The sequence below is a fragment of the Salvelinus fontinalis genome, chromosome 27 (genome assembly GCF_029448725.1).
Source record: "Salvelinus fontinalis isolate EN_2023a chromosome 27, ASM2944872v1, whole genome shotgun sequence".
NCBI lineage: Eukaryota > Metazoa > Chordata > Actinopteri > Salmoniformes > Salmonidae > Salvelinus > Salvelinus fontinalis.
Window position 1 is genome coordinate 30,423,398 of NC_074691.1, and position 64,677 is coordinate 30,488,074.

Below are 64,677 nucleotides of genomic sequence, written 5' to 3' on the forward strand. Positions count from 1 at the left end.
AGGGCAGAGTGACGACATTGTAATGATCTGTGTTCGGCTCAAATAAGAGTGTTCATCCTCTCAGAACACTCTTCAGTTGAGGAGAGATGCTCACGGTGATGATACATGGGGAATGAACACAGAGGACGTGTACATCAGGAAGGAGACCACAGAGCTCTGGAGATAAGGTGAGTTAACATTAAAGCCAATTGGCATCTTCATGGAATGAAAAAGATGAAAGGGGAAAGATGTTTCATTATGATTAACGCCAATGTTTTATGTTCGGAAAGTTTATTAGATGAGGTGCCTACAAAATGTTGGCCAAATGAAAAAAAGTTATTCTAAGAATGTGAGAAGGAGAGATGATTCAAAGTGGCTGAATTGTAACAGATCCAAGTTAGAAATAGCAAAAATGTGGATACACACCTCAACATATAATGTATGGGCCATTTTTATGGTCAGGAAAATGAGTACTGTATGAACATGGAGCAGACAGAAGCTAAACAGAGGTCTGAGCTTATTTGAACAGTTTTGAAATGTGCTATTGTTTCAGTTATGCAATGGACTAACTTACAAGTCATGGCAGTACTATGTTTGTCTTGTCAGAATTAATCAAGGTTTACTAATGTTAGCAGACTTGAGGGGTTCCTGAGCATCAGTGAAACATTATGCCGGTGTCTGTTTCTCATTATTCATGTCCAGTATTTCACTTTTCCACTGTTAAAAGAAATAGGTATGACCAGAGAGAGCAGGAAACACTCCTTATGTGGGTTCCAGAGGCTGGTGGGAGGAGCTATAGGAGGAGGGGCTCATTGTAATCGCTGGAATGTAATTAATGGAACGGTATCAAACACATCAAACATATGGAAATCACACGTTTGACTCTGATCCCTTAACTCCATTCCAGTCATTACAATGAGCTCCTCTTCCTATAGCTCCTCCCACCAATCTCCACTGGTGGATTCTCATGTGTTGTCTCTTTTTTTAAGGATGTTGCAGTTCAATGATTGTTCAAACACGTGAAAAAACATTGAAAAAATACATAGATAAAACATTATTTTCGTCCAGTTTCCCAATGTTCCTGAACACAACCAAGGGTCTCTTCCCCACTGAGGGCCCAGACTCAAAGCTGGACTGGACCGAGTTGGACCCCTATAACTGTACCAACTACACAGCAGCCTGGGACTGGCTTTCCTCCTACCAGCCGGTCTACATGGTTCTGCTCAGCGTGATGGGCGTAGTGGCCAACGGTCTGGTCCTCTGTGTCTTCTGTTTGCAGAGGAAGCCATGCACCGTGGCTGATGTCTACCTGGGCAACTTGGCAGCTGCAGACCTGGTCATGGTGTCCTGTTTACCCTTCTGGGCCGCCACCATTGCTAACAACTACCACTGGGAGTTCGGCGAGCCCATATGCAAGCTGGTCAATGTGGCCATCTCCATGAACTATTACTGTAGTGTTTTCTTCCTGGTGCTGGTTAGCGTCGATCGCTACCTGGCTCTGGTCCGGCCCATGTTCCAAAGCCGACTGCGGAGGGTGGCCTGGGCCAAGTGCATCTGCCTGGGGATATGGATCGTAGGGTTCGTGCTGAGTTTGCCCATCCTGGTCTTCCGCAGGGTGAAATACGTGGCCAAGGCTGGGGTGATGGCCTGCGTCCTGGCCTACCCCCATCCGGACTGGGAGATCCAGCGCAACGTCACCAATAACGTGGTTGGGTTCCTACTTCCGGTGATAGTGGTGTCGTACTGTAGCCGCCACATCGTGATCAGTCTGAAAGACGGTCAGATCAGAAAAACTCCCGGGGTGAGGTCAGAGAGGAAGGCCACACAACTGGTCCTGACTGTCCTCACGGTCTTCCTCATCTGCTGGACGCCCTACCAGGTGGTGCGCTTCCTGGACACGCTGGATTACTTCCAGGTCACGCCAGGATGCCTCTGGGGTCACATTCTGGACATTACCATACAGCTGTCCACCTACCTGGCGTACGCCCACAGCGCCATCAACCCCTTCCTGTACGTCATTGTGGGGAGACAATTCAGGAAGAGGGCAAAAGAAGTGTTCGGGACAATGTTAAAATGCAGGTTGTCGGATAAATATTTTCTGACGGTAAATTTCACCTCCAATGGAAGACTGGCCACTCAAAGGATACAATGTACACAACTTGTGAAACAAACTGTGACGTGACAAGAGTCTGTCTGGATATCCGTCTGTCCTGGAAGAACTGATCCAGACTGAAACATTTCATCTTTAGCTGGTTTTGCTTATTGTAAATATGTTCTGTCTTGAAACTGAATGGAACTCTGCCAGTTATTGCTGAGAAATCAAATGAGGTGAAAAAGTGATCAGGGATATACAGCTGACTTCTGTCTTCGTTTAACTTGTAATTACCGGCAGACATCTGTTCCCAATCATCAGGAGGTTTATTTCTGCAAATAGTCAGTTTGGCTGTCTACAATATTTGTTAGCTTTATCTAACTCCTGTTGTAATTAATTTGTTGATTTATGTAGAGTTAATATGAATAGCTACAGACTCCATTCGGGTTCACGATCCTAAAGATTATTTATGTGGTAATGAAGGCACTAAATAACGACTGTCTGGTGTAGAAGATTAATCTAAATGTGATCTAGGAAGTATTTTATTGTCATAGAGCCCCTTTTAACTTTGATAGAGTGTGCTATTATGTTAAATTATTATTCTAGAGAAGGACTATGAATGGGACATGCTGACTAATTGAAATGTAAAAGGTAATATTGTCTTTTGAAAAGCTCATGTTCATTTTTCTTCTTGGAGGTTATGATTTAAGCTTCCATATTTCTTAACAATTCTGCTCAAAATGTGTATGTATTGCATTAAAAGGACTTTTGTATGTATCAAAATGCTGTCCACTATAATGTGTTGATATAAATTAACCCATGGCTTGAGTAAAGAGAGATCTATTTTTCAGTAGTCTATGTGCACTGTTGACACAGACTAGTATTTAGTCCTTTGTCGTCCTGCAGACAGGCTTGCTACTGCATACCCTCATTGGCTCCCAGACAGATGGAGAGGTTCTGCACAGATTTGGTCGGGCCACTGTAAAATGGGCACTCTGGCTCTGCCAATGGTAGCCATTAAACATGGCCTTAAAGAAGTCTAACAGAAACTGGCACAGATTACCATGCATGTTTGGGCATGCGTAACATTTTGAGGGATAACAAGCCATTTAAACCACCTCTAATCAGGGTGGAACAATGTTTAACTCAAACAAATGTATTTACATTAAAGAAGCACGACACCCCATAGACATATAATGACATCCACTGCTCTGGTGCTCATTGTATGAGAATGTACTGAGCTACTCAGATAAGCAAACTTCCACAGTGTTCTATGTTACAATAATGGTGAGGAGGCGGAGCTGTCCATCAATATGCCTATGATTAGGTTCTTATGTTCTTCACATGCTAAACAGGAAGATACTATCCTCCTGTGCCCCCTTGGGGTGACACACTGGCCATTAACATACTCTATTATAATGTACAAATAATGATGTTGGAAGAGTCTGCCATGATGCTGTCATTAGAGATGCAGGCCTGGAAATAATAACAACCACATTATTGGGACTCGCTGTGCTTCACAGCTATGGGTTTATCAATTAGACTGTTATGGATGGAACTCATCAATAAAATGAGCTCCCTCAGGGCATCTAGTTGTATTGGGTTATAACCTGGGTTGTGTTCAGTAGTTAAAAAAAAACTTGTTGAAGTAGAGTGAAACGGAGCGGTACTACCTGAAAGTGTCCAATAAGAATGCAGATATTTATCATGTTTTGCTACGGTATGCGCCATTAAGCATGACCCTGATGTCAACCCAGAGTACATATATTCTTAATTCCATTCCTTTACTTTAGATTTGTGTGTATTGTTATGAAATTGTTAGATATTACTTGTTAGATATTACTTGTTAGATATTACTGCACTGTTGAAGCTATAAACACAAGCATTTCGCTGCAACTGCAATAAGTCTGCTAAACACGTGTATGTGACCAATACAATTTGATTTGATGAGTGGAGATGTACTTGGATCTGTCAGCAGTTCTGAAGGTCGCCACCAGAGATGAGTACGTTACCACAGATTGCACTAATAACTGCATCGAAATGCACTCATGAAATGAACAAAATAAAATCTGTAAAAATATCAACTATGCTATAAAGGATCAAATTCAAACTAAGCGTTTACACGTTAATTGCACAAAGGAAAACAAGGTGGTGTTCCTTATTGGAATTTTAAAGGTCAAAACACACATAGGGACTCACTACATGAATTTACAAAATATGTCTGTTTATATAGGATATCAACTCATATTGCAAATTTTCATAACTACTTACATAACTTTTGTATGTATCAAAATGTTGACCAATATACTGTGAGGATATAAATAAATCCATGCCGTGTTAGAATAAACAGAGCTCTATTTCTCAGTACTCTATGTGCACTGTTGACACAGACTAGTATTTATTATGGCAGCTCCTAACGGTGATATATGGAGTACTTTGCTTACACCAACATTGAGCTTGTTTCAGACCACACTGTGCTCTCAATATTTCTGCCTACAGTATTCCCCTCTATGAACACAACCAAAACATTGTCCTTTTTTGATAAAATGCACACACAACTCAATGTCATAACAATACATTTATCAGCCTAAATCCTCTCAAATGTTTCCCCTTCAAAGTGAATTTTATTCCAAAGATGAGAACTTGTATGAGCATAAACAGCAAACCTGTGGGACTCACTCTCTGATGCAATCCATGAAACATGCTCCGAATTCAATGAACGTTTAGAAACATCTCACTGTCCTCTGAGTTGTCTGGAAGCTGTTTAAAGGATGTCACGAAGTAATTACCAGAAAGTTCTTTCTCGTTTGTTGTCCTGCAGGCAGGTTTGCTACTGCATGCCCTCGTTGGCTCCCAGACAGATGGCCATGTTCTGCAAAGGGGCAGTCGGGTCACTGTAAAATGGGCACACTGGCTCTGCCAATGGTAGCCATAAAACATGGCCTTAAAGAAGTCTAATAGAAATTGGCACAGATTTCCATGCATGTTTGGGTCTACGTATAATTTTAAAGGGATAACCAAGCCATTCAAACCACTTCTAATCAGGGCGGAATACTGTTTAACTCAAACAAATGTACTTACATTAAAGAAGCACGACATCCCATAGACATATAATGGAATCCACTGCTCTGGTGCTCATTGTATGAGAATGTACTGAGCTACTCAGATAAGCAAACTTCCACAGTGTTCTATGTTACAATAATGGTGAGGAGGCGGAGCTGTCCATCAATATGCCTATGATTAGGTTCTTATGTTCTTCACATGCTAAACAGGAAGATACTATCCTCCTGTGCCCCCTTGGGGTGACACACTGGCCATTAACATACTCTATTATAATGTACAAATAATGATATTGGAAGACTTTGTCATGATGCTTTCATTAGAGATACTGTAAATAATAATATTTATTGGGGCTCACCGTGCTTCATGGCTATTGGATGTATCATTAGGGGTTCAGCAAGGAAGCTGGTGAAAGCCTATTGTATTTGCTGGTGTTCATTATTATTATACAGGGTTCTTCCCCCAAGGAAAATAACATGCAAATTATCATGAGATGATAAGCCCTAGACCACCCCAACTTGGCATGATGGTAAAGGCCCATGGGCCACACCCTCTCATGCAATACCATGCCAATTGGCTACATGGTGGAGCTATAACAAGTGCCTAAAAATGCAAACTTTGAAAGTTCACGCCACTCATCCCTTTTGAGCTAGAGTCCCGTTTTAGTATGTAGGTCCCTCTCCTCACAAGGAGCAAATTTACCTCAAGGACGCATAAAGTCCACCATGATGCATTTTCCACCATTTAGAATTTTGTGAAAAACACTTAAAACGCTACTCCTCTGGCAACGAATTACCGATCTGCACAAAACTTGATATCTGGCATCTATGGACCGAGGTCTCTCAACGCACTGTTGTTTGGGCTAGTATGTCAAACTTCATGGCCACTAGTCACCAATAAACATTCACATGGGCGTGATCTCGCACAGACATGCCTATACATCAGTCACAGATATTTGTATTGTAATAAAACTTAGTACACATGTTGCAAACAATGTCAAGACTCAACATATGCAAGCACCTTCATAACGACCACACGTTATCTCTATATCAGGCACATTTTTAAATCTCTTGATCTGTGAAATTTCCACACATGCTCAAGGATTTAAGTCTAGTTAAATTCTAAAGTATGGTTAAGTTTGGCCACATTGTGGCGCTGTTGGACAGGAAAAAACATTAATGCGAGCTCAATGGCTCATTGCGGCCACATTGTTTCAGCTAGAGTCTTGGAGTCTTGGAAAATGTGAATGAAGATGTGCATCCATATACTGTATGCTATATACAAAAATGTGGTGCCGAGCCGGTCCAGCGGTTCAGGAGAAGACGACGAGCCGGTCCAGCGGTTCAGGAGAAGACGACGAGCAGGTCCAGCGGTTCAGGAGAAGACGACGAGCCGGTCCAGCGGTTCAGGAGAAGACGACGAGCCGGTCCAGCGGTTCAGGAGAAGACGACGAGCAGGTCCAGCGGTTCAGGAGAAGATGACGAGCAGGTCCAGCGGTTCAGGAGAAGACGACGAGCAGGTCCAGCGGTTCAGGAGAAGACAACGAGCAGGTCCAGCGGTTCAGGAGAAGATGACGAGCAGGTCCAGCGGTTTCGGAGAAGACGACGAGCAGGTCCAGCGGTTCAGGAGAAGACGACGAGCCGGTTCAGCGGTTCCGGAGAAGACCACATTTAAAGTAGTTAACATCATTGAAAATGGTCCAAAATACATCAAAGCATATTATATTGAATGATCAGTTTGATTTTGAGTTCTGATTTGGCAAGCGGGATAAACAGTGCAGAAGTAGCTCATCCTGCGTGACAACTCACGCATTTGCCTTGAAACAATCATTTGACCCTCTTCTCACGGAGCACCTCTTATATCTCACGCATTGAAAAGTACTGCTTTTATGTTTCTAATTAGTCCATTCTATAGTCAGCGCGTTAACTTTTCAACTGTGCTCCAAATTGTTTTGAAATCGGACCATCTGCACCTGAAGCGGAACCTCTATCATTGTCCTGTCTTGCCACAGCACCGTGAACCGTGGCACGCTGAAGCATTTGATTATCTAGTTATGTAAGGGATCAAGGAGATGGGATACATGTTTTAAAGAAACACCCCTCAAGATTAGAGAGGAATTTATTGGCAAGAGAGAACGTTCTCTGTTGAGTTTAGAAAAACTTGAAAAAGAGCAGCACGGTAGCGTTGTTTTATGTACAATGTTGTCAACAAAATGACATTGCTGTTCCTATTGCAGAATGCAGCCTTTTGACAGCATGTACTATAGTTGATTTATTATACACTTATTAGTCCCCTCGTTTGGTGATTTGTGTTCATGCTGTGACAATGAAAAGGCAGCAAACAGACCTAGAGTATGTTTTAGCAGGGAAGTTTGGTGACCTGACCTAATTTTGTCCAACAGATTGTGAACCCAAAAGTGTACGTTTGATTCTGGAGGGGGGGACAATAAATAGAGACAGAATTTTGTTAGGGTGTAGGGGAAGATTTATGTAATCTTGTCTTCAGGATATTTTATTATTTAGTTACTTTATTTAGTCTGATCAGTGAAACATTCTTAACAATTGGCTAATATATAGGGTAATTACTGTGCTTGTCAGCAGGAACTCTACTGTTATTCTCCACACTTATTTTAGCTTTAAAACAAAAAATCTGTATAGGGGTTGTGCCAGGGGTCAATGAAATGCACATAGAACATCTCACTCCAAGCTTTCTTCAAAAGTTGGCAGCCCTGGCAATGTGTCCAATTTGTCCTGATGGTGGCACCGTGGGTACACATCCGAACCCCGGCAACGCTGCTTGCAGCTTTAATTCAGACTGTTATGGATATAAGACATGACTAATATGAGCCACCTCAGGGTATGTAGTTGTATTGGGTTATAAACTGGGTTGTGTTCAGTAGGAAAAAAACGTTTTGAAATGGAGTGAAACGAGGCGGTACTGCCTGTGCTCCACTGAGCATGACCCTGATGTGAAGATTGACTTTTTATTTTATTTTACCATTATTTTACCAGGTTAGTTTTATTGAGATTAAAAACCTATTTTGCGAGAGTGACCTGGCCACAAAAATATAAAAACATAAAAACACAAAGCATGACAGTTCAAAAACATCTGTTGACACATTGAACAGGCACATTTGATTTGGGAGTAGTTCAGCAGGCAGCAGTTCAGAAGGCAGCCACCAGAGGTCCGTTGTTACCAGAGATTGCACATGATTGAATCTCATGAAAGTAGCTAAATAAAAGTCGGTCAATAAAATAACAACCATGTAATAAAGGCTTGTATTCAGACTACTTACCATTTACACGTTACTGAAATTGCACAGAGGAAAACAAGGAGATATTCCATATTGGCATTTGAAAAGCCAATACACATAGGAACTGTTTAAATTCCGACTCATATCACAAAAAAATCATAACTAATGTAATTCATTTTCAAAACTGCTTTTCACTAAGGGCAGCATAATGGTATATATGTATTGGGACGTTATAATCAATGGTTTGATCATGAACAGGTATTTCAATAACTTGAAATAGACTTCCACAGGACCTCTGAATTCGCTTGCATTCATAGCTCTGATGTCACATACCACCTCAGGGCAGTCTGGCCAATCAGGCTTTGGCACATCTGGAGTTATATATACTGTACCTCTCCGTAGTATACTTCTCTATTATTTAGAGAGTATATGCTGCCCCCTAGTGCTTACAGAGTACCATAGCACAGGCTATAATGAAATAGATCTAGATCCCACTCATTCATTTATTGATTTGTATTTATTCAACTCTTCTTTTACCAGGTAAGTTGAGTATACAAAACATTAGGAACTCTTTCCATAACAAAGACTGACCAGGTAAATCCCGTTGAAGGCTATGATCCCTTATTGATGTCACCTGTTAAATCCACTTCAATCAGTGTAGATGAAAGGGAGGAGACAGGTGAAAAAGTATTTTTAAGCTGAAAGGGTGAGTTGGCAAGACAAAATATTTAACTGCCTTTGAACTGGGTATGGTAGTAGGTGCCAGGCGCACTGGTTTGTGTGAAGACCTGCAACTCTGCTGGGTTTTTCATATTCAACAGTTTCCGATGTGTAACAAGAATGGTCCACCACCCTATAGACATCCAGCCAACTTGACACAACTGTGGGAAGCATTGGAGTTAACATTGGCCAGCATCCCTGTGGAATGCTTTTGACACCTTGTATAGTCCATGCCCCGACAAATTGAAACTGTTCTGATGGCAAAACGGGGTCAACTCAACTTGAGGTATTACCATGGGGTTAGGCTGGAGGTATTACCCTGGGGTTACTCAATATTAGGAAAGTGTTCTTAATGTTTTGTACACTCAGTGTATGTGATAATCATTCATTTACATACTCACATATAGACTTTTATTTTAGACATATACACATAATCTATGGTTGGACTCATAAGAAACCATTTCAAGTATTTCCAATGCAAATTCTGCATCTAGTGGACTGGCACTCTTGAGTTTCAGGTGCACAGGATTTCAACAGGTTTTCTGAGGAGCTTGTGTCTATCTGACCACCACCATTCTGTGGAGGCAGTGAGCTGTTGGACACAGATATCGCCACAAAAACACTATGATTGGCAGACGACCAGGCTCCAGTTGCCTTGGTAACAATATGCAGATGTCTGGCACATCATCACAAACAGATTTTTAGATCTGTGGAAGCTGTTGCAGCTTGTTGTCTCTGGCTCTGCCACCTTGGGTGTACATCTTCCCTCAGTGTAGCGGAAGAGTAATATACAGTCTAATCCATTTCATATATTATCCCTCTCTTTTCAGATCTTTACTGGGCCTATGAAGTAATTTATAATCCAATGGTGGTTTTGTAATGTACAGGCAAGGTTCAGTTGAGTATTTATTTTTCTGTGGTATAGCTTTTGTGGTTACTTTGCTTTTTGATTATCATCCAAGGACAGGAGTTTCCTTACTTAATGGCATCAAACAAAAAGTATATATATATATATATATATATATATATATATATATATATATATATATATATATAGTATCTATAAAGCCCTGTTTAAATCCACTCCTCTGCTCCAGTCCCCGTTGCTGTGGGCTCCTGAGTTCCTTCTCCTTCATTACTACAGTACAGAATCCCAAAAAAAAGCCAGGTCTGAATTGGATGTTGTGATTAAGATAGACAGGCTGAGCTGTTTTTAGTCTGTTTTTGTCAACAACCTAGGGAGTGACTCATGATGTGTAAAACATCCAGCTTAACCCCAGGGTAATACATCCAGCCTAACCCCAGGGTAATATATCCAGCTTAACCCCAGGGTAATATGTCTAACCCAACCCCATGGTAATACATCCAGCCTAACCCCATGGTAATACATACAGCCTAACCCCATGGTAATACATACAGCCTAACCCCAGGGTAATACATCTAGCCTAACCCCAGGGTAATACATCTAGCCTAACCCCAGGGTAATACATACAGCCTAGCTCCATGGTAATACATCCAGCCTAACCCCAGGGTAATACATCTAGCCTAACCCCAGGGTAATACATCCAGCCTAACCCCATGGTAATACCTCCAACCTAACCCCATGGTAATACCTCCAGCCTAACCCCATGGTAATACCTCCAGCCTAACCCCAGGGTAATACCTCCAGCCTAACCCCATGGTAATACCTCCAGCCTAACCCCATGGTAATACCTCAAGCCTAACCCCAGGGTAATACATCTAGCCTAACCCCAGGGTAATACCCCCAGCCTAACCCCAGGGTAATACCTCCAGCCTAACCCCATGGTAATACCTCCAGCCTAACCCCAGGGTAATACCTCCAGCCTAACCCCAGGGTAATACATCTAGCCTAACCCCAGGGTAATACATCTAGCCTAACCCCAGGGTAATACCTCCAGCCTAACCCCAGGGTAATACCTCCAGCCTAACCCCAAGGTAATACATCTAGCCTAACCCCAGGCAGAGGAGCCTCAGTTGGGGACAGACAGACTTAATAGTGGATGGGCTTCCCCAGACAGAATCTGGCCTGTGCTTTAAATAGCATTTATTCTCTCTCAGCGTTAGGTTAAGCCTGCTTGGAGTACCGAATAAGCAGGGTTTGCACTATCGGAAAAATTAAATTGGGTTCCATTGTGCCAGGCGAGCTCAATCGAGCACAGATAAAGTGTTTGAAAGAAAACTAATCCTATTTGGACCCAAGTCTGCCACACATAGTAACCAACACGAGGAGAAGGCTGTCACAAAGCCCACTGTAAACAAAGCCTCCTAATCCTACTGTAATGAAAGACAAGAGCAATGGCTCAGGTAGACAATAACCAACCTAATGAAATAGACAGCCCAGCTTCCCAATCTACAATTGGAATACAAGCGTAAAATGAATTAGGCATAACCCCAGAGATGTGATGCTTTGACCTGCTCAGTGCAGCCTGCTGCATATCTTAGCCAGATGTTTGCAGAGAACCTGCAGGAGCAAGAGAGGTATTCAGGAAATAGAAACAGCATATTCCTCCACGGCAGCAATGAACAATATGTACATAGGCCTACAGAGTTTGACCAAATAATGTAACCAACTTAGCCTTACTCATATTTATCAGTCATCTAGAACAGTATTTCCCACCTCCAGTCCTAAAGTACCCTCAACAGTACACATTGTTGTAGCCCCAGACTAACACACCTGATTCAACTCATTGAGGGCTTGATTATTAGTTGAAAAGTTTAATCAAGTGTGTTTGTCAGTGGCTTCAATTAAAATATATACCTTTGGGGGTACCGCAGGACTGGAGTTGGGAAACAAGGTTGAGGGTACTGGAGTTGGTAAACAAGGTTGGAGGACTGGAGTTGGGAAACACTGTTGGGGTACTGGGGACTCGAGTTGGGAAACACTGTTGGGGTACTGGGGACTCGAGTTGGGAAACACTGATGGGGGGACTGGGGGACTGGAGTTGGGAAACACTGATGGGGGTACTGGAGGACTGGAGTTGGGAAACACTGATGGGGGTACTGGAAGACTGGAGTTGGGAAACACTGTTGGGGTACTGGAGGACTGGAGTTGGGAAACACTGTTGGGGTACTAGGGGACTGGAGTTGGGAAACAAGGTTGGGGTACTAGGGGACTGGAGTTGGGAAACACTGTTGGGGTACTGGGGGACTGGAGTTGGGAAACACTGTTGGGGGTACTGGAGGAATGGAGTTGGGAAACACTGTTGGGGTACTAGGGGACTGGAGTTGGGAAACACTGTTGGGGTACTAGGGGACTGGAGTTGGGAAACACTGTTGGGGTACTAGGGGACTGGAGTTGGGAAACACTGTTGGGGTACTAGGGGACTGGAGTTGGGAAACACTGTTGGGGTACTAGGGGACTGGAGTTGGGAAACACTGTTGGGGGTAGTGGAGGAATGGAGTTGGGAAACACTGTTGGGGTACTGGAGGACTGGAGTTGGGAAACACTGTTGGGGGTACTGGAGGACTGGAGTTGGGAAACACTGTTGGGGTACTGGAGGAATGGAGTTGGGAAACACTGTTGGGGTACTGGAGGACTGGAGTTGGGAAACACTGTTGGGGTACTAGGGGACTGGAGTTGGGAAACACTGTTGGGGTACTGGGGGACTGGAGTTGGGAAACACTGTTGGGGTACTGGAGGACTGGAGTTGGGAAACACTGTTGAGGTACTGGAGGACTGGAGTTGGGAAACACTGTTGGGGTACTGGAGGACTGGAGTTGGGAAACACTGTTGGGGTACTGAAGGACTGGAGTTGGGAAACACTGTTGAGGTACTGGAGGACTGGAGTTGGGAAACACTGTTGGGGTACTGGGGGACTGGAGTTGGGAAACACTGTTGGGGTACTGAAGGACTGGAGTTGGGAAACACTGTTGGGGTACTGGAGGACTGGAGTTGAGAAACACTGTTGGGGGTACTGGAGGACTGGAGTTGGGAAACACTGTTGGGGTACTGGGGGACTGGAGTTGGGAAACACTGTTGGGGTACTGGAGGACTGGAGTTGGGAAACACTGTTGGGGTACTGGGGGACTGGAGTTGGGAAACACTGTTGGGGTACTGGGGGACTGGAGTTGGGAAACACTGTTGGGGGTGCTGAAGGACTGGAGTTGGGAAACACTGTTGGGGGTACTGGAGGACTGGAGTTGGGAAACACTGTTGGGGTACTGGGGGACTGGAGTTGGGAAACACTGTTGGGGTACTGGAGGACTGGAGTTGGGAAACACTGTTGGGGGTGCTGAAGGACTGGAGTTGGGAAACACTGTTGGGGTACTGGGGGACTGGAGTTGGGAAACACTGTTGGGGTACTGGTGGACTGGAGTTGGGAAACACTGTTGGGGGTACTGGGGGACTGGAGTTGGGAAACACTGTTGGGGTACTGGTGGACTGGAGTTGGGAAACACTGTTGGGGTACTGGAGGACTGGAGTTGGGAAACACCGATCTAGAGCAGTGTTTCTGAATCCTGGTCCTTGGGCGCCAAAGGGGTGCACATTTGAGTTTTTGCCCTAGCACTACAAAGCTGATTAAAATGGTCATCAATAATTAAAAAACCCTCACCCCTTTAAGTCCCCAGGACCAGGGTTAGGAAACACAGATCTAGACTAATGCAACATAACACATCAAGGATTATCATTATCCCAACCTAATAGATCCAAGTGATTTGTCCTCCTCACTAATTAGATCTCTATATCAAAGATCAAGCCCGGGCCATGCTGGGCAAGTCTCCAAAAAAGCAAAGACCAGGGAGGTCTGATTGTGGGAATATTCCGCTACAGTCATCCAATAAACATAATTTATATTGACATGGAGTCTTGTCTGTTCGGCTAAGATTATGAGCATATCTGGAGACTGTCCATTTAATACATAACATTTGACTTGGTATTCCATTCCAGGTTTGTCACTACCCACTGGGCACAGATGTCAATTCAATTCGGACAAACAGGTCTGGGAACAGGGAGGGTAGTGAATGCACAAACAGGTCTGGGACTGGGGAAGTGAAAGCACAAACAGGTCTGGGACCAGGGAAGTGAAAGCACAAACAGGTCTGGGACCAGGGAAGTGAAAGCACAAACAGGTTTGGGACCAGAAGGGTGACAGCACAAACAGGTCTGGGACCAGAAGGGTGACAGCACAAACAGGTTTGGGACCAAAAGGGTGATAGCACAAACAGGTTTGGGACCGGGGAAGTGAAAGCACAAACAGGTTTGGGACCGGGGAAGTGACAGCACAAACAGGTCTGGGACCGGAAGGGTGACAGCACAAACAGGTTTGGGACCGGGGAAGTGAAAGCACAAACAGGTTTGGGACCAAAAGGGTGATAGCACAAACAGGTTTGGGACCGGAAGGGTGACAGCACAAACAGGTCTGGGACCGGGGAAGTGAAAGCACAAACAGGTCTGGGAGCAGAGAAGTGAAAGCATACCCAAACACATTTCAGCCCCGTTTGGAGAAAAAAGCTAATCAGATGCTTGATTCAAGTGTGTATGTATTTAGGTATATTGAAATTAACCTGAATATGTTTGTATGTGGTTGCATGCCTCTATTGAATGTCTTGATTATTGATTAGATGGCAATGGTATGGTCCGGGTGAGATCCATACTGGGGGAAAAGATGAGTTGGCAGACAAAGTCACGAAAATGATGTGCTCCCATTGATGGGGGCGGATTCAGTGCTTTGTTATGATTTTGAATGGTCAGAGAGCTAGCAACTATGACAAGAAGCTGCTATGTGGGGAATTGTAGGTGGCTCGTTTCATCAAGGTGTATCTTGTTTTTGATTCCGTGTCTTGTGTTAAGATGTTTTAAAGGATTTCATTTCAATGCTAATATGGCAACAAAAAAATCGCTAGATAGCTAACCAATGACTGTAACAATGTATTTGAGAGACAACAAGTGCTCATTGTGCAAATGTATTTATGTTTTCAATAAACATGTGGAGACAAAATATAGTTTACATGTTGTCAACAATCTAAGCCAACCCAGTCTTTTTTGCCTCGTAGTTGCACAAGCGTCAGTTTAGTTGCTAAACAACCAACCCATCTATAGACCAAAATGTATGGCTGTTTGTTTGTCCCGTGAATAAACTCAGACTTCTGCTGAAACAGAGGGCTCCTGTTTCTTTATTTCCCTGGGTAGTCACCTGTTGAAGCATCCCAGAGGAAGGATCCCTGGATAGTCACCTGTTGAAGCATCCCAGAGGAAGGATCCCTGGGTAGTCACCTGTTGAAGCATCCCAGAGGAAGGATCCCTGGGTAGTCACCTGTTGAAGCATCCCAGAGGAAGGATCCCTGGGTAGTCACCTGTTGAAGCATCCCAGAGGAAGGATCCCTGGGTAGTCACCTGTTGAAGCATCCCAGAGGAAGGATCCCTGGGTAGTCACCTGTTGAAGCATCCCAGAGGAAGGATCCCTGGGTAGTCACCTGTTGAAGCATCCCAGAGGAAGGATCCCTGGGTAGTCACCTGTTGAAGCATCCCAGAGGAAGGAATGCTGTTTTGGATCTGTGACCAGGCTAAGAGAATAATGCATCTTTTTTTTTCTCTTCCTCATTCATTGAATGGATTTAATTTAATTGTTATCATTTTCCACAGGAACTCTTGTGGTCACAGCCCAGCAGTAGCCTCCAAGTGAGTTGGATGGATGGATGTTTTTATTCTCCATTGTATGTCCGTCTTTGTTCCGCTGTGGATCTCTCTCCATCTCTCCCTCCCTCTCATTCTCTCCATCATTGTTCGTATGATGTTCTGTGGACCCCTCCCTAAACGTCTCTCTCCCTCACTCTTTCATCCCGCTGACAGTGGCTTTTTGTCTTTGATATTTTCTTCCCCCTAGAATGTATTTCCAAACCACTTTCTCTAGTTTTCTTCTTCTGGCTAAACAGCTTCACAGAGGACAGCTCCCTTTGTTCAACTATAGATGAGGATGAGGCTCTTATAGTTTCTATCGATTTACTGTGCAAAGAGAAAGACCTCATCATCACCTCCTACTCACACTAACCTCCATATACTGACAGGTAGGAAAAGTGATATATATATATTGGCCCACGGGCGGTACAGGGGCACGTGTTCCGTTTAAAAATATATATATATTTTTTTTTTAAGTGTTTCTCTGTAATACTACTAGCTACCTAGGAATGTTATGACATGGCCCAGATTGGTTCCCAAACTCCCAACCTCATAAGTAGCTACCAAGAAGCCATTTCAGGCTATCAATCAAGTTAGAGTAGCTAGCTTTTTTAACTATCTTAGCTGGCATGTCTGCTGACAAGGTTGGTAGACATTAAGCAATAACTAAATGTGCTGAATAAGACTCACATTCCTGTCAATCTTTTACCCAGATTTTAGCAGAGATGCAAAGAAGCATATTTAGTATGCTTTAGGAGGATACAGACAGCTCAAGAGCTTAGATTTGCAGAAAAATGTACATATATAGTATATATATTTTTTTTTACAGAAAATTAAGCAAAAATGATTATGCCTCTAGATTGCTGGAAAAATGCAAAATTCTCCAACCACCGGCAGATACCTGGCCCGACCTGTGGCTTCTACTTTACAAACACGTGACCATCCTCTGTCAAGCCTCTCTGTCGTTTTTTCCCATTAACGTTACGACCACGGAAATTGTTGATTCTAAAGGAAAGCTTCGTCAGGATTTAATGCAAAGTCTCAACACTTACATCACAAAAAAGAGAATAAAGATAACTTCATTTTGATTGGAGTTCATTTTTTGTGGAATTGAAAAAAGTTATACTTTAAATGCAGTTGAAATGTTTACAAAATTAGTGCAGTGAAATGAGAGAAACGTCTGAAAATAAACACTCTGGCAAACAATGTAAATTGTGTTTAGATAGGTGTAATCTAGAGCCATGCATGTTGATTAATCCAAGGGTATCCTGCTATTGACACACTTGTTGAATTATGTAACAGAACGTGACAACAACAGTAATTAATGAGGCAGTCTAAACAGCGCAGGTGAGTGCAGGTAGGGTAAACAGAGCAAGTGTTTGGTGGTTGCAGCCATGTTCCTCCCCTTTATGTTAATGTTGTCATATATGCAAATACACCCAGTGTACAAAGATGTTCATGGAGAGGCAGACGTGGGCGGGTCTTAGTGAGATTGAGACTCCGGGCGACCCCACCTCCATTACCGAGCATACTACTCGGCAATGTTCCATCATTAGTGAATAAACCTGACAAACTCAGAGTGAGGATCTCCTTCCGGAGGGACATCAGATTCTGCAACATACTCTGTTGTTCTGAGACTGTTTTTCATTGTACCCTCCGACATCCAAACAGATGATATACAACCACCGGGTTTGACAGTTCATCGAGAACATAGGAAGTGAACAAAAGCGGAGGGCTCTGCTCATTGACCAATTACGAGTGGTGCGATGGAGGAAACGTACAGGAACTTCTGCTCTCCCGACTTGGACTACCTGGTCATCAAATGTCACCCTTTAACCTTCAGAAAGAGTTCTCAGGGACTATCGCCACGGCTGTGTACATCCCGCCCCAAGCCGACACTAAAAATACTCTCAAAGATCTTCATTGGAGCCTGAACAAACTGGAGGCTGCTTACCCAGAGGCTGTATAAATTGTTGCTTAAACAAAAGTAAACTGAGAACTGTGCTCCCGAATAACTACATTTCACTGTACCCTGCAACTACATTTCACTGTACACTGCAACTACATTTCACTGTACCCTGCAACTACATTTCACTGTACACTGCAACTACATTTCACTGTACCCTGCAACTACATTTCACTGTACACTGCAACTACATTTCACTGTACCCTGCAACTACATTTCACTGTACCCTGCAACTACATTTCACTGTACCCTGCAACTACATTTCACTGTACACTGCAACTACATTTCACTGTACCCTGCAACTACATTTCACTGTACCCTGCAACTACATTTCACTGTACACTGCAACTACATTTCACTGTACCCTGCAACTACATTTCACTGTACCCTGCAACTACATTTCACTGTACACTGCAACTACATTTCACTGTACACTGCAACTACATTTCACTGTACCCTGCAACTACATTTCACTGTACCCTGCAACTACATTTCACTGTACCCTGCAACTACATTTCACTGTACCCTGCAACTACATTTCACTGTACCCTGCAACTACATTTCACTGTACACTGCAACTACATTTCACTGTACCCTGCAACTACATTTCACTGTACACTGCAACTACATTTCACTGTACACTGCAAATACATTTCACTGTACACTGCAACTACATTTCACTGTACCCTGCAACTACATTTCACTGTACCCTGCAACTACATTTCACTGTACCCTGCAACTACATTTCACTGTACCCTGCAACTACATTTCACTGTACACTGCAACTACATTTCACTGTACCCTGCAACTACATTTCACTGTACCCTGCAACTACATTTCACTGTACACTGCAACTACATTTCACTGTACCCTGCAACTACATTTCACTGTACACTGCAACTACATTTCGCTGTACCCTGCAACTACATTTCACTGTACCCTGTGCATGTGACTAAATAAAAAATCCTCTAAAAAGTGACATTTGACAAACTGAATAGCTGAATTCCCACCAAAATCCATGAACTCCATTCATTATTTGTCCGTGCCAGTAAAATGTTTTATTTGCTATAATTCAGTCAATATCCGAAAGGCTTTTGTCCAATTTTGATCTAACATAGTCAGCTGGTTGATTAACTTTTGAACCAATAGAACTTTAAGGCTGAGAGTCAATGGTTCCCTATCCAGCACACTATCCTCCTCAACTGGTTCACCACAAGGGTGCGTCCTTTCCCCACTGTTGTTTGTACCGCAGAGTAATCACAACTAGACATATCATGAAGTTTGCAGACAACTCGGTTATCGTGAGTTTTTTACAGGATGAGGAGGCGAGCCATGACCCAGTGGTGGAGGAGTTTTTTAGATGTCTTGACCGTTCCAATTTAGAACATAATGTCAAGAAAACCAAGGATATGGCTATTGACTGCCACAGATACAGACTGTGATAGATGGTGAGCCAGTGGAGACCGTTGATCGATTCAAGTATGTTGGCACTTTCCTTGACAGCAAACTGAGTTTTGAGGCCAATGTGGATGCTATCTGTGCAAAGTGAAATCAGTGCTTCTTCCTGATAGAACATCCTTCCTGGTCTGCTGTTTTGGTCATGTCAATGTAAAGAGTAAGAGCAGGCTGGGTAACATTGTAAAACTAGGTAGCAGGATCATTGGTAGGAACATAACTGGCCTTTCTCACCTGTGTCAGACACTAGTGACACTGGTGGTATTATAAACATGGAACACTTATCTGTCATTACAGAAGTATTGATCCTCTTTAGGAGTGAAGAAGGGAGGAGCCATGCAAAGAAGGAGGGAGAGACCCATAAAAAGGGGGGGAGACCCATAAGAAGGGGGGGACCCAGAAGAAGGGGGGGAGACCCAGAAGAAGGGGAAGCAACCCTTTTTTCCTAACCTATTATTTTCCTCCTCTTGTTATGTCTGTTGCAGCAGGCTACCCAGCTGTGTTCCTCACTGTGGCTGCAGACAAGACAATGACAGGCATGTAATAAAACAGGGTAATATTTGTACAGCTATATGTTTTTTATTTAATGTCAGAGATTACCTGGGATCCGTAACCTTTAAAATGCCCTATGCAGAAATAGCTGCAACAATTTCCTGGTTGCTAAAACTCAAATAGTTTGTCTAATTTCAGTTTATGTGACAAAATAGTCGTGAAGAAGGGGGGTGTGACCCTGCCATGGTGGAGAGGCCTGGCTAGACACTTTACAGGAAAATAAAACATCTTGTCCTCTGAGACAGAGGTGTGGTAAGGCAAGAGTCAGGCGCAGTACAGATATTATACACTGCTCAAAAAAATAAAGGGAACACTTAAACAACACAATGTAACTCCAAGTCAATCACACTTCTGTGAAATCAAACTGTCCAATTAGGAAGCAACACTGATTGACAATAAATTTCACATGCTGTTGTGCAAATGGAATAGACAAAAGGTGGTAATTATAGGCAATTAGCAAGACACCCCCAAAAAAGGAGTGATTCTGCAGGTGGTGACCACAGACAACTTCTCAGTTCCTATGCTTCCTGTGTTCCCTTTATTTTTTTGAGCAGTGTATATTCATCTAACATGTTAACTATTGAAAATCCCTGTAAAAAAATGAACTGTGGTCTAGAATGTGTTTGCGTGGGCGAATGGTGAGTTTGTCGGCTTATCATGGAAACTCACTCAGCCCAATTGCTGAGATTTACACGGATAACGGTTTCTATGGCAACCACACACCTTGCCGCATCACACATTGTATGATTTCTTTGGCGCACCTTGTCAAGGACTCCTGTACATGTGTGTCTTCATGTGAGCGAGGTGTGTGAGGTGTGTGAGGTGTGTGTGTGTCCCTGTTAGAGGGTGGCGTTGTAGATTAGAACACAGAGTGCTGAGATAAAGCACAGATCAAGCTCAGGGCCAAATCAGCCAAGTCAATGTGACTCTCGAGTCTCTGATCCTTGTACATTCTTCCCAGTTCTGTCCCTCACAGGACCACTCCTTTTTTTCTGCTGCAGTGCTAACATAACACTGTCAGTGTTGGCTACATTCGTAAGTCGTGACTGGCGAAAAGCAATCGTGATTCTGTTCCCCTACTGACAGATATCCTGGGAGTTGATAGAAGGAAATCACCTCAGTCCAAGCTGCTAAACATCAGGATTCATTCATCACTTTGAGACATCGCTGAAGGAGGAGGCCTGAGGTGACCATATGGCACTGAGGCATAACAGCTGGTCTTCAGTCTACATGACCGGTTACTGGCTGGCACTGGCTGAGTGACTGAGGGTTGAGGATGTGAAGGGTGGGGGAGCAGAAGTCAGGATGGACAGTGTTTCACTTCAAAGTTCCTTAGGGTTAGGGTTTAGGGGAAATTGGATTTTCAAGGATAGTCAAACATATGCTGTTTGTGTGTGCGTGTACACGGGTGCTTATGCATGCACATGTTTGTAAGTACCTGTGTGTGTGTGTGTGTGTGTGTGTGTGTGTGTGTGTGTGTGTGTGTGTGTGTGTGTGTGTGTGTGTGTGTGTGTGTGTGTGTGTGTGTGTGTGTGTGTGTGTGTGTGTGTGTGTGTGTGTGTGTGTGTGTGTGTTCACTGTTCAGTGATATTCCCTCTGTCCTCATAGCCACACTGCCAAGGCAATACCTCTGTGTGGAACTCCGGTGAACACCCAGGAAGTCGCGGACCTGTGGGACATTAATATTAGTCACAGATAGACTGACAGTGTGGCCAGTGAGCCTGCGGAATGATAGTTTTAGGTAGCAGGAGCGGTAAAGTTCACCAACACTTTCAATGATCCTAAATATTATATTTGATGTGCTTGCCTGCAGAGATTTGTGTTTAGTTGGCTGTGGATATAGTTGGTGGTTTATTCAACAACACGTCTCCCAGGTGGGTTAGAACTGAATTGGTGCTGTGACCTATGACCTGAACCCAGCTATGTTCCTCACTGTGGCTGCAGACAAGACAATGACAGACACGTAAAGAAGCAAGGTAATATTTGTACAGCCATGTGATTTATACTCCATGTCGGAGATTGGCTAGGATCTATGACCTTTAAAATTGCACTATGCAGAAATATATATTATTTCAGCTGTCTGAAGCACAAAACTGAAAGTAAAGACGCAAAAACAAAAACGTATGAATGGGAAGCATAGAAATAGTGCACATAGAACAGACCTACAGCTTCTTAGACTTGCTTTCAAGTAGAATGACAGATCTCCAACCCATATTTCTATGTGAATTTGGTCAAGTTGACCAAAACGTAACATATTGCGACTTTAACATAATAGAAAATCTGATTGGTTTGATGGTTTGATGTTTAACAGCTCAAGCATTAAACAAGTGGATAAAATATCATCACACCTGCTTGTATTGTTTCTTTCCATTCCCTGATTATACCCTAGCCAGGTTTACATCAAAATACACAGGAGCAATTACTGTTAATTGAATGTCTCACCCAAGTCCTCTGCTATAATCTGTAAGCCTATTTCTAGCAACCTTACAGGAAGAAAGCTCAATAGATGTGATGTTGTTGAATCAGTGGTGTTGTTACCACTGCTCTGTAGCTGTTGACGAGGATAGACATAATGTAGGAGGATGTGTGTCTATAAGAACTGCCAGTGTGCGATCTGTCTGAAATGGGTACTAAAACTACCATCACATCTTGGAAATATGCTAATTTCAACCTTATGCCCTTGAAGGCCTGCTGAGATAGTTATAGCCCTTTATTGTATTTCAAATTCATGATATATACCTATTGATTTTTGAAGAATATCACTTATAAATGCCTCAGATTTTGCTCAGTCAAGCTGTATGAGTTGATATTCCTGACCATTATCAGGCAAGACAATAACCCATCTCCATCTACAGTGCAGTTCGTTCAAACTCAGGCAACAATGGAGGTCATTAATGTCAATAACACTGCCAGGTTCCGGCTTCTTTGAGCTTTTCATGGCTCAATAACGCACATAGCTGCCAACACTGACACTAGATCTCTGTTTGTTATGGAGGTGTCCCTGTATACCAGCCCGATAGATAGAGACAGCCACGCAGCACAATCTTGCACTACATTGGCACCCATCCTCTTCAATTAACCTGCAATTGATCTGCATGCACTCTGTAGTTGCCATGTTCCATTCAAAATAAAACACTGAAGCTCTGCTTCAATCTGCCATCTTTCTCCACAGCGTCGCAACAACTTTCATGCGAGACCAAGAGTACACTCTTCGTAGTTGCTAAATAATTTAGCTTTCCTCTGCTTTAAGTATAATGTTGTCTGATGTTTAACTCTTTGCTAGTGCTGTTATTACCTTCAAATTCACTCTTCTACAAGACTGTACACCCTCTAAGATGCAGCAACACCTAACTGGGATGGGAGATATTGATCAGTATAAAATAGAGTTTTATATAAAAATGATCTATACATGTTTTCATAGCAGGAAACAGCCCTGAAGATTAAACAGGGGGTGTTATGAGGAGCAGACACAGATGGCCTCAAGAGGGGATTGTTTGTTTGTGTTCCAACAAGGTCATTGCCAATGAGAGTGAAAGCGATACACGGCTGGGTACTTCCTTTTTCCAGCTCGATGAAAACCTCTGATAAGGTAGACTGAGAAATAGTGATGTTGGCAACACAATAACTCTACGCTCAAAGGAAAAAACAAGCAACTCCCAATAGCACTTCATTCAGTGATATTTATTTCCAAAAGGCACTCACTACATTTAATGTAATGGTGGCACAAGTAATAATGTGAACAACGTCCAAATACCGAGCAGGTGTTGCCCATGCTAGATCAACATGGGCAGTTAAAAATGCTATGCTAACCATCCTCTTCTGAAGCAAGTGGTGGTATACAATCAATACGATATAGCATTAATATTTTTGCAAAATAGCATGCTTTTGTGTTCCATGTCTTTTTTAATACGCATTTCTTTGTAGCGTTATAGCATTGAGAGTCCTTTGCTGCATTCACACCATGCTAATTCTGCACCCATATCAATGCAAACACAAGGAATTAAAATTTCGGTGTGTATATGCGTGTGTGAAGTGTGCGCGTGCGAGTGGGTGAGAAATTGAGGGAGATATACATAGAGGTAATGTTATTTAACCCATGCATCTTAAAGGGTTTGTAATTAGATTATTATAATACTATTAGTAAACCACAATTGAAATGCAAAGTTGATTCGTGCATGTTTTCAGTGTCATTATCCCTCTGTTAGAACACATCAATGTTCTTTATAGAACACATCAATGTTCTTTATAGAACACATCAATGTTCTTTATAGAACACATCAATGTTCTTTATAGAACACATCAATGTTCTTTATAGAACACATCAATGTTCTTTATAGAACACATCAATGTTCTTTATAGAACACATCAATGTAACATGGTACACTATGTATAACAAAGATGTCGTCTCAGAGTAACACACTGTATTCAAGCAAATCCTTGGATTTTTTGTATCAAACAAGTTACCGCCAAAAAACCTCTGTGTCCCAAATTCTCAAATTTGACAGTATCCCATCTATGCAATTAGTGGCATTTTCTCCTTCCTTGCATTGTGGCTAATGTTCCGTTCCATTGTCATAAACTGTCATCTCCTGAAAGCCATTCTAAGTGCAGCCAAAGCTACTCTTTTACAAAGTGTGAATGCAGCATCCTTTAGTCACATTTCAATGGCAACATTAGGACCACAAGCCCTGAGATTCAAGTTTTAAAGAAAGTTCATGAAGTTGGTAGCGTAGTCATACACTTAGACATTAAACAGCTTAGCTCATGTAACATGCACACACAATGTGGCTGTGTTTATTCCTTTTTTTAATCCATTTTCCATAGAGTTTATGTATTGTGATGGAATGAGACAAAATCTGTGTTACTCTCCAGTCTTTCACAAAGTTTGTTCTTCTCTCAGCAGCTCAGTTCTCTGGTCCTAAAATGACCTCAGATAGTTTTTAGGACTATCATAGTCCACTATGTGCATATAGGTCACAGACATCATAGCAGTCTTCCACTGCATCTTATTTGCTTTATCATTGACTCTTCTGATTAGCAGCCATCTTCTCTTCCCTCAAAATAAACATGAACATCATTTTGGTTGTTCTGTACCACTGAACCCCGAATCTCAATATTTTACCACATGATTGTAGAAACTGATGATGCCCATGTCTTAACTTCAGGTTATTACGGCACAGTGAATATTGAATAACATTACATAGCACACAGGGACACAACTGTTCCCCTAATATCAAGCACGCAAAGGAGTGAGAGAGATGTAAGGCACATACGGTAGTGATGTTTAAAAATATTTCTCTCAGGAGGAACAGCCAACAGTCTTAAGGATCCATCTGGATATGCAGCTCCTTTTCTTACAGTTCAAATGTCTCCTCCTCAGTTTCTTTATCTTTGGTCTGTAGTGGTATGAATGGTACTGTAAAACCGTTCTGGGGCTTGCACACTTCCACGAACAGCGGCAGATCGGACAGGCTGGTGTTGAACTCTTTGTCTAACCCCTCATCTTCCTCATCTTCCTCCTTACTCTCCCCCATCTCTATGGGCGGAGTACTATAGGGCCTGCATCGTAGTTGATCTGGGATGTTTTTCTTCAGCTCGCGGTTCTTGCTCCTCTTGGCCAGCTTGGTGACAGAGCCCAAGCGATTAAAGATGCTGTCCTCCGAGGCGGCCACATTGTCAGACCGGTGTGGACCACACTCGGCCCCTCTCAGACGCAGGTTGTTGAGCTTGGTATCAATGCTCTCTTGGGACGAGGTCTTGTAGGGGTTGGTGTCCAGGCTGTTGAAGACGGCACGGCGTTCCGGGGAGAGCATGTCCATGGAGACGGCCCGCTGGTCCAGGCCCAGCTGACGGCGCTCCATGCTACGGATGGTGGCGGCCCGCTGGAGCTTGTCGCTGACCTCCACACTCAGGCGCCGCCGCGTCTCCCGGAACTCTGCGCGCACGTTGGCCTTCCACTCAGCCGCGTGGGCCTTGATCTCACCGACCTTGTGCATGTCAAGACAAAACCAAGGTCATTTCACACCATTAAATACTATAACGCATGACAATACAAATGAACCGACTAATTACCTTAAATTAATAGTTTACAGAATTGGTGAAAGTAACTACCCACTGGGCACATATGTCAGTTCAATGTCTCAACATTTAGTTGAGTTATCAACTAACGTGATTTCAACATGAAATCCACAAAACTTTTCACATTGTCATTGGATTTAGGTTAAAAGTTGGGTTAAAAAAATTAAATACATAAGCCCATGTAGTATTCAACATTCCAGTTCTATACCATAGTAGTATACCGTAGTCATATAATCCTACCTCCTCTTTTGTCTTCTTGGACAGAACCCTCAGCCAGTCACCGATCATACTCAGCACAGCAGCGAAATAGGCCAAACCCACCAGGATCCAGAACCACACCAGTGGTCTATACCAATTACGATACTCCACCCTCCGGTCCCCTCCTGTAGGATGGAAACAAACAATGAAACGGTCAGCATGATGAGAGACCTGGGTCATGTTCAGGAGTGCTAACCATATCAAAATATTTTTTAACGGAATCCAAAAATGTGTGTTTCCTATTGGATAAGTGCATGCAGACCCTCCCTGTTTCAGTTCATTTTCTTCCGTTTGGTGCCTAATGAAAACAACCCTGATAGATTATTTTGGAACATATTTATTTTATTATTAATTTTTTTACCCCTTTTTCGTGGTATCCAATTGGTAGTTACAGTCAAAAATCCAGAGAACAGAAACGACCAAAGCTAATTTTCTGAAGATAAGCGTTTGTGTGTCAAAGAGCGATTGGAAAATAAATTATAAGTAAGGTGCGGCAGCAGCTCTGTCAGAGAGATCGAGCTATGACAGCCTGGTAATGGACATCAATTTCACTAGAACAATAGACAATTGCTTTTTCACATTATGAGCCCTCTCCACGTTCACTAAGACCCCTCCATGAATGATAAATATATAGCCACAGTAGAAATGGCACAGCAGGAAGAAATGACAGCCATAATAGAGTTTAAAGCTAAATGAATGGGTACAAACAGTTGTTAGAATGATAAATGTGGTAATATTTCAAAAAAGGCACGAGCACATCTGATCTGATCTTTTTCACAAGTGCATGGTAGTAGTTGAATAAGATGAGAAAAAAGAAGAAACCCGCACACTGCTCTTGATAGCATCACTGCTCTTTAATAAGCTTTACGTATCGACCACAAGGCCTTCGTCAGAGCAAGAGCAGTGTGCGGGTAACACTAATTTAAATGCTTTATTAGTTGTTTTAAGCATGTACTATATGAGCCTTTATGTCTTAGTATAAAGCTTATAATGTGATGTCTGACTCAAAATGGCAGCAATTTAGAGATCATTTTCAGATAAACATTTGGTTATGGCACTTTCACTGCCTAAACCTTACAGTACAGAAATATGCTAGCTCTCACCTGCCACATAGTCCCCTATTCCAATAGTTGTCAGAGTGATGACAACAAAGTAAATGGCCTCCAGTCCTGTCCAGCCTTCTATGTGTTTGAAGATGACTGCAGGGATGGTGACGAAGAGGATGCAGCCCGCCAGGATGAAGAGTAACGTGGAGGCCACTCGGATCTTTGTCTGGCTGATCTGGTTCTGTTTGCGCTGGGGGAGGAGAAGAGGACACACACACAGTGGAGGCGATGGAGGTCATTTTAACAGAAGGCACACAGTGTGTTGTCGTTCTGTGGTGGCATCCCTACTGAGTTCTAGTGATGACATTTGTGACGCTGACAAGGTGGCATCTATTTATCCACTCTGACACCGCCTGGTGATGAGCTAAAGATGCATAAGATGCCTGATTAGATCAAATGAGACGTAACGGTGTTGTGGCTGTGGGCTGTCACAGAGGCATAGCTCACTCAGTACAGCTTTCACCCAAGAGGTATATTCATTATGCAGATTGTTGCAAAACGTTTAGTCTGTTCAAAATGTTTTGCAACAGAAATCGTTTACTCAAATTGGAAAATGTTTTGCAATGAATACGAGAGTTTCTATTGCACAAAGTCAGGTAGGTCCCTATCCATTTTTTCCCGTTCGGTTCTTAAACAGTAAATTGTTTCCGTTGCGAGGCGTAATGAATACCCTCCAGGTATTCCTGTTTGACTGCAACACTATAAAAACTCAGAGCAGATTGAAGCTGTTGGGCCAATCAGAGTAAAGCATGACAGCCATCACCACCTGCTCATTAACAAGACATAATGTAGACCCCATACATCACTAACAGAGGATAATACCTCACTCAGTATGTGCAAACTTTCACTTTCAATTTGGAAAACCCCCTGCTCTCTAATCTCTAGTCCAGGGGTATTCAACCTTTCCCCTACGAGGTCTGGAGCCTGCTGGTTCTGTTCTACCTGATAATGACTTGCACCTACCTGGTATCCCAGCGGAGCAATTAGAAAATGCAGTGGAACTGGCTTGGAGGTCCAGAGTTGAGTTTGAGGTCTCTAGCCTACCACCATCTCACATTTAAAAGTTATTTTGATAATTATTCTTATAGTACATCAAAATAACATCATCATTATTCATATTGTTCATGCTGTGGATTACTGTATGCTGTGAACTTACTCTGAACATTTTCTCCACCTTCGCGATGCTTTTCACAAAAATGGTCCCTAGCTGGTCTCCCACACCGGCTAGCAGAAACCCAAACAGAGGGATGCCGAATATTGCATACAGGATACAGAAAATCTTCCCACCCTCCGTGCTGGGGGCAATGTTACCGTACCCTGTGGAAGGAACAGAGAAGGAGAAGAGGATGTTTTTCGGATGTGAAAAGCCTTGCACCTCTATATCCTATCAACGGCAGACAACCACAGTTGTATATCCTCTTCCCCATAGACTTATACACACACTGCTATCTACAAAAGGCTAACATGGGCTGTCTGCTAGCTAAGCTTCTGTCCCTTTGTCCACCGCTTGCAGAGTGTCAGTTTCCATTTGGAATCACAGAAGGGGGTAATAGTCTAGTCCAACTCTTCTGATTTAATTAGAGACATGCCACTGAATTGAAAGGTCTCCTTCCACCCCTCCATCAAACTAAAGGCCTTCTGCCCGTCCATCAAACTAATGGCACTACCTCAGGTAAAATGTTGGAATGTTTCATCAACCAATGCACTTGAACTACACCAACACTGCCTGATAACTACTCCAAACATCCTCCAAATCATTCCTAATCCTGTTGAAAATGAATAACAAACCAACAAAGCAGTAGTGAACCACGAAGATGAAACATCTAGTTTAGCTACATCAGCTTTCCACCGTCGTCAAGGAGATAATGGAGACCATTACTCACTCAGTAGCATGACTCCCAGGAGCAGAGCAGCTCACTTTATTTCATCTGACAGGATCCTCACTCACACACCAATCCCACATGATATCATATCAAAACGCCCGAGGGGCAGTTTGCTGGTATGGACCTTAATTCACAGCTGAACATTCTACCAGCTACGCGGGTAGCTAATAAACGATCCTGTCTTTTCAAATCAGTGACGTTGACAATACAATTCTTGTGAGTATCCCAAATGTAATACTATTGTTTTAGGTGAGCAGAGGTTTTAGTTACACTTTACTTGGATAGTCGGGATAGTCGGGATAGTATGACCATCTGTTGACAACAGCTGGTGCACAAAATCTGAGGAAGTCTCTAGATTTTGCTCGCTTGAAGTAGAGTATATTGTGATAAATTGCAGGCCACACTACTTGCCTAGAGAGTTTTCAGCTATACTTTTCGTGGCTGTTTATATACAACAGACAGATGCTGGCACTAAGACCGCACTCAGTCAGCTATAAGGAAATAAGCAAACAGGAAACCACACAGAGGCGGCGCTCCTAGTGGCCAGAGACTTTAATGCCGGGAAACAAATCAGTTCTACCAAACATGTTAAATGTGCAACGAGATGGGAAAAAAATCTAGATCACCTGTGCTCCACACACACAGAGACGCGTACAAAGCTCTCCCTTGCCCTCCATTTTGTAAATCCGACCACAACTCTATCCTCCTGTTACCTGCTTACAAGCAAAAATTTAAGCAGGAAGCACCAGTGACTCGGTCTATAAAAAAGTGGTCAGATGAAGCAGATGTTAAACTACAGGACTGTGTTGCCAGCACTGACTGGAAGATGTTCCAGGATTCTTCCGATGGCATTGAGGAGTACGCCACAATAATGACAATTACAACAATACTGAATGAACACTTATTTTAACTTAATATAATACATCAATAAAATCAATTTAGCCTCAAATAAATAATGAAACATGTTCAATTTGGTTTAAATAATGCAAAAACAAAGTGTTGGAGAAGAAAGTAAAAGTGCAATATGTGCCATGTAAGAACGCTAACGTTTAAGTTCCTTGCTCGGAACATGAGAACATATTAAAGCTGGTGGTTCCTTTTAACATGAATCTTCAATATTCCCAGGTAAGAAGTTTTAGGTTGTAGTTATTAGAGGAATTATAGGACTATTTCTCTCTATACGATTTGTATTTCATATACCTTTGACTATTGGATGTTCTTATTTATTTATTTTACCGTTATTTTACCAGGTAAGTTGACTGAGAACACGTTCTCATTTGCAGCAACGACCTGGGGAATAGTTACAGGGGAGAGGAGGGGGATGAATGAGCCAATTGTAAACTGGGGATTATTAGATGACCATGATGGTTTGAGGGCTAGATTGGGAATTTAGCCAGGACACCGGGGTTAACACCCCTACTCTTACGATAAGTGCCATGGGATCTTTAATGACCTCAGAGAGTCAGGACACCCGTTTAACGTCCCATCCGAAAGACGGCACCCTACACCGGGCAGTGTCCCCAATCACTGCCCTGGCGCATTGGGATATTTTATTAGACCAGAGGAAAGAGTGCCTCCTACTGGCCCTCCAATACCACTTCCAGCAGCATCTGGTCTCCCATCCAGGGACTGACCAGGACCAACCCTGCTTAGCTTCAGAAGCAAGCCAGCAGTGGTATGCAGGGTGGTATTATAGGCACTTTAGTATTGCCAGTGTAACAGTATAGCTTCCGTCCCTCTCCTCGCTCCTACCTGGGCTCGAACCATGAACACATCGACAATAGCCACCCTCGAAGCAGTGTTACCCATACAGAGCAAGGGGAACAACTACTCCAAGTCTCAGAGCGAGTGACGTTTGAAACGCTATTAGCGCGCACCCCGCTAACTATTTAGCCATTTCACATCGGTTACACCAGCCTAATCTCGGGAGTTGATAGTCTTGAAGTCATAAACAGCGCAATGCTTGAAGCATTGCGAAGAGCTGCTGGCAAAACACACGAAAGTGCTGTTTGAATAAATGCTTACGAGCCTGCTGGTGCCTACCATCGCTCAGTCAGAGTGCTCTATCAAATCATATACTTAATTATAACATAATAGCACACAGAAATACGAGCCTTGGGTCATTAATATGGTCAAAACCGGAAACTATCATCTCGAAAACAAAACGTTTATTCTTTCAGTGAAATACGGAACCGTTCCGTATTTTATCTAACGGGTGGCATCCATAAGTTTAAATATTCCTGTTACATTGCACAACCATCAATGTTATGTCATACTTACATAAAATTCTGGCAAATTAGTTCGCAACGAGCCAGGCGGCCCAAACTGCCGCATATACTCTGACTCTGTCGCAAGAGAAGTGACACAATTTCCCAAGTTAAAAGAAATTCATGTTAGCAGGCAATATTAACTGCAGGTTTGCAGGTTTAAAATGCAGGTTTAAAATGCAGGTTTAAAAATATATACTTGTGTATTGATTTTAAGAAAAGCATTGATGTTTATGGTTAGGTACACGTTGGAGCAACGACAGTTCTTTTTCGCGAATGCGCACCGCAATCGATTATATGCAACGCAGGACACGCTAGATAAACTATTAATATCATCAACCATGTGTAGTTAACTAGTGATTATGATTGATTGATTGTTTTTTATAAGATAAGTTTAATGCTCGCTAGCAAATTACCTTGGCTTCTTACTACATTTGCGTAACAGGCAGGCTCCTCGTGGAGTGCAATGTAATCAGGTGGTTAGAGCGTTGGACTAGTTAACCGTAAGGTTGCAAGATTGAATCCCCAAGCTGACAAGGTAAAAATCTGTCGTTCTGCCCCTGAACAAGACAGTTAACCCACCGTTCCTAGGCCATCATTGAAAACAAGAATGTGTTCTTAACTGACTTGCCTAGTTAAATAAAGGTGTAAAAAAAATACAAAAATATAAATGTATATATTTTTTTTTAAATCGGCGTCCAAAAATACCGATTTATGAAAACTTGAAATCGGCCCTAATAAAATCGGCCATTCCGATTAATCGGTCGACCTCTAGTCTGTATGTAGCCTCGCTACTTTTATAGCCTCGCTACTGTTTCCATTGTCTTTTTACTGTTGTTTTTATTTCGTTACTTATGAAAGAGAAGTGACACAGAATACCTTTTTTGCACTATTGGTTAGAGCCTGTAAGTAAGCATTTCTACTGTAAGGTCTACACCTGTTGTATTCGGCGTAAGTGACAAATAAACTTTGATTTGAACTATCCAAATAAAGTGTTACCAAGGCTTTAATCTACAGAACTTCCTACAGTATTTTCTGCATTTTTTTCAACAGAGTACTTCACTTCCTATCCCACAAGAAAACTTGAACATTAAAAAAAAGAACATTGGTCAATGAACAACGGCCTCAGTGTGAATAAGGGGATACTATAGGCCACCACTATAACCACTGTTTGATCCAGAACAATCTATTGCCTTTTTCTGAGAGGGCCATAATTAAACAGGTTGAATGGTCAAGAATAACAGGTAATGTAACTACAGATGTGATTGATCACATAGGCCTCAATGGAAATAAACAGAGCAGGTGTGTGTGCAACAAGATGAGCATTTCGCTAAATATGTGTATGCGACCAATAACATTTGATTTGATGCTATTACCTATGGTTGTGATGACTGTTCCAGCGAAGAAGAAGGCACTGCCCAGGTCCCAGTGACTGGAGTTATAGGATGTGTCTCCTATCGGGCTGACCCCAGCATTCACAGCATCTACAGAGTGCTGGACACACAAACGCAAAAGACATTCACCAGTTTAATAGGAATTAGACAACTTCATGTGGATAAAGATGATGGTATTATGTTCAAAATGGCAGCATTGTTTGGTGGTACAGAGTCTCTTGAGAGTTTCTCTTTCAGTTATCCTACAGCTGTAAAAGCATGTGTTGATTGCTAAACCATAACATAATTTGCATGTTGAATAGCTGAATTCTCAGGGGGGCTTTCGCATAAGGATCTATCAAACCTTCCCATGTGATGTCTTAAAGGAGTCAGTTGCGTAACATATGACTGCTGTGTAGCTTAGCACTGACGACGCCTCTGCACGGTGAATCATCAGGACAGTGCCACACAGACAGAGAGACAGAGAGACAGAGAGACAGAGAGACAGAGAGAGAGAACGTGGGGCGGGCGGAGCACATGATGCCCACGATGTTCTGAGCAACCCTCACACTGTGCCAGTCTTCCAGTCTACTCATCAGGAAGCCGGCATGCCAGATGGAACATCGGCGTGTCGCGCAACAGGAAGTAGCTCAGGGTGTGAGGGATGGTGGGATAGGTGGAAATGGTTGAAGGCCAAGTAAACAAGAGCAGAGCAGGAGACACCATGACAGTCCAGAAGTAGGGGGACATAGGTATGGGGAAAAAGGTAGGGGACAGAAAGAGGACAACGGGAGAGGACAGAGGGACCTGATTGTATCTGATCATCACTGACCATGCTGATAGCTGCTTGTGTAATAGAGGTGGATTTTCAAACCATGCTTGAGTGATGACTAACCTTGACTGAGACCTGAAGAATTTTGTTACTGTAGCTACAGCGGGCTAACACAGTATTGTGATGCGCAGGAGACCTGGTTTTGAACTCTGGTTGGTTACACATGCAATCAGCTCCTCTTTCCAAACTGACAGTCTAATCATAGCTTATGTTTGATGAGCAGTTACTGTACATCTGCCCCAGGCTTTGTTTGTATCATCACTATATAATGAAACAAATCTGACTAAGATTTTTGGACACGCTATACTTTGAAGCACAAAATATCTTTTAATTTCCTGTGATAAGACTACTATTCATTCAATGCCTATCCTCTCACATGTAACAGGTTGTTGCTTTGCATGAGAATGGTTTCTCAATCAACTTATCTAGTAAAATAATGAATACAAAAAAGCCCCATCCTATTTGAAGTGAGGAGGAAATTCAGCAAGTCTTGGAAGATAAAAATGATTATATATTGTTGATTTTAACAATACATAAGCATTTTTTTTTTAAATCAACTTCCACTGCCCTCCAAAAGTTGCTGAATTTCCTGTTCACTTCAGTTTGCTCCTCAATTCATGCACCTTGGTTGGAAAGCAAGAATAGCAGCTGTGATCCTTTCCCTGAGCCCCATCCTTTCCACAGATTATTAATGACATCTAAATGAAACCCCTGCCTGTATCAGAGGACTGGTGAAGACCTGGCACTGGGCAGAGCAGCAGCATGCCTGGATAATGAAAGGTGACTCAGCGTTTCTATCAGAATGGGTTTTACATCAGGACACCTTGAATGAGTTCCAAAGAGATCAATGTCATCTCCTTTAGAAGCAGCCAACGCCATCAGGGATCTGCACTCTGAAATACAGATACAGGATCTTAATCCTGCACACCAGGAAATGCAACTTAGTGTATTCAAGGTTTGAAAAGGTTTCTAAAGTTTTTAATTTCCACTTTAAAAATGTCAGACTTGATTTGCCCTAACTAAAAATGTATCAACCTCTACAAAAATCTCCATTAATTATAATCCACATTTCCTGTTGCTGCAGTGAGAAACTGGTTGAATTAAGATCCTATATCTGTATGCATTTAAAACATAACGTATGTAGGATCTGATAGGAGTAAAACATGCCTGAAAGATCTGTGTTAAGGCATAGTGGGATGTGAGGTCCTTCTTCAGCCTCTGTTCAACCACGTGGTCTGCATTGCTTCTGTAACTTCCTATTCATACAGATGTAGGATCTTAATTTGAGCCAGTTTGCTATAGCAGCAATATAATCATGCAGCAACAGGAAATGTGAATTACTATGTGGATTATAATTAATTAACATTTTTGGTTGGGGTTTATTTTTTTTATAATTAGGGCAAATAACACTCATTCTCTCCTAATGTGCTTGCGTAGACATTCTTCTGCTGAACCATGTCTGTTTGTTGAGCTGCCTTCTCAGTTAACCAATACATGCCACATGCATTTATCTTTTTGGCAGGATGCACAGACACCACATGCAGTAATGTGTGAAACTTGCCAAGATAACAAAATGTAACAATATAACCAAGTTATTGTCACTTGTGCATGGCAGCGAGAGACTAGTACTAGTCATGAGTTGATATAGGGGGACTAGATACTATAGTGTATGTAAGCTCAGTCACTCCCTACCCCCATAAACAGTGAGAGAAAAAGTGCTGTAGAGTTTCCACAGGAGAAGGTTGTAACTGTGTTTGCCACAGAACTGACACAGAGTACAGAGGAGATATACATCTCCCCCCAGTAGTCTGGCCCAAACCCTGCTCTTCCCGGCCCTGCCATGCACTGCCTGTCCTGTAGGCTCTACCTCTGGCCTAAGAAACTAGAAAAGCAGCCTGGCATACGTCCCAGCACTGCTTCTCATCTGCCCTTTTCTCCGCCAGAGAAATCACCTTTCACGTTGGATTGGAGGAGGATGTTTACGATGCTGTGTGCATAGAAGAAGGGCGGTGGGTGATACAATCACAGCCAGAGTGTTGGGTAATTAATAAAGGCACCAGGGTAGGACCTCCGTGGGATGGAGTGACACGCCAGGGTAGGACCTCCGTGGGATGGAGTGACACGCCAGGGTAGGACCTCCGTGGGATGGAGTGACACGCCAGGGTAGGACCTCCGTGGGATGGAGTGACACGCCAGGGTAGGACCTCCGTGGGATGGAAGGGATCGAATGACACACCATACACACCAGCCTGCACCCTGCCTCATGTTTGACAATGCTGGCTCAGTTGTTGACAACAATATGATCTGGCAATATACAGTACCCAAACAATGAGTCAGAATAAAAAGGCAAAGTAACCCAATGGCTTCAGAAAATATGAAGAAGGTCTAATGATCCTCTAGATTCATTGTGATGGAAAGACCTAGTCACTAGAGTATTGTGGGTACTGTAGTAAATCAAGCTACACTTATAACATGATGTGGCACATTACTGGACTTTGAACAGATTACTCATTACAGTATTTTATCCCTCAATCCCAAGCAGTAGTAAACCCACCAGAGCAGAGACCCGGAGAAACAGTTGACATTCTCCCAGCCCACTTCCATACATCCTGGGTCCTCCAGGACAATAGCCCCTAATGAATAATTCATTCCACAGCAGATGCTTTTAAGACTTGCGGCATAATTTAACCTCCCTGGGCTGAAAATGTAGGCAATTATCTCTGCATATATTAGAGGGGACACTGTTGCTTTTACCAACGAAGAACATGCCTGAAGACACCTTTTAAATGTTAAGCACTCCAAAGATGATGGTTCAATTTGAAATCCCATTTTAGCTTTTAGATTACAAAATACCTTGCATGCTGCCACATACGAGTTACAAAAATCCACTCAGGAAACAAAGTATATATATATATATATATATATATATATATATATATATATATATATATATATATATATATATATATATATATATATATATATATATATATATATATATATATGTGTCTAAGACTCCTATGTCAGCTAATGTCAGTGTAGAAATGTAAAACTATACACTACCGGTCAAAAGTTTTAGAACACCTACTCATTCAAGGGTTTTTCATAATTCTTTACGATTTTCTACATTGTAGAATAATAGTGAAGACATCAAAACTATGAAATAACACATGGAATCATGTAGTAACCAAAAAAGTGTTAAACATATCAAAATATATTTTATATTTGAGATTCTTCAAATAGCCATCCCTTTACACAGTCTTGGCATTCTCTCAACCAGCTCCACCTGAAATGCTTTTCCAACAGTCTTGTTGGCTGCTTTTCCTCCTCTGTGTGGTCCGACTCATCCCAAACCATCTCAATTTGGTTAAGGTCGGGGGATTGTGGAGACCAGGTCATCTGATGCAGCACTCCATTCTCCTTCTTGGTCAAATAGCCCTTACAAAGCCTGGAGGTGTGTTGGGTCATTGTCCTGTTGAAAAACAAATGATAGCCTAAACCAGGTGGGATGGCTTATCGCTGCAGAATGCTGTGGTAGCCATGCTGGATAAGTGTACCTTGAATTCTAAATAAATCACAGTCTCACCAGTAAAGCACCCCCACACCATCTCCTCCATGCTTTACAGTGGGAAATGCAAATGCGGAGATCATCTGTTAACCCACACCGCGTCTCACAAAGACATGGAGGTTGGAACCAAAAATCTCCAATTTGGACTCCAGACCAAAAGGAAAACTTTCCACTGGTCTAATGTCCATTGCTCGTGTTTCTTGGTCCAAGCAAGTCTCATCTTCTTATTGGTGTCCTTTAGTATAGGTTTCTTTGCAGTAATCAAATCATGAAGGCCTGATTCACATAGTCCCCTCTGAACAGTTGATGTTGAGATGGGTCTGTTACTTGAACTCCATGAAGCATTTATTTGGGCTGCAATTTCTGAGGCTGGTAACTCTAATGAACTTATCCTCTGCAGCAGAGGTAAATCTGGGTCTTCCATTCTGTGGCGAACTCATGAGAGCCAGTTTCATCATAGCGCTTGATGGTTTTTGCGACTGCACTTAAGAATCTTTTAAAGTTCTTGAAATATTCCGTATTGACTGACCTTCATCTCTTAAAGTAATGATGGACTGTCGTTTCTCTTTGATTATTTGAGCTGTTCTAGCCATAATATGGACTCTTTTACCAAATAGGGCTATCTTTTGTATACCACCCCTACCATGACACGACACAACACAACTTATTGGCTCATACGCATTAAGGGGGAAAGACATTCCACAAATTAACTTAAGGCAGCACACCTGTTAATTGAAATGCATTCCAGGTGACTACCTCATGAAGCTGGTTAAGAGAATGCCAAGAGTGTGCAAGCTGTCATCAAGGCAAAGGGTGGCTATTTGAAGAATCTAAAAACGTTTTTTTGTTTGTTGATTTAACACTTTTTTGATTACTACATGATTCCATGTGTTGTCATAGTTTTGATGTCTTCACTATTATTCTACAATGTAGAAAATCGTAAAAATAAAGAAAAACTATTTTGACCGGTAGTGTATATTTTTAAAGGACAAGGTATTTTGTGTTGCAGATGCTCTAAATACACTGAAACATGTCAATTAGTGCAGAGTTGCCTATTTAAACTCTGCAGTAGAATATCCATTCTGCATTCTAAGCAATACAGGGCCAGAGCATGCAGTGAGGCATGGCAACTGCATTGGCATCCCTCCATCCTCTAGCACCATTTTCCAGAGAGGAATTAATCCGAAATGTGACAGCCCTCTGCTTTAGCCCGTTTCCCTACTGCATCTGAGTTCTACTGTAACTAAGATAAACATCCACCTCATTTCACAGTTAAACAGTTCAAACAAAAACAATTACAAATGCTCTCACTTCCAATCGTTGCCCAAACCCGAGATCCTTGAGTAATAGTGAGCGAAGAGTATCCAAGTCATTAATGATTACAGTTCCCACTGGCATCTGTGTTTCACTGTGAATCAGTGAACCGGCCAGGAAAACTCCGCTTGGCTCCCTGGCAATTTGTTTCCCTACACCAGTGGGACTATGGCCTGCATTGTCCTGCATTATCCTGTCCTGTATTATCCAGTGTTTCACAGCTGAGGGGTCAATATCTGGCTGATTCAAATACTGTTTTACAAGGAGCTGGAAGCGTTCAGCCTTGAAAACCCTGCTGGCGCTTGCAGAAGTGAGAGCGCTGCAGGATAAGTCAAATAAAGCTCTGTTTATTAGGCTTCTCCTCAGCAGATTCACTTCTTTACAGTTTTCATTTTCCAGGAGGTGAAACATTAGATTGAAGAAGCTGTTGTTTTCTGGAAGCTGTCGTGAGCTGGATCCGAGGGGTTTGTCTAAATGTCCTGTGGACCTTCGTAGCTCAGTTGGTAGGGCATGGTGCTTGTAATGCCAGAATAGCGAGTTTGATTCCCGGGCCCACCCATACATATGCACGCGTGACACGCTTTGGATAAAAGTGTCTGCTAAATGGCTTATATTATTATTATATGATTCTATCAACTAAAAGGAAGTAGGACTAAGAACAGGCAGGCATACCCTTTCAAGTCAAATGGATCAAGATGAATCTAAAAGAGGAAATCTATAGAATGACTTAATGTAAAAAGCATACAAATGCATGATAGGGGTATCTGCCAACTTTCTTATTAGCTATAGATAGACCTGATGAAAGAAAAGGAAGTCAGTATTGCTGCTGACAATTACATAATGTATTCCTGGTTGTATGGACATCTATCATAGCTATCCTATGATACAGATTAAATAATGCCATACATCTGTGACGGACCGGGATTCGAACCTGAGTCTCCGGTACGCCACAAGACTGTGTTAGCCTGCTAAACGAAAGCTTAGGCATTAGCTTGGGGAGCTAACACAAATCTTTAGGATTCAGACTTACAATTCTTATCAATCATTCGTGGTTCAGCGAACCACCGCCGTTTCACATCCACCTAGATGTAGTAATTGTCAGTTTGTCATTCTGATTACTATTCTACCACTTCTCCTCAGTCGTGTCTCTGAGCAGTTATTATGCCAACCACGTTCCCCGTGAGGCACTAGCAATAACGAGTGTCATTAGGCATCACAGTGAGGAGAGTCTGGCGGTGGCAGCCAAGGTCTGAATTACTCCACATGCTGGCACGCAGGCTTCTGGGCATATTGGCCAAAATAGCACACACATACGGCATTTATCAATCATAATGCAGAGTCACGCCCACAGTATGGTGGTCAGTGGTCGCTTTGAATTCAGTGTGACACAGCTAGACTCTATAGTTATGTTATTACACTAGCCTGTTTATTACACTAGCGGTGTTAGTGTATAGTGTTTGTGTGGGGCTTGGCTAGCATTGGATCGATACAGAGTTCAGGTTTCAGGAGACCTGAGTCCCCACTAGGGACCCCAGACAACTGGAGACAGGAGAGCTCCAGTATTGACTGCAGACTGGCCTAGTGACTGCTGCCGTCTTTCCTTACCTTGATGAGTGCCTCCAGCTCCATCGGTGAGACACAGGGGTGTTTCTGCAGGAACGCTGCCTTCTCCGCAGTGATGGTCACCTTCTGGTTGCTCTCGAAGGGCTGTTCCAGGGCCCGGAACACCAGACCTCCCCCGACCAGATATGCCACCACAACCACGAATACCGCCACCACCGTCTTCCACTTCATGACGGTAAACAGGGGCGAGCCGTCCTCGCCCACCGCCTCCATACTGGCCACCATGCTGGCGGGCCTTGACGGAGAGAGTCGGGGAACAGTGCAGCCCATGGGGTTCTGCATGGTGGCCACACTGGCCTGCACCAGGCTGGAACTCATCATGCCTGGCTGGACCTTCTTTTGGGGGAACAGATTGGTCTGGGCTGCCACTGCAGAGAATAAAATTATGAAACACTATTGTTAGGAGCTGCACTATGGGTAAAGTTAAATTTGTCATCACACACTGGACAATCCAAAAATCTATGAAAGGAAGGGGTGGAATACACTACCATATGCATGTCAGGAATAGGTGAATAACCTTGTAAGAATACCATATGGAACGGGGCTTGATTTCCTGGGCAGTTTTGGCTTCAGTCTATCAGTCCCAGGAGTATGACAACGAAACAGTAGTGTTGTGTGTCTTGATGCTTTGAGATGGTAGAGAGTGAGCGAGAGAGAGACATAGAGAGCGAATCTCAAAGTGTTCTGTGGGCTTTCAGAAACCCCATTATGGTTAAAAGCAGGCATCTCAGAGCGCTATTTCAGCCAGTGGATTCACAGGATCTGGACTGGTATGGCTCGTAGCCTCAAGCAGGCTGAGAATGCTATGTTATTATGGATTCAAAAGTGAGCCTTCTATATGAAAAAATGATGGGCTGGTAGATGATGTTCTAATGCTGTACTGTCTGAATATTATTTGAAAAGAAAACTGGGAGTTGATTTTCTGTTTGTCCCCTTGTGATATGGATTTGTAGTTATAAACATTCACAATTCATAGCCATAGCATTGAAATATTTTGTCCAGCCGCATTGCTTCTTTTTCATGAATCTCAGTCATACCTTAAAGATGCTCGTTTTCATCATCACATTATGTAAGATTATGTTTGAAAGTCGTCACCGTTCTGGCACATCTCATGTGTACAAACTATACAAAGAAGCCTTGATTTTGGTGATGAAAACCAATGGAATTAGTGCTGGTGATTTATGTTACCATTTAATAATGTCACTGTAAGAAAAAACATTCACTACAGTGGTCTTGCAGGTTCAATGAATTTTGATGAGCAACGCTAAACACTGCCTGCCACAAAAAGGAGAATAATTGTATGTGCAACACTTGGCTGCATGTAGTCCATAAAACAAGGCTGACATTTCTCCCAGAAGGTCATACTGATGATAACAGCTAAACAGGTAAATCACTTGCTACACTGGTGATTGGAGAGGCGGCTGGGTAAACATGTGACCATGCACGAGAAGAGGGCAGCCGCATGGACATGCCATACATGCAGGATTGGCGGGAACTACCCATGCAGAGCTCGAGCTCTAAATCCGATGAGGTCATGTGTTTTATCCCATCTCTCAATGGAGCCCTATAACGCAGCAACTGTAACACACCAATGTATCTTTAATGGCATTATATTAGCCATTTAGCCTTCACCTTAACTTACTATAGCGTGGCCATTTTCAATTCCCCTCAAATAGGGCATAGACCTTGGTGAGTGACTAAATTATGTTCACATATATTTATACATAAAAGGCCAATAGGAAACACGGTTCCCTCTTCCGACTGGGCACAAACGGGTTGAATCAACATTGTTTCAATGTAATTTGTCAACATATTGTGACGTGGAATCTACATGGAAAATACATTGGATTTGTAAAAAGTAATCAACGTAAACTGTTTATAAAGGGTGAAATTTCAACATAGAATTATGTCATCATGGAAACCAATTTTCAACATATTTTACACAAGGTTTGGCTATGTTGAATTTGTACCTTTGAAACAATGTCAGATCTGCAACGTTATATCCACTATCAGAAAAAACAAGAACTGGACAGCACATCCTACTGGAGAGTTGATTTACCTACAACTATGCATTTGGACTCCCATTCAGGATTTTAACCAAACCCGGCCATCCTTAGCTTTGATATTTTTCACTGACAATTACCAATGTGCTATTGTGAGAATGATGATTGAGAGGTCTCTTAAATCACTAACTAGACTCCCTGATGCTATCGAAGTCCTTCGAAAGGGCATGTTTAACAGGGCAAATTAAATGCAACCATACATCGTCAATGAGGCTATTTAGACCTATATAGAAATTGCGAAGTTATCAACAGCTATTGTTTCAATAGACAACACATATAGGCCTAGTGTTTCAAACTTTGGTTCAAGTTTATAATGAACATGTTGAATTCACGTCACCTCATCATTTTGGAGTTGGGATCAGAGCCATTGCCAACATGTGGCTCTGTGTGGGAGGAAACCAGGGCCTACTCTATGGGGTGGAGGGGCCAGGCATAGAATTAGAAAAGAACTGAGGACCATCATGTCGAGACCAATGCCGAGCTCACTGAGCAACCTGCTAGCAGAGGTGGAGGAACCTAGAACATTTTCACTGTGTGTTGCTCCCTGTACACTTTCTTCAGGAAACCCACAGTGGCTGCACAGTACACTGAGGAAAAACTGAAAATAATTATTGATCAGAGATGGACTGGCCACCTTGCCACGGTGTCAGTCATTCTGAAATCAAGTGAACATCACAGAGATGCTCAGTGAAATCAAATATACTCACGCATATGGCACAGATGTAAGCCAAGCTTTAAGTTTATTGCTAACATAACGCCTCAACCCTTCTAACAAGTTACTGCAGTCAGAAGCTACGGTATCTGCACACCAGTGTCAAACTTTTCCGCAGTTCATACGGGTGTGTTGAAAAACTGCAATGTAGTTCTGGATTCGAAAAGCTCAGCGAGGCATGCCAGTAGGGCTCGAGCACACCAGATCCAAGCAAACGACGGAGACTCATGAGTAAAACTCTGCAGGAATATGGAGTTGAAAGCAAAGTGGGTAAGCATGATGATGGAAGCGAGAGTAAGTGTAAATGTCTTGTGCTGGGGGAAATGTCATCACGATTTAGCGAAGGAAATAGTCAACTGGTGGAAGCTCTGTACCATGGATCCCGAGAGCCCAAACTTTTTGGATGTGAACAAGGTCAAGCCACTGTTGGATCTAACCAAAAGTGAACACACGTTCTATAATTAGAATAGACATTCTATTTCCATGATTCCAACAGCTAACCCAAGTGTTTTGCTCTAAATCGCAAGTCAAATTGCAACATTTGGTTAAAAATAAGGCCCAGATTACTTGCCCATAATGTGCAGGACTACATGGCAGTGTGGAAATGATCTCAAATGCAGAAATTGATGAAAATTAGGACTTTTTTGGGGTTGAAGTGCAATTGAACAGTATACTCTTCTAAATGGTAAGTTACAACATTTATGGCCCTGGCCGCCATGCCAGAATTATTCATTCCGATTTTTTGATGTAATGTTTAGTTACGTTAGTCCTATGCTTTTTACTTCAATGCATACTAGATTTATCCGTGATTCTTCATGTCCAATCGATGGTGCTGTTATAATGAGCACATCTTGGGCTACCAGACTTCATGTGGCTTCTCTTCAAAATGGCATGCATTCTTATGTACAAAATTACAGTTGTGTATGTGGCAGCACTTCAGATAGGCCTACATTTTTATGTCGCAGTACTAGAGGACCAATACAATGTGTAGCCTACTAAAATAAGTAGTCAAAATGTTCAATCGGTTATCATTCATTTGCATTACACAGTCGTTGTGTGATAGGCTACTGTAAAACGGATGTCAATACCATGAAAACGACCCATAGCACATTTTCTTTTTGCCTCCCTCCCTGCTCTCTTGCTATGTGTGTGCGGTTTGGCTTTACTATCCTTGTAGGTTCCAGAAGTCAGAAAATGACGATTTGCACAAGTGGGGACTTTTGACGGTCCCCACTTGGAAAAGGGCCATTTTATGCTTAGGTTTTAGGTTTAGGGTTCGGGTTACAATTAGGGGTTAGGGTTAGTTTTATGGTTAGGTTGAGGGTCAACATTTAAGGGTGAGGATTTTGAATGGTAATACCTTTAGTGGTCCCCAGAAGGATATTAAAACAAACGTGTGTGTGTTGTGTTGAATGGGAATTTACTTCTAATTTGCGGCAGATTCAAAGTGGCTACTGTCATGTTGGGCATTTAACATCAGATATGGATATAGAATAATGACTTGGTTTGAATTAGTTAGCTTATCTGAAACTCTCCCACAGAAAATAATGCGCACCTGGAGAAGTGGCGACTTGGCTTACTTTAGGTTACGTTCATTGCGTAGTGAAACAAATTCGACAGAAATGTAACCTGTAGTTCTAATGATTGAAGTTTAAGCTATGAAGCCTGTAAGAATCTTTCATAAGTTAGTGGTGCTCATTGTGTCGAGCTGTTCTGTGCTTGTTGGTAGGTGCAAATTGTGTGTTGGCCTATGGCAGCTAAGGCTGCATTTCGGATAAACGTGTGTCTTAATGGGGCGCATATATGTCGTGCGTTATTATATAAAACAACGGTTGTGGTGGCTACATTTCAAATACATTCTTGTACATTCGAACAGCAGTAGGAACACTACCTTGTTTTATTAGGACTAAAGCAATACTAGCTGATTTAAAATGCCCCCTCAGGCATGTCATCCTGGTGCCAGGCCTAGATGAAATGTATCCATATTAAGTAACACAATTGTGGTAGTCTATGCGCCATTCCTCGTTGGATAGTGGTCATGCAACACATGCTCCTCCTGTACGTGGTGTACACATTCACTGCTGTCATAAATTGACTTATGTCAATAACAGCAGTTTTATGGTTACCAATACAATTAAAAAGTTTCACATATAGTCCAATTATATAAAGGTTAGGCTATTTCAAGTATGTTTAATTAAACAAAATAGCCTATAGTAGACTTATGGTAATCTTGGATGCTTTAAACTCAATCGATCTGCTTTTATTGATTACCAACAAACGTTCCAATACAAACCTGGCGAAGGGTTGGGGTGCCCTGGTTTTCTTGGGTTCTCTGTGGGAAATTTCATCTTGATTTTCAGTTTGCCACAATGGACCGAACCCTTGGCGAAAACAACTGACTGGAAACAACAACAAAAAACATTGTCTTTATGTGAAATCTTTCAACGCTCTTTCTATTGAATCCTTTGTTTTTAACCGAGAGAGAATGGAGAACGGTAGAGAGTAAAAACACATCATCCGTGTATTATTTTGCTCATCAGTGAGAACGAGGTGTACACCCGGGTAAAAAGCTAATTACAAGCTCCCCTCTCCCCGCAGCAGCCTCTACTCAAGGAACACCAGCGCGATGCTCACTCGATATTGCTCGTTGCACCACATTCCACGCCAGTCCTTTTGTATTGTAAACAACTACAACACGTAGGAAGAGACCGGGCTCCTACAGCGTTGACGAACTTCACGATTACATGTTCAAGATTTGCTGTCTCTACCGCTGTAACAAATGTAGACTTCAGCAAAGGAGTAGGCTAATTAGGTGATGGCGCGTGCGTCTCTCTCCCGCTCTTTTTAATGCTAGTGCGCCAAGAGGTGGCGTGTTCTTACGGCAACACTCCAACCCGGGGAGGCATATGCCATCCAAGTTCAACATGGAGAAGTCAGGTTTGCTTGCATTTTGGATGGGCAAGGCATTGATTAATACAGCTTGTCTTGTTAGCCAACCTTTCCAAAAAAAACGACGCTTGTATAGGCTGTGTAGAGCATGGAGCTCACGGACAAAAGCTCCCCTTATGAATGAGGTTGAATGCGGCAGCCCTCAGGTATTGAATATACCAGGTGGTGGTAGCAGATAGTGGATATAGTGGTCCCTGCGGCAAAGCTTTATCATAACTCCCTGTGTTTCTGTACACATCAATTCAGTATCCAAACATGCAGAAGAAATCAATCACCAATGGGTATCTCTGCCCACTTCTTCCACTCTTCATTTTGAGTTGTTACATAAATAATTTTGGCGTACAACGTACAGTATTTTGGGTCAGACAAAGCATTGGCATGAGTCATATTTCCATGGTGCAAAGATTAGGATGTCAATTGGAGATATATTTTTACCCAAAAATAGGCTACTATTTTGTTTTTCAATGTGCCTAAAACGACGTTTTGTATAGTTGATGTGTAGTGGAGGCTTCAAAAGCATAACCAAAGTTACATATTGTTGGATTTTTGGCCTAATAGCGTAGGCTATTTGCCATCGTTCATAGTCTACTCACAATGTCAATGTATTTATGACTTAAAAACGTACTGTAATATTGTAACTAACTACATGAATGTATACTGACGTAAGCATAGCAGAACAGTGAATATGAGCACCCTTTGAACAGGATATGCCGCCATAATAATGATGATGATGATGGTAATGAGGATGATGTTGATGATGATGGTGATGACGGTAATGAGGACGATAATGCTGATAATGAGGATGATTATACTGATGATGGTGATGATGATGATGGTGACGGTAATGAGGATGATGATGCTGATGATAATGATGATGATCATGATGGTGATGATGATGCTGATGATGGTAATGAGGACGATGATGCTGATAATGAGGATGAGGATGACGGTAATGTGGATGATGATGCTGATGATAATGATGATGATGATCATGGTGATGATGATGATGGTGATGATGATGATCATGATGATGGTGATGATGATGCTGATGATAATGATGATGATGATCATGGTGATGGTGATGGTGATGATGATGGTCATGGTGATGATGATGATGATGATGGTATTGATGATGATGATGATGGTGATGGTGATGATGATGATGAGAAGAAAACAGATTCCTTGTGGTCAAAGTGCAAAGTTCTGCCCAGCAGGTGCATCTATCAATGTAAGATTTATTCAACTCAGCTCAATAATGTTTGAATGAATCTGTGGTGATCAAAAATAACCTCTGAATTTCAGGTAATGCTATACCGTTGTGATAAATAATTACAAGAGGTGTACACTTACCTGAGATTAATGTGTCATGATTCATGGATTACATTCTCATGAAGTCCAGTTCTTATTTACTTCCATGACTGTACTGATCATACACCTGCAGTAAGGTGCTTTTGTTTTGTCCTGTAGAGTTGTAGTCATGTTCATTGGCTGACATTGAGAGGTGGTGTTGTTGATTGATGACAAACTTTGGGAATGCTCTCAGAAAGAGAGTGCAGGAACCATCTCCAAGTCCATGCCATGACAATGTCTTCCAGTGGGAGAGGAGAGCAGGTGAGCACGCCATCTTCTGGCCATCCTGAGAGATACACAATAGAATGGTCTGAATGTGAATGATGGTCTCCCTCCAAGAGTTATGCCTACAAGAACTGACCGAGATAAAGTAGGAAACCAATATAAACAATGAATTTATGACTTAAAAACGTACTGTAATATTGTAACTGTAACTACATGGATGTATAGTGGCGTGAGCGTAGCAGAACAGCGAATATGAGCACCCTTTGAACTGGATATGCGTCAAGTTATTTCAGCACCATGGACAGCTCCTCCTATGTTGGGAGAATGGTGTGCTGGGGTGGATCCATCCTTTACACCTTTCTCTCGCATTCTACATGAACACACACACACACTACACAGAATAATGGACTTTCATTAAAAAGCTTATCAGACTTCCGAATACCTCAAATCCAAATGTTCAGTGAGTCAACTAAGCTTGCATAATGCCAATCACAGTGGGGAAAGTACACATAATGACTGGGGGTGAATGTGATGATGTTGATGATGACGATGATGATAGTGGTGATGATGCTGATGGTCATGATGGTGGTGATGATGATGCTGATGGTCATGATGGTGGTGATGATGATGCTGATGGTCATGATGATAATGATGATGGTGATGGTCATGATGATGATGATGCTGATGGTCATGATGATGGTGAGGATGATGATGATGGTCATGGTGATGATGATGATGATGCTGATGGTGAGGTTGATGCTGATGGTGAGGATGATGATGATAATGATGATGATGATGATGGTGATGATGATGGTCATGGTGATGATGATGGTCATGATGATTATGGTGATGATGATGAGGATGATGGTGATGATGATGAGGAGAAGAAAATAGATTCCTTGTGGTCAAAGTGCAAAGTTCTGCCCAGCAGGTGCATCTATCAATGTAAGATTTATTCAACTCAGCTCAATAATGTTTGAATGAATCTGTGGTGATCAAAAATAACCTCTGAATTTCAGACAAAGCTATACCGTTATGATAAATAATTCCAAGAGGTGTACACTTACCTGAGATTATTGTGCAGTGTTGGAAAGTACTTAAGTAAAAATACTTTAAAGTACTACTTAAGTAGTTTTTGGGGGTATCTGTACTTTACGTTAATATTTATATTTTTGCCAACTTTTACTTTTACTTCACTACATTCCTAAAGAAAATCATGTACTTTTTACTCCATACATTTTCCTTGACATCCGAAAGTACTCATCAACATTTATCAAGAGACCATCCCTGGTCATCCCTACTGCCTCTGATCTGGTGGACTCACTAAACACAAATGCTTGGTTTGTAAATTATGTTTGAGTGTGCCCCCAGCTATCCGGAAATAAATAAATAAAAATACAATTGTCCCGTTTGGTTTGCTTAATATAAGGAATTTTGAATAATTTAAACTTTAACTTTTGATACTCAAGTGTATTTACAACCAAATATTTTTTTACTTTTACTCAAGAAGTATTTTACTGGGTGACTTTCACTTTTACTTGAGTCATTTTCCATTAAGGTATCTTTACTTTTACTCAAGTATGATAATTGAGTACTTTTTCCACCACTGTTAATGTGTCATGATTCATGGATTACATTCTCATGAAGTCCAGTTCTGATTTACTTCCATGACTGTACTGATCATACACCTGCAGTAAGGTGCTTTTGTTTTGTCCTGTAGAGTTGTAGTCATGTTCATTGGCTGACATTGAGAGGTGGTGTTGTTGATTGATGACAAACTTTGGGAATGCTCTCAGAAAGAGAGTGCAGGAACCATCTCCAAGTCCATGCCATGACAATGTCTTCCAGTGGGAGAGGAGAGCAGGTGAGCACGCCATCTTCTGGCCATCCTGAGAGATACACAATAGAATGGTCTGAATGTGAATGATGGTCTCCCTCCAAGAGTTATGCCTACGAGAACTGACCGAGATAAAGTAGGAAACCAATATGGACACATGTCGTAGTATAGACTGATGCAAAATCAGCGTAATGTAGAGTTTTTAGAGAATTGGAAAACGTTGAGCTCACACACACCACCATTAAGATTGTTATATACATCAGTTGGGGTCTCGATAAGCTTCAATATGAGGTCCTAAACCTAGCATGAAGTATAGTCAAACTTTTTTGCCTTGGGGTAAGTTAAGCAAATGGTTGAGCCAATGGCAAGTTGAGCAAGTGTTTTCTTCCCAGGCGTAATGTAAGTCACTATCGATGGGATATAAGGTAACAACAGGGTCAGGCCTATATTAAAAATACAAAGTGTTTGTTAGGTGTTAAGCCTGTGTTAAAATATGTTTAATATTATTAAAAGACTGTTTGGGAAATAAAGATAAACATGGTTTTAAAAAGGTAGTGGTAATATTTCATTCAGTAGGCAGCTTAACTTGCTCTGTTCCGTGGCTCAATTTACCCCATACTCGGGGGAAGTTGTGCCAAGAGACCACTTTTTTTGGACAAGCTATGTTTTCAACACTGTTATGTTTACATGAATTCTGATTATTTCAACGGATACACAACATCCTGAAACAAACTCAGCAAAAAAATGAATGTCCTCTCACTGTCAACTGCGTTTATTTTCATCAAACTTAACATGTGTAAATATTTGTATGAACATAACAAGATTCAACAACTGAGACATGAACTGAACAAGTTCCACAGACATGTGACTAACAGAAATGGAATAATGTGTCCCTGAACAAAATCAAAAGTAACAGTCAGTATCTGGTGTGGCCACCAGCTGCATTACGTACTGCAGTGCATCTCCTCCTCATGGACTGCACCAGATTTGCCAGTTCTTGCTGTGAGATGTTACCCCACTCTTCCACCAAGGCACCTGCAAGTTCCCGGACATTTCTGGGGGGAATGGCCCTAGCACTCACCCTCCGATCCAACAGGTCCCAGACGTGTCAATGGGATTGAGATCCGGGCTCTTCGCTGGCATTCCTGTCTTATAGGAAATCACGCACAGAACAAGCAGTATGGCTGGTGGCATTGTCATGCTGGAGGGTCATGTCAGGAAGGGTACCACATGAGGGAGGAGGATATCTTCCCTGTAACGCACAGCGTTGATATTGTGGGTTTGTGCCCATAGGCAACATTGTTGTCGGTGATGTCTGGTGAGGACTTGCCTTACAACAGGCCTACAAGCCCTCAGTCCAGCCTCTCTCAGCCTATTGTGGACTGTCTGAGCCCTGATGGAGGGATTGTGCGTTCCTGATGTTCAGATGTACCGATCCTGTGCAGGTATTGATACACGTGGTCTGCCACTGCGAGCACGATCAGCTGTCCATTCTGTCTCCCTGTAGCGCTATCTTAGGCGTCTCACAGTATGGACATTGAAATGTATTGCCCTGGCCACATCTGCAATCCTCATGCCTCCTTGCAGCATGCCTAAGGCACGTTCACGCAGATGAGCAGGGACCCTGGGCATCTTTCTTTTTTCAGAGTCAGTAGAAAGGCCTCTTTAGTGTCCTAAGTTTTCTTAACTGTGACCTTAATTGCCTACCGTCTGACGGTGTCTTAACAACCGTTCCACAGGTGCATGTTCATTAATTGTTTATGGTTCATTCAACCAGCATGCGAAACAGTGTTTAAACCCTTTACAATGAAAATCTGTGAAGTTAATTGGATTTTTATGAATTATCTTTGAGAGGGTCCTGAAAAGGGACTTTTCTCTTTTGCTGAGTTTATATGTAGAAATCTTTGTTAGAAGAATACTATATTTCCCTTGATGGAGTGATGCTGAATGTCAAAATGGATAAACTTACCCCTGTCCCCAATTTGTCAAATAATTTCTACATTGAACCCAGTTCAAATTCACACTCAGCAATGCACTTATCAACCGTACATGTTGTGGAAAGCAGCAATTAAAATATTACAACCTTCGAACAAGACTCTGACACAAAACGACAATCCTCACAGTCCCAACCCTATGCTATTAACTTACGCTCACTCAAATTTACGCTCACTCAAACAGACCCAACATGGCAGGACAGTGACATTGTGCTCCCCATTTACCTAATTAGGGCATGTGCCACTGACATGGCCAGTGAGCCAAGCAGCATCTTTGCCCTCTGGCCCTGAAGAGAGACTGGCACTGGGTTTAAGCATTTGATTGGCTCTAACTGGTGTCAGCAGGGCAACATAATCAGAGTGCCACTTCATTCTGACGCCTGAATAAAGGCAGCAAGCACTGTGAAATGTGAACAAATATGGGTCTGGAGTCGCTAGACTGTAAAGAAACGGCAGCATGTAGGCAGTGGGATTGAGATACCTTCCCAAGAGAAGCATTACAAACATAGGCACAGACACATGCATACACACATACGATAACATGTACGTACTATACACACATGTACACATGTATTTTGAATTGTAGATATGTGGTACTGGAGTGGAGGCCTGAAGGCACACAGTGTGTTGTGAAATCTGTTGTGAATGTATTGTAATGTTTAAAAAATTGTTTAAGTGTCTTAATTTTGCCAGACCCCAAAAAGAGTAGCTGCTGCCTTGGCAGGAACTACTAGGGATCCATAATAAATACAAATACAAACCTTGGTGCTTTTATTTAGTTATTTTTCCGCTATAGTACAACACCATTAGATGTCATTGTGAAGTAATACTGTCATATGGCCAATAGGTGGTGGTGTCTAGCTGCTGGACAGTAGATCGTGCTGCCTCAACATAGCCAGCAGGAGGCTCTCCAACAACATTCAGGCTACTGAGGTGAAAAACACGAGCGTAGTTTTCATGTACCACAATTTATGCCAATGATGAACATGCCAGAGGTAGAAAACCATCATGACCTTTTAAGTATATCTCTTAAATGCACCGTGTTAATAGCTCCCAACTACAACATTATGATGAAACATTCTCAAGTCAAAAGTATTTTATTAACACGCAGTGCTAAACATGTTTGATTGTGTGAAAGGTGAACTGTTGAGGTTAAGACAGTTTTATAACACAGTTTTATAACAATCGTCACGTGGTTTAACAATCTATTTAAAGTTGTGAATGTATGCTATGTTGTGAAATGAAATGAATGAATAAGGATTTTAATAGGCCTATGAGCTCTTCCCTAAAGCTATGCCTAGTTAGGTAGGTGGACACTGCAAACCCTACTTCTGCTATTATTAAAGCCTTAAAATATACAGATCACAGCAATTAATGAGAGTACATCTAGCTACATTCTTTTGCACAGTTCTTTAACAGCAATAAGCAATAAGGCCCGAGGAGGTGTAGTATATGGCCAAAATACCACGGCTAAGGCCTGTTCTTATGCTGGACGCAACGCGTACTTCAACCCCCCGAGGTTCCTTATTGCTATTATAAACTGGTTACCAACGTAATTAGAGCAGTAAAAATAAATGTTTTATCGTACCCGTGGTATGCGGTCTGGTATACCACGGCTGTCAACCAATCAGTATTCCGGGTTCGACCCACCCAGTTTATAATACTCTATACACCACACAGACTTCCTCTAAATGAGTGGACTTTGGATAATGCTATCAGTCCCTCCACTTCCACGTCAGATCCTTATTGAAGAGGTGTGAGGTGGTGCAGAGCGTCACACTCACACACACACACACGCACATGAAAAGTTGAGATGTGGCCCACAACAGAAGTGGCCACAGAGACCAACAGTCTTTGTTTAGGATTAACAATTCAAATGCTCCAAAGGACCCTTAATGAGCTAGCTGGCTTCTAGCCCAAAATTCCCCAAGGGAGGAGAAAATACACCCCAGCACATTGAATGGTTGATGACCAACCAGATCCTTACTGACAGTAGAAAGCATAGGCAGACACGTAATCATATGGACTTACAGCACTAATGTTTTGTAGCATTTGGGATAAACATTGTTTCCAAATATTTAGCAATTCATTAAAAGGTGTAAGGAAAAACTAGAAATTGCTATTTGGAGGTAGGATTTGTTATTGGGACAATATGGGAATATCTGGTGCTTCTGTTTTGGTGTTTAAAGTGTACATTCATAACTCACACTGTACATAACACATGCTGTACATAACACATGCTGTACATAACACATGCTGTACATAACACATACTGTACATAACTCATACTGTACATAACACATGCTGTACATAACTCATACTGTACATAACACATACTGTACATAACACATACTGTACATAACACATACTGTACATAACACAATGTAGAGCAATGCATAATAATGTCAAACTCCCTGTAATACTTGTACATTTGCAGCTTTTTGGATTATAGTGGGATTTTCATGAAATATGAAAGACCTTTATAAGTGTATGGTAATGTGGTGAGGTAAGTAGTATTGTCATTTGTATCATTCAGGGAACCTTTCAGAAGTGATTTGGCTTTAGCTTTATTTCTAACGCTGTTTGATCCTAGCAAGAGACTTACCTCACCTCTGAAAATCTACTGATTGAGGTTTCCTTGCTACACCTAGCCGTTTAGGTGCACAACTCACCCGTCCTCACTTAATGTAATCTCACTCTGATTGAACTCACCATTATCCAGCTGATTATGTATTTTTTCTTTCTGCTCCTGATAGGTGTCTTATGGCTTGCCAGCACTAAAAGGAAACACCTGTATTTGAAAGTTCTCCTTTCCTGTGTACTTACTGTGATCTTTCGATAAAGGCAGTGGCTGGGAAGTCTGACTTCATGCCTCTCGCCCTCTGCAGGGCGTGGTCTACAGATAGGTGGCAGTGTGACTCATGTGGTTTTTTGTTTTTGAATGGACTCCACCTTAGTTTCTTTCACTCTACCTCCCTGGGCAAATCTTGTGGATTTGTTGTGGTTACTTACCACAGTTTTTACTGTCGTAGCTGCGGGGGTGATAATTGACCAAGCACAACACAACTGTGAGTGTGGATAAGAGCTAGCTTTGATCTCACTGGTACTTTAAGACATGTGGTCCTGATAGCCATTGTTGTAGACGGCACTTGTTCACATTTTTTCGGATATTAAATTATATTCGATTAGACAGTTAATTTTTCCTGGCTCGGTGTGAGATAAGCTTTCTAAGGTTTCTGAATGAATAGAAGGTGATTTTCTTGGACTGCAGATTGGATCCTGTGCTTGGCTCTTTCCGTGGTGGGTGACTGCTACAGGGTGATTAATGTGTTCATTTCCTATTATTAAAGACCAGTGCTGCAGGCTACAGATATGGGGCCCGTCATAAATCTTTGCCAAATGAACAGTCAAATAATCGCACATCGTAAATGAAATCTGGGCTCATTAATACTGACACCCAGACAAAGGGAGAGTACACACACGTCTGGTGTGTTGTGTGTCGTGTGAGTGTCGTGTGTGTGTGTCGTGCGTGTGTCGTCTGTGTGTGTGTGTGTGCGTGTGTGTGTATGTGTTTGTGTTCAAATTTCAATTATATCACATACAAACACACACACACACACTCGGCCATCCTGGCACACCACTCAGAACAATGACAGGCTAATGATAACAAGCTGACACTGAGGGTCTTAGTGTGTGTCTCTCCTCTCGATTAATACATTGATGTGGTCATCACACAGTGACCCACATTGTAAAGACAAAGAAATCCTAATAACTGAATGATAGAGTAAATTAACTCTAAATAATAATATAATGACCTATATATAATAATAAAATTACCTCTATGATAATATAATGGCTTCTAATATATTAACCTCTATGTAATAATATAATGACCTCTATGTAATAATATAATGACCTCTATGTAATAATATAATGACTATGACTACGTAATAATATAATAACCTCTATGTAATAATATAATGACTATGACTACGTAATAATATAATAACCTCTATGTAATAATATAATGACTATGACTACGTAATAATATAATGACCTCTATGTAATAATATAATGACTATGATTACGTAATAATATAATGACCTCTATAATAATATAATGGCTTCTAATATATAACCTCTATGTAATAATATAATGACCTCTATGTAATAATATAATGACTATGATTACGTAATAATATAATGACCTCTATGTAATAATATAATGACTATGATTACGTAATAATATAATGACCTCTATAATAATATAATGGCTTCTAATATATAACCTCTATGTAATAATATAATGACCTCTATGTAATAATATAATGACCTCTATAATAATAATGGCTTCTATTATATAACCTCTATGTAATAATATAATGACCTCTATGTAATAATATAATGACCTCTATGTAATAATATAATGACTATGACTACGTAATAATATAATGACCTATATTTAATAATATAGGTCATTATTATAGGTCATTACCTCCCGCACCTCATCTTCTTGAAGCGGACCAGCCACAAGCCTCTCCTGAGGAGAGACACATAAAACGATGGGTTAATACAGTAATAAGGGGGGAGCTGTGACCTATAACACACCTCGTTTATTCTCCTCAGGACTTTAAATGGCCCCACAAACCGCGGACCCAGCTTCCGGCAGGGCAGGTGGAGGGGCAGGTTTCGGGTCGAGAGCCAGACCCGGTCCCCCAGTGCGAACACCGGGGCCTCGCTGCGGTGGCAGTCAGCACTGGCCTTCTGCCGCCCTTCGGCCCGTTTAAGGTACCCGTGGGCCTCCCAGGTCTCACTTGAGCACCTCACCCATTCATTCACCACAGGAGCCTCGGTCTGGCTCTGATGCCATGGTACCAGGTCCGGCTGATAGCCCAACACACATTGGAAGGGTGACAGGTTCGTAGAGGAGTGGCGGAGTGAGTTCTGGGCCATCTCTGCCCAGGGGATGTACTTCGCCCACTCCCCTGGACGGTCCTGGCAATACGACCGCAGAAACCTACCCACATCCTGGTTCACTCTCTCCACCTGCCCATTACTCTCGGGGTGAAAACCAGAGGTAAGGCTGACCGAGACCCCCAAACGTTCCATGAACGCCTTCCACACCCTGGACGTGAACTGGGGACCCCGATCAGAAACAATGTCCTCAGGCACCCCGTAGTGCCGGAAGACGTGAGTAAACAGGGCCTCCGCCGTCTGTAGGGCTGTAAGGAGACCGGGCAAAGGGAGGAGACGGCAGGACTTAGAAAACCAATCCACAACGACCAGGATCGTGGTGTTGCCCTGTGACGGTGGCAGATCGGTCAAGAAGTCAACCGACAGGTGTGACCAAGGCCGCTGTGGAACAGGAAGGGATTGTAACTTCCCTCTGGGCAGGTGCCTAGGAGCCTTGCACTGAGCGCACACCGAGCAGGAGGCCACATAAACCCTAACGTCCTTGGCTAAAGTGGACCAGCAGTACTTCCCACTAAGACATCGCACCGTCCTACCGATCCCCGGGTGACCAGAGGAGGGGGACGTGTGAGCCCACCAAATTAGCCTGTCTCTAACCTCCAGCGGAACGTATACCCGTCCAGCTGGACACTGTGATGGAGTAGGCTCAACACGCGATGCACGCTCGATGTCTGCGTCCACCTCCCACCTCACAGGTGCCACTAGACAAGAAGCCGGGAGGATGGGCAAAGGATCGATGGCCCGCTCCTCCGTATCATATAGTCGGTCTGCCTTAGTGTTCTGGGAACCTGGTCATAGGAGATGGTAAACCTAAATCGAGTGAAAAACATGGCCCACCTTGCCTGACGAGGGTTCAGTCTCCTCGCTGCCCGAATGTCCTCTAGATTACGGTAGTCAGCGAAATCGGCATATTCTGAGGGAATGCGCACGGTGGAGACTTGGTCTGGACTCTCCACCGTTGAGGCACCGATGGAAACTCCTACACACCTGCCTGAGCACTCCTCTGACCACCGCTTCAGAGCCCTCTGTCGCCACGAAATCCTGGGGTTGACAGGCCAACCAGGGGATCCCCAGCACCACCGGAAATGCAGGAGAATCAATGAGGAAGAGACTAATTCTCTCCTCATGACCCTCCTGCATGACCATGCCCAGTGGAGCCGTGGCCTCCCTGACTAGCCCTGAACCTAATGGTCGGCTATCTAAGGTGTGCACTGGGAAGGGTTTGTCAAGCTGAACAAGGGGGATCCCTAACCTGTGTTCTAAACCGCGGTCAATAAAATTCCCTGCCGCGCCTGAATCTACTAGCGCCTTATGCCGGGAAAGAGGGGAAAATTCAGGAAAAACGATCAATACATACATGTGACCAACAGGGGGCTCTGGGTGAGCCTGGTGCCGACTCACCTGAGGTGTCCGAGCAGTGCTTGGCCTGGCGTCTTGACTCCCTGAAGGACACCCCCAGCACCGGTCAGCAGTGTGCCCTCTGCGACCACAGCTGGCACAGGAAAGGCCCCCTCCTTCGGTCACCCTCGCTGCAGAACCTCCTAGCTCCATGGGCGTTGGAGTGGAGGAGCTGGGGGATGGAACTGACAGAACCCTATCTGGACGTCCACGGGTCGCCAGCAAGTTGTCCAACCGAATGGACATGTCGATCAACTGGTCCAAGGAGAGGGTGGTGTCTCTACAGGCCAGCTCCCTACGGACGTCCTCACGCAAACTACACCTATAGTGATCAATCAAGGCCCTGTCGTTCCATCCCGCACCAGCGGCCAAGGTCCGGAACTCTGAGCAAAGTCCCTGAGCACTTCTCTTCTCCTGCCTCAGACCCGCTGCTCGACCCTCAGGCGGGTGATCAAACACGGCTCGAAAGCGGCGGGTGAACTCTGGTTAGTGGTCCCTCGCCAAGTCAGGATCGTTCCATACCACGTTGGCCCACTCCAGAGCTTTACCTGAGAGGCAGGAGACGAGGGCGTTCACGCTCTCACCTCCCAAAGGAGCCGGATGAACGGTCGCCAGGTATAGGTCCATCTGGAGTAAGAACCCCTGGCACCCGTCCCATCGTACTCCCTCGGGAGTGCGAGTCGAATCCCACTGTGCCCAGGCAATGAAGGAGAGGGTAGTGGTACTGGTTGGAGTGTGGCTGATGGAGGTGTGGGAAGGCCATCTCTCTCCCATCTTTCCATTGTCGCCATCACCTGATCCATGGCGGTCCCCAGCCGGTGTAACACTGCCATGTGGTGTTGAACTCGCTCCTCCACGGACCCTGGGAGTGCGTCCGCTCCTGCTGACTCCATAGATTTCTGGTGCCAGATTCTGTGATAACGTGCGTCTCGGTGAGAGGTGTAGGAGTCAGGCGCAGGAGAGCAGGGATGTCTGAGAAGCGTGTTTAATCATATAGTCCACCAATACAAAAAATGGCACAGACGAAAATCCCAAAACTACAAAAACTACGCTCACGATACTCAGCAACTCGTGCAAACGCACGGAGAAACAAACACAGTTCCGACACTTTACATACACATGCGTAAATCGTGAACAAAACAAACATCAAAATACAATCGAGCGCAATACACACAAGACTAATCCCGCACGAACTAAGGCAGGAAACAGGTACCCTATATACACACAGAAATAAACGCAATTGAAACCAGGTGTGAAAAGAATCACAGACGAAACAAACCGAAAAGGAAAAGGGGATCGTGGCGGCTAGTAAACCAGCGACGCCGACCGTCGAGCCCCGCCCGAACAGGGAGAGGAGTTACCTTCGGTAGAAGTCGTGACACAAAGCAATAGGTTATATTTTCTAATAATATTTAGTATATGCTACTAATATTTGTGTATCAATGCATATAAATTCATATTAAAGAAACACAAAACAAACAATGTGGTTTTATTCTTTCCAGTCTTCATACGTGACTACTTTATATGTTCAGTATGCTTTAACAAGGAGGTCGTTAACACATCCAAATATACACACAGCAGCATCTATCCTCTCCACACACACCTCCATACACACCTCCACACACAGCTCCACACACAGCCTTACAGCTCCACAAACAGGTCCACACACAGCTCCATACACAGCTCCACACACAGCCCACAGCTCCACACAGCTCCACACACAGCCCGACAGCTCCACATCTCCACAGCTCCACACACACTTCCACACACAGCTCCACACACAGTTCCACACACAGCTCTACAGCTCCACACACAGCTCCACACACAGCTCTACACACAGTTCCCCACACAGCTCCACATACAGTTCCAAAGGTCCACACACAGTTCCGCAGCTCCACACACAGCTCTACAGCTCCACACACAGCTCCACAGTTCCACACACAGCTCCACAGCTCCACACACAGCTCCACAAACAGCTCCACACACAGCTCCACAGCTCCACACACAGCTCCACAGTTCCACACACAGCTCTACAGCTCCACACACAGTTCCACAGCTCCACACACAGCTCCACAGCTCCACACACAGCTCCACAGTTCCACACACAGCTCTACAGCTCCACACACAGCTCTACAGCTCCACACACAGCTCTACAGCTCCACACACAGCTCCACACACAGTTCCACAGTTCCACACACAGTTCCACAGTTCCACACACAGCTCTACAGCTCAATACACAGCTCCACACACAGCTCCACACACAGCTCCATACACAGCTCCACACACAACTCCACACACAGCTCCACACACAGCTCCATACACAGCTCCACACACAGCTCCACACACAGCTCCACAGTTCCACACACAGCTCTACAGCTCCACACACAGCTCCACACACAGCTCCACACACAGCTCCACAGTTCCACACACAGCTCTACAGCTCCACACACAGCTCCACACACAGCTCCACACACAGCTCCACACACAATTCCACAGTTCCACAGTTCCACACACAGCTCTACAGCTCCACACACAGCTCCACACACAGCTCCACACACAGCTCCACACACAGCTCCACAGTTCCACACACAGCTCTACAGCTCCATACACAGCTCCACACACAGCTCCACACACAGCTCCACAGTTCCACACACAGCTCTACAGCTCCACACACAGCTCCACACACAGCTCCACAGTTCCACACACAGCTCTACAGCTCCACACACAGCTCCACACACAGCTCCACACACAGCTCCACACACAGTTCCACAGTTCCACAGTTCCACACACAGCTCTACAGCTCCACACACAGCTCCACACACAGCTCCACACACAGCTCCACAGTTCCACACACAGCTCTACAGCTCCATACACAGCTCCACACACAGCTCCACACACAGCTCCACAGTTCCACACACAGCTCTACAGCTCCACACACAGCTCCACACACAGCTCCACAAACAGCTCCACACACAGCTCCACTAACAGCTCCTCTCAGCCAAACTCTGAGACCTGTCACATGCATACTGTTTACCATTCATCACCCACCCTCTCTCCATCTCTCGCTATCTCCCTACACAGACCATTGCTTACCAATCCACTACCCTGCCTTGCCACATACACACAGACTTGCATGCAAGCATACTCACACATACACATGTATGTCAGCAAAAACACACGCCTGCACACATACACACACACACCCCACCCCAGTCTCTGCTGGCCTCCTTTCCCTGTCCAGTCCTGACATTGCTAATGATTCTCACTGGGGCACAGGATAACGTGTGACAGAAGCAGGCAGACCAGCGCTGAGCGTGGGGGGTGGAAGTGGGGAAGATGGGGGGAGGCGCCGGGGAGGGGTTCAGGGATGGTGGTGGGTCGTGGTCCTGCTTTATGCATGGTGGAAGGTTGGAGGATGCTCAGATGCGGGGAAGATGGTAATGTATTACATTTAAGACAGGCATGACACCCTGAATCAGCCTGCGTTCAGATCACTGGCCTGGCGAGAGAGTGGGAGGGGGAGGTGGGGAGGTAAACACAAAGGAGGAGAAATGGGGAGCAGAGGAAATGGAGGAGAGTAGTAGGAAATAACGTGAGATGGGAGAATTTAGCCCCAGGCATGGTGAATGTTTTTCCTATTTCTGTATAGTTAGGCTATTTATAATTCAAATGTATGCCTTTGGTAATTCACCAGCATAGAATATCAAAGGTCAGTGTGTAAGATTTTTTTAACACAGAAAAAAATAATAAATGAAATGCATTTTTGGCCGAAAAGAAATGACCACCTGATTAAGAGAATTTATTGTTCCGCCTCACAGTGTTTGTAATGATGAAGATAAAAGTGAGTCGTTTATTTTTCATTTTATTTCAGTTAATATGAGCTTATCTCAAAGTAGCTTGTCAATTTCAATCAAAGTTAAGGTAACATTGTGCATGATTAATTATATAAAGAGAATGTTTTGCTTGGTAGTCTGTATTTTTTCAATAAGGTGATGGATAATATTAATTACACATAACATGTCGTTTTAGACCTATATAAACGTTTTTTTTTAACAATTTTAAAACAAAATATTGTTCAAACCTCAAAGATTGGGAGGCTAATTTCCACAAGCCGCTAAATGGCAATGGAATTCAGTAACTTCGTAACCATTTCAGATCCAATTGGTTTCATAAGGTGTCATCTTCAGAAGTTAGGGCAGGTATATCAGTGATGTCACTCCTATTATTCTCTAACGTCACAGAGAAATTGGAGTAGCCTACAGAAGAGTCAGCTCGTCTGTCAAACTTGGCCTTGAGTTGGTAGCCATAGGACTAACCTACAGATCTTCAGACAGCTATGAGCACTCAGGCTTACATTTTTTAAGTTGAGGGTCTGATATCACATGTCAGCGAAGTGAGGTAATGTTCTTGCTGACCCGAACCAATTGTTTTGGTTGGCTAGGTAGGCTATACTTACCCGAACAGGAGTGCTGAGAGGGGACAGATTTACCAAGATCCGAAGTTTTATTTTTGTATTCCGCGTATGAACCGTTTTAAACAAACATTCGAAGAAATGTGGTCATTGCCAAGCTGCTGTTGTTTTAAACATTGGAATCGAACATATTCCTGTCTCCATAAGCTTCAGGGGACGAACAAAATGCGTTAGGCCATATTATGTCATTATGTCGAGTTTGTTTAACTCCGATGGACTTTATGTACATGTCTTTCTTTAATTTCATTGCAATAAAAATATAGGTCTGTTCTTTATTGCAATCTAATAATAAAGCGAGTATTTATATTTTGTTATTTGGGTTTGTATATACTGTTTTTGCAAGCATTTTTTAAATTCTAAAGTAAATGATTGACTAACACAAAATGCACATTTAATTTCCAGTAATTTTAAACCTATTTCCAATATCAACATCTATTATCATTACTTTTCCTGTTCTTCAAAAACGTTCATTATTTCCTCTCTGCAGTCAAGGTAAAAAAGTGTTATGAGATATGCCTATTATTAGCCATATAAAAGGAACTATCTTCCTAGTATGTAAATAATAGTCTATAATTATGTATAGATGCATTTCATAACTGCCCATGTCCAAATAATTTTTACTTGGACTAAACCTTACCTTCAAATCAGGATGTTTCATAACGTATTTCAAACATTTCTCACAACAAAATGATAAGGCAATCTATCTGTATCTGTCCAGTATCTCTCGGTAAACCAGACAAATGATGTGTTTTACGTGTATGCACGCATCTCAAGATTGTGGCCCATACATTCCTTGATGCGTATGTTGTTGGTCCGTCCAGAAGGAAAGTTTTGGTCGAAAAAATAATAATTTTGCTACCCTCTTTCATTTTTTTCATTTTCTATACAACCAAAATATGTTATTTCGCTTGCTTCACACGGAACCCCTAAAGGTTCTATATATAGAGCCCCAGTTAAGCATTTTTTCTAACAGTATATGGTGTCCATTTCAAGGAAGTGAACGCCGAGAGACTGGGATAATTCGAGCCAACACGCCTACAGCATTCCCACATTCTCAGACACAATACGTTGACCACTCTGCACAGTGTCTGTTCGTGTAAACTATGTTAACTGCATCGTTACACAAACCATGCGCTCGACCAACGCCGAGAGACTACTTCAAGGCACCCCGATCTGTCATATAGACCAAAATATGTGCCCAAATTATTTTTAATATAGGCCAAATGTATGCTATATCAAAACTATGACTGAGTGACCAATGTCAAGGCTGCTTAGTGAGGGCTATTCGCGCAGAAATTCAACTTCTGTTTTGTGCCTATCCATAGTCTATGCTATGCATGGTGTACGCCTATGATTTTACCTGGATCATTACCACAGAAAGGGGGAAATAATTGTCATTTTTACCATACTCCAAACCCTTAGGGTTATCATTCTCATCTATTCTCAAGACTGCACTTCTCCCATCTCAAGGCTTTTGCGCCAGGCACCTTGCGTTAAAAGCGTCAGACAGTTGGGCAAGTTAGGCCATTTAAAAACAAATAAATGCAGTTTTCTTGACGGTAACGTTCAAGGGGAATAGTTAAAGTGTTGAATTGCCATCTACCAAATTCCTTTCTTGGTGACTGTTATTTTGCGTCACCCTCTGCTTTATCCAATGCAAACAACATTCGCTGGCGTGTCACAAGCATTGCTCCAATCCCCCTTTATTTAGCAGTATGGGACTGGTTGCACCCTCCCTCTTTCCGGGTTCCGTCATCACCTTCTCCCGCTGATCAGTGGAGCCAGTCTATCCTATAAGCGCGCTCACAGCCAACCTGCTAACATTCGCTGACACCCTCATGTTTCAGAGCCGGAGGAAATGGCCACGAGGACCGACGCATCGATATAGTTTTTCTTATTAGATTTCATTCAAAAGCTGTGCGTTGGAGGAATAGATTGCCTTCTGGAACTAATAATCTCTGTACAGCGTATTTAGATTACCTTGACAACCGGTCTCAGTGATTGACAGCAGGACCGATACATGCGAGTTGTTGATGCGCTTAAAAAACTTTTAATCGAAGGTTCTAGTTGGTCTTATCCGTTATGGTGATTTTTCCATTTAGACTATTGCAATATTTGTTTTCTTGTTGAATAAATACACATCTTCACCTTGCTGCGGGTTTCTTCTTTATTGCCACTGCGGATTACAATTCTCAACTGGATGTAAAAGGCATCCACTTGATACACCACCTTCTCTGCGGACTCACAGTACCTGACCACCTTCTCTGCGGACTGACACATTCCCTGTTTCTTACCTGTTTATCTCCAAGACAGGCGCATGTCGATGGCGCAAAGGGTAGGCCTTAGTGCAGTTGCAATGTATCATTACTTAGTTGACTTTAAACTTCTGCCTCATGTTGATCGAACCTAATTTAGCCATAAGTAATCTGGACAGGCAGAGAACATCTCAACTCTCCACATACAAGTAGCCTACAAGTTGAGCTTTTCTCAGCAGTCTGCACCCTGCATTAGACTAGTTGTTCTGTTCTCCATCCATGGGAAATTTGATTAAATTAATGTTCACTGTCATTCTCATGAGTAAAGGCTTGTGTTTGGGGGGATGTCTATAGCCCAAGATAAATCCGTGATAGAAGCATACCAACAGACAGTCCACGAGTTTCTCACATGTAACTCTGTCTTTCTCCATCCAGTA

The 64,677-nt window shown here is 42.8% G+C and overlaps 3 protein-coding genes across 5 annotated transcripts in view; 2 read left to right on the forward strand and 1 right to left on the reverse strand.

Moving 5' to 3' along the window:
- The window catches only part of LOC129825432 (B2 bradykinin receptor-like), a 10,052-nt gene extending 5,614 nt beyond the window's left edge, over positions 1–4,438 (forward strand). Inside the window, exon 1 of the mRNA XM_055885528.1 lies at positions 1–4,438. This exon is cut by the window's left edge and continues 5,614 nt beyond it. Coding sequence (XP_055741503.1) covers positions 983–2,161 — 1,179 coding nt within the window. The 5' untranslated portion in view covers positions 1–982 and the 3' untranslated portion in view covers positions 2,162–4,438.
- Positions 4,439–23,374: 18,936 nt separating this feature from the next.
- On the reverse strand, positions 23,375–46,001 carry LOC129825433 (potassium channel subfamily K member 10-like). The gene is made up of 7 exons (XM_055885531.1): positions 45,085–46,001; positions 39,999–40,384; positions 32,683–32,800; positions 28,313–28,473; positions 27,154–27,346; positions 26,033–26,175; positions 23,375–25,701 (listed from the first exon to the last, which is right to left on the reverse strand). Exons 1-7 carry the CDS (start codon positions 45,137–45,139, stop codon positions 25,069–25,071), a joined length of 1,689 nt encoding a protein of 562 aa, XP_055741506.1. The 5' UTR covers positions 45,140–46,001; the 3' UTR covers positions 23,375–25,068.
- A 17,739-nt stretch (positions 46,002–63,740) lies between these two features.
- Positions 63,741–64,677, forward strand: part of LOC129825434 (homeobox protein Meis2-like) — a 25,016-nt gene continuing 24,079 nt past the window's right edge. For all 3 annotated transcript variants that reach the window (XM_055885532.1, XM_055885533.1, XM_055885534.1), the window contains exons 1-2: positions 63,741–64,320; positions 64,676–64,677. The exon at positions 64,676–64,677 is cut by the window's right edge and continues 228 nt beyond it. In XM_055885532.1, coding sequence (XP_055741507.1) covers positions 64,303–64,320; positions 64,676–64,677 — 20 coding nt within the window. In that variant the 5' untranslated portion in view covers positions 63,741–64,302. The remainder of the gene's footprint in view (positions 64,321–64,675) is intronic.

Excerpts from the sequence above, each read along its gene's own strand:
- LOC129825433 (XM_055885531.1), bottom strand. The coding sequence starts at position 45,139 with ATGAAATTTCCCACAGAGAACCCAAGAAAACCAGGGCACCCCAACCCT. Across the intron at positions 32,801-39,998 it reads AGCTGGAGGCACTCATCAAG|CACTCTGTAGATGCTGTGAA; the intron begins GTAAGGAAAGAC and ends TTGTGTGTCCAG. Across the intron at positions 28,474-32,682 it reads AACAGTCATCACAACCATAG|GGTACGGTAACATTGCCCCC; the intron begins GTAATAGCATCA and ends TTCCTTCCACAG.